Source organism: Ylistrum balloti, unplaced genomic scaffold (genome assembly GCF_031769215.1).
Source record: "Ylistrum balloti isolate Yb309-2 unplaced genomic scaffold, AGI_CSIRO_Ybal_v1 Utg369560, whole genome shotgun sequence".
Taxonomy (NCBI): Eukaryota; Metazoa; Mollusca; class Bivalvia; order Pectinida; family Pectinidae; genus Ylistrum; species Ylistrum balloti.
In genome coordinates, this window is record NW_026781861.1 from 767232 (window position 1) to 839320 (window position 72089).

At 34.2% G+C, this 72089-nt stretch overlaps 3 protein-coding genes across 3 annotated transcripts in view; 2 read left to right on the plus strand and 1 right to left on the minus strand.

Moving 5' to 3' along the window:
- Positions 1-11703, minus strand: part of LOC132543659 (serine-rich adhesin for platelets-like) — a 14019-nt gene extending 2316 nt beyond the window's left edge. The window contains exons 1-15 of the mRNA XM_060207211.1: positions 11694-11703; positions 9601-9812; positions 8209-8286; positions 7729-7900; positions 6765-6897; positions 4771-4864; positions 4034-4111; positions 3617-3765; positions 3352-3389; positions 2902-3007; positions 2393-2554; positions 1846-1990; positions 1144-1263; positions 931-982; positions 378-527 (exon numbers count right to left, since the gene is read on the minus strand). Coding sequence (XP_060063194.1) covers positions 378-527; positions 931-982; positions 1144-1263; positions 1846-1990; positions 2393-2554; positions 2902-3007; positions 3352-3389; positions 3617-3765; positions 4034-4111; positions 4771-4864; positions 6765-6897; positions 7729-7900; positions 8209-8286; positions 9601-9812; positions 11694-11703 — 1699 coding nt within the window. The remainder of the gene's footprint in view (positions 1-377; positions 528-930; positions 983-1143; positions 1264-1845; positions 1991-2392; positions 2555-2901; positions 3008-3351; positions 3390-3616; positions 3766-4033; positions 4112-4770; positions 4865-6764; positions 6898-7728; positions 7901-8208; positions 8287-9600; positions 9813-11693) is intronic.
- Positions 11704-17313: 5610 nt separating this feature from the next.
- Positions 17314-31089, plus strand: LOC132565349 (Golgi reassembly-stacking protein 2-like). The gene is made up of 11 exons (XM_060230025.1): positions 17314-17429; positions 19361-19441; positions 19897-20054; positions 21637-21682; positions 22139-22225; positions 22608-22738; positions 25782-25911; positions 26229-26292; positions 26858-26968; positions 27387-27554; positions 28561-31089. The coding sequence occupies exons 1-11, from the start codon at positions 17367-17369 to the stop codon at positions 28875-28877; spliced, it is 1356 nt and encodes a 451-aa protein (XP_060086008.1). The 5' UTR covers positions 17314-17366; the 3' UTR covers positions 28878-31089.
- A 14326-nt stretch (positions 31090-45415) lies between these two features.
- Positions 45416-47056, plus strand: LOC132543758 (medium-chain acyl-CoA ligase ACSF2, mitochondrial-like). Its single transcript, XM_060207317.1, has one exon. It carries the CDS (start codon positions 45416-45418, stop codon positions 47054-47056), a length of 1641 nt encoding a protein of 546 aa, XP_060063300.1.
- The last annotated feature ends 25033 nt before the right edge of the window (positions 47057-72089 follow it).

Below are 72089 nucleotides of genomic sequence, written 5' to 3' on the forward strand. Positions count from 1 at the left end.
CGGTTGTTTCGTTTACCTAGGATTAGTCAGCGAGGTTAAGGGCCTAATTGTTAATCACGGGAGACAACTGTGGAAAAAAACAAAAGTAAATTTCGTATTTTTTTTTATATCAGATTAAGTTTTTAAAAAAAAAAAATCGGATGTATCAAATCGTGAAAAGCAGATTGTCGCAAACCTCCTCCAGCAGTGTCTCCCAACTGTTATCACAAAGTTTGTACAAAAGACACAGACGTGAATAGCACATTTAAATGTGAATAAAGAAAAGATACAGTAGCATAAAACGAACAATAAAACATCGATTTAAATATTTTAAATCAACTTTTACAATACGGAGTACACTACACAAATGATATCATTAAAGTGTATTACAATTGTACCTGGAATTCCGGTGTAGAGGGCGCCACATGTACTACAGCAGTAACTGTACCATCCCGTGGAGTTACAGTTGTACTTATTAAGTTGTGCAATACTTTCGCAGGTGTGGCCCGACGACACTATTCCAGATTGATCTCCAAATGGACACATGTCTGTAATAACCAAGATTCATATAATTTTGGGAATTATATGCAAAATAGGCTTAATGAATTTAGGCAAGAAAGCAAAGGTTGGATAAAGGAGTTTTCCCAGAAATCTTTGCTTTGATTCTTGCTTTTTTTCTTTCTTTTTTTCATTTTTGTTTGTTTGTTTTTGTCTGAAAAAGGCTTTTCTGATTATCTTATCTTATCAAAATGTATCCATATGTTTCATCTTTATGTAAAATCCTATATATGTGGATGTTATAACATTTGATATAACGTGAGTTAACAAGGGGAGGCAATCCTTACATAATGCATTGAAAGCATACATGATAGGATAGGCTACTTTATCTAGAGAGGTTTGCTTTAGTTTTATCTGATTATTAGTTATCTACTTTATCTCTTCTTTGCTTACCTGATACGCTCGGTGCTGACATGTTGGATACACAGGCTCCTTCCACACACCACTGAAACACGATGAAGATGTTTTGAATAGAGGTGATAAATTATAAAGACACAGGTACTTCTTTTACGTGCCCTCCAGTATATCAATCCAGTACAGAAAATGTACTTTACATACCTTTCGAACACGTTATGTACATTAAAAGCAATGTTTCTGAATACTGACCTTGTTTTTTCCACAGGAGGTACCGTCAGCGGGAACGTGTTCAGAGCAGAAGCCGGACCCGTCTGCCAAGGAACAATACATCCTGTTACATATACTGGAGTAGTCCTGGTAGTAGAACGCCTGAAAAATACATTCTAATGAAGTCATCCAATATCAGAAGGAAAATATTTAGACTTCCTGAATAATAGTGTTAGTGTGCAACCCGAAATAATTTGATATTTAAGTAGATCAGTTCTGATTTCCCAGACTTTTAATATCAAAACCTCTAACATCTCTGACCAGTCCTAGAAAGATGAAACAGTTGAATGATGCAGAAAAATGCAGAATAATTCATTATTTTGCTAAAATGTATATTATTTCGTTTTTTCATGGATTGATATTCCATTGTGTGTGTGGTTTTTTTTTTTTTTTTTTTTTTTGTAATTCTTTACAACGTTTTAATAAAGGTATTGCAATGAATGTATTTGTAAAAGATGGCTCTAGTATAAGATAGTAATCTGACATATCCGAAACAACAATATCATATTCCGTCGTGAAAATATGATATTGCAAAATCCGATATTCTGGTTTTGACACAATGGCAAATTTGTAAAGGTAAAGTAAAATGAATTCGCCATAGTTTACAAATACAAGTTCCTTTACAGCATCAAACTATTTTACTAATGTGTCCTTTCATTATAACAACATTACAATATTACATACCCTGCAAAAAAAGGAGTTCTCGCCAATTATGTGTCTACATTGTTCATCTGCATCATAGATCTGACCAGGGATAAGTTGATCGTATGGTGACAAGGCCGTAGGGTCAAAATTTGCACTCAAGGAGGTTAAGCAATTCGACCCCAACCTGAAATGTTATTTTTATCATTATTATTGCATTCTTAACGGCCAGTCAACACATTTTTTATTCAAAATTTAAATATTTTTTTTGCATCTCTTATATTTTCCAAACATTTATGCAAAGACATATTAATTACTCCCTTTCACTCATAAACATAAATACTTCTACTTGAACACTTAACATCATCGTCATCATCATCATCCTTATTATACACATCATCATCACCACACACAACCATCACCACCACCACCACCACCACCACCACCACCACCATCATCATCATCATCATTGTTGTTGTGAAAATAATTTTACACTAAACACATTTATACATCGCTCTGCATATGACATCATACATAATCACGTCTCTATCCGGAAAAATATGTGTCCATTATGTTGTTGTCTACTTACTCGAGCGAGGCGATAAAGGATTGAAAATCATTAACACTACATGTAGAGAACCTCCATGGATTAGATGCTGTTGATCCTAGGTGAATGACACTCGTAGCTGCCATAATATAACCATCATTAAATGAACAAGAATTTCCCTCCCCATCGTGTGATGCACCCAAACTGCAAAGAAAACGATAGTCATCTGTCAAAGAAATACAGGAGTTATGCCTGCAAAGTAAACATTGTACTTCCTATAAAACAAACTTCACAGAAACATTATGTTCAGAATGATCTGATTACAATATGAAAAATACGTACAGCAATTTTAGAAAACAAATGTAGAAGTTAAATGATATATTATAACCGGGTATGTTATTTGATTTGCAAATTCTCCAACGAATTACCAACTTCACTGTAAAGCAAAAGGCAAAAATAACAACAAAACAAATAAAAAGAAAAAAGACAAATAAACGAAAAGACACGAACGATAAAGAAACAGTGTTGATAAATAGATATACAATACCTACCTATGACCTAGTTCGTGAGCTGCGATTGTCATTATACCAAAATCAAACAAATCTTCTACCACTGATTGCTTACTGGATGAACACATCCCTTCTAAATAAGCTAGACCTGTTGATAATAGATGTACAATGTAAAAAAAGCAAACTATGCATGCAGTTGCTGACATAAAACAAAGGATTATATTAAAGGCACGTTTATATGACACCTACTGTAAATTATTATATGATTTATATAAACTACACGATATTGGAGTTCTCAATATCTTTTTTCAATTAAGATGGTTTTACAAAGCAAAAAATCCTGTGGAATAAATCAACTAAATGATGGAAGAAATTAAGTAAATGAAGCCACCTACTTTTAAAGATTGTTTCGTCACCACTAAATGAAAAAGTAAAAAAGCACAATTCAGTAACCCCCTATCTTTAAAGAATTGTTCATTGCTGGTAACCTACCTGCTACTCCACTATCACCGTTGTTGAAAAAGTCGTATCTGAAAAATAAATATCACTTATGATTGTATATGGTATTAACTGAAAGTGACATACATTCTCAAATCTATATCTATATCGCGGCTGTCGCGGTGAAGATAAAATTGAACATTGAGAATTGAACATCAGCTCTTTTGTTCATGTACTATTACAATCACTATAACAACATTAAAAGCACAAGATTATATTCATGTAACTATCGATTACATTTATTACTTCCGGTACTCACTTAGTGAACAACATCGCATGATCATGACCTGGAAGACCGGAAGTACTTTGTTCCCATGTCCGGAATTTAGTCAAGACTGTATCAATATCTACAGCATAATTATTGCCGTTTGGTATTCTATCTTCCGTCCATGTTGATGTTGCTAAGCTCTGCAAGGTCGAGAAATAGCATTGAAGTAGGAACGGATTTGTTAATAATAGACGTATTTGTGAAGATTGTCGCATATAATGGTACTCGTATGTTGATCAGCAGATGCACTGCTTCAACGGAAAGATAGAATCCAAAATTACGAAGCAGAATTATTTTTTTGTGAGAAATCCTTTACATTAATCATTTATTTTTACTTTTAAATATTAGTCCTTTTTCCCTTAATTTTTGTTTCTAAAACGATCAAATTTAACAAGTCCTTGTACTTACGTCTGATATATATATGCCTGCAAAAACCACACTGATGGACATCGAGGATGATACGATACTCCTATAACGAACATCAATCTAAAAATAACAAGAATGAAATTATATTGTCATCAAAGCATCAAATGTTCTGTATGCAGTTGGATAATATTGTCTGTCAGTAAGAATCTACATTATATGTATTTTAGTTTCTATTTTGTAAGGCGCTTAAATAATACTTTAAGTACGAATATTAACGATAGCAAAATGGAAGCATTTTTTCACTCTAATCATAACTCGAGGCACGCCTTCAAAACCAATATAAACGCATGCAGGATATTCCGCCTCGTTGTCCAAGGCTGGAAGCATCGTCTTGTTTTCGCTATTATCATCGTACCTATCTGTTGTTGTCGATTATATTCGTCTAACTTATCACTCTACTTACGAAATCATACGATCAATTAATCGGATAATTCCCCAGATATCAACATATCAACGTTTATCAACTTTTAAGTGTTAATATGGAAATTGTTTTTTTCTAATATTGAACTAATTGCAAATAGTTTAAATGGCGTGGAATTTTCGCTGCAGTTAAACTTAAGAATTTTGCTTTTGTGTAAATAGGAAGAAATTTTCGTTTTTTTTTTTTTTTTTTTTTGTTTATGTTTTTTTTATCGTAAACTGTTCTTGCCTAGCGTGAATTACACGAGCTATTTTAACTACTTTGAAATAGTGCAGTAATAAATAGAACAAATACTTACTGCATTAATGACAAAAGAATAAAACTGACGAACGGATGCTTTTGCCTCCTCGTCTTTCTCTGATGTCGTTGTTGCTGTGCTATCATCATACCAACTACAAAAGAAACAATATTGTGTTGAAAATATTTCTATTAAAATGCTGACTAAATTATGTTGTCACCTAATACCTGGTCGGTTACCAGAAATAAACATAATCGGTTTTCAGATGTCCTACTTTCCGCTATTTGTTGATTAAACATATGCTTACTGAGGGGGGGGGGGGGGAATCATATTTATAACCTTTAAAAATTACACACAAATAGTATACCTTGTTGTAATACACGAAAACCTATTCATATATTCTCTGTTCATCTTGCCTGCAGAAAGGAACGTAAATATTTGAATATGTATATTTCCCGAAGCATTTTCTTCTGCTCGGTACAAATACATTGCGTACCACTGCATTCTGTAAACTTAATCTAAATCATAGATATTCCTCTTGGCACTGGTACTAGTTTTAAGGATACCGCTTAGTGTAAATATTGAATTTAAAATACAGCAGATATTATCGCCAAGAAACTCGATAGCATGTATCAAAATTCAACTTCAAATGATGGATCAGCAGTGTTCCTACGTCATCACGGACAAAAGGCAGAACTACAACTTAATATATAAGTGATGATTTTCGCGGTTATGATAGTTTTCACTGTTTCGCTGTAAAGTGACCTCGAAAATTAAATATTTGAACGAATAAATCCCGCGTGTATTAGATGCTCCTTTGCATGCAGGTCGCGAATTCGTCATACATTTATACATAATTCGCTCGTTTTATTAGAAAATTACAAACTGCACGATAATGCATTTTAAATCTTGTGAACGGTATTGTTTGGTACAGCAACAAAGATCCCTTTAGATACTAACACGTATTAAATTCTGTAGAATATCATTTATTTGTGTTTCATCTTCGCATATATCACTTATTTATCGCCACTTTAAAAGAGATGAACACTACCTAGTCCCTTTTACACCTTCATCTGATGTAGTTTCTCCAAACCGACATACAAGATTCACAAATGGTTAGGTATTCAAGGCTAGATTTATCATCCATTTAACATATGACTGAAATTTCCTCACAAAGAATGGCCATTATATATACATATCGTAAACTGGCGTTTCAGTACCTTTGATAGTGCTGACCAGTATTTGTGTGATATCTAGATATCTTTGTATGGTGCTCACATAATAAAGGACTAAAGGAGAGAATAAATTAGACCATGATGCCTCAGAAAATGTTTATCTTATATACATCGACATAAGTATAAAAGCGATGAACCGTAAATTTTATAAATAAACATGTTTAAGTCAATGCAGTATAGTAATCTATATAAGCTTTAGTGCAAAGTTGGTTTAGAAAAGACGGCAAATCACATAAGTATATATGACAGATGTAAACAGGAATAGATATCTGATTAAATTTCATGATAATGCACAAAACTGCGACAAAGATGTGAGAGTAAAAAGCACTCAAAAAATGCTCTTAACTCGATCTTACATAGGTAAATAGCTAAACCAATCCTGAAATTATGCAAATATATGCGTGTGTATTCTTTATCAGCGTCAATCCTCTTTCAAATACATTAAAACGTGTCCTTAGGTAACGAAAGAGGCACTTCCTACAAAGTGACAGCATTTATATCACGAATGACTATTTGAGTCTATTTAAACTGGTCTGTTCTTCATTACACAAGTGTGTATCAACAAATCTATCAAATTTATGCAGCAACGCATAAATGGTCATGTCTTGTATTATTACGTATTTCTTGACTGCGAACAGCATGTAATAAGATTGAACAATTAGTATATATCTAATGAAAAAAGTCAAAATGCGATCAAACCTCTCTGAACAAATCGAGTCATTTAGATTCCCTAAAACTAAAAATAAAACTTGCTTTACATATAAAGTAGTTATATTCAATTCTTTCAAGCCAAATTCATGGCATGGTTGTCCTACTTACTACTGATAAACGGAGAAATCAGTCACTATTAACAGTTCAATCTGGTAAGCAGTTACCGCCCTTTTATCTCTAACGTAACTTCCGGTATTGTGGCCAAAACTCTGTCTCATGTGATCTACTCCAGTTCGGCCATCTGTTGTGTAAAAAGAATTAAATCAACTACATGCATATTTTATATTGCCACACAGTTGAGACACATCTCGTAGGTCGTGTCCATGGTGATATATTAGATTGTACTTATGACAACAGTGTTTATAATCTCGCACATAATTAATTATATAGATAATATGTTTGGTCTGCATACTCTCGAGACAGCTTCAGCTCATATAAAAGAGTGATATTCTTTGTTTTTGATTGCAAAAAAAAAACTTGAAACTTCTAATTTAGTTTTCTGTCAAAATATCAGAGTAAGATACGAACTCTATACATGCTTAATACTTGTGCTTGGTGTTGAAATAATATATAAAGAGTATATATTTTTGTGCTCTTTAAAACTGCGTCAGGGTAACATGAAACAGTCGGGGAAAACAGCGATTGTAACCGCAATATTAACACGTTATTGAATGACAAGGCACTTCCTTTTTAAAACATTTAATACGTTTTTTCGGCGTGAAACTTTAAAAGTGAGTTAATACCACAATGAGGATCAAATGCATATTTAGTAGAATTATCTTATCATCCGGATACTTATCTAAAGGTAGTTAAATACGAACACACTTTTAAACCCAAACCGACAGATTGTAGACAATGAAGTGACAGTCACTCTGTCAATATATGTAAGACTAGCTTTACTGTGGCAGGAGGTATATTGGCAATACATACACGTCGGACTCGCTTCTTTCAACAAAATGATAATTAAACTATTTTACTTGATCAGTGAATATACCATATGGGATCTGAGTAACTATCACGTTACAACAAGACAATAAAGCCCTGCATAATCAGCTGAAACTCAATCAGTTACCTTTCAAAATGTAATCGTATTTTAAATCCATTTCTTTTGCCTTAAAAAGTTTGTATAAATTTCGACGTTCTTGGTTGAAAGATCCTGTTTGATTTGTTGCTTCGTTCCAATGTTGTGTTTGGTTTGTCTTTTCAAGGAAGTACTCCTCATTATTCAAATGTAAAGATCCAAACTGAAAAAGACAAAAGGATTTCATTTTTTCTTGTGACAATGACAATTTCCTCTCTGTCAAGTTCTTTACGTGACTTAAGCGTAAACTCCAGTAAATTTCTAGACAAATTAAGAGAGGACATTATATACTGTGAAATTCTTAACTTTTGTGGGAATCTTAATCCGCGAATTTATATGCCCGTTAACTGTTAAAATAAATACAAGTAGATTGATTGAGCTATATTTATCTAGCCCCATGGAAATATATAAATTACTAAATACGTTATTGAATTGTTTTATACATTATATATATATACAATGTATACTTACTATATTGTTTATGTGAGTGTCATTAAACTCAACCATAAAAGCTGCTCCTTTTTCAATATTCTGATACAAAGCTGTATTCTGTTAACAAAATTCAATAGACATTAGGGCCATGTTGATCGACATTGTGTAAAATGAATATCTTATCGATAAAACTTTGGCTAATATATGTTTATATTCTCATATGGAAATACCTAAATCGTATTCAAATGAAAGGAAAATATTGATATGTTGCCAAAATCAAAATTGATCAAAATAGTTATTTTGGGATAGATTTCTGTCCTTTATTCATACATACTTTCTGTTGCAGTCATTATAGCTATATCATAGCACATTTTATAATGAAACTCTCCTCTTTGTTCTGCTATCACAAGTGTCCATATGGAAGCCTTCAGTCCCTTTGGTAGATTGACCCAGATTGGGACGACGGCGAGTGGAACTACCAGTACTGTATTGGAGCTATCATTACACTACTATATTTTTATTTTGAAAATATTGTGGTAAATGACAATATGGCTGAACTGAGGTTTAATTCCCATGAAAATGTAAAATTATTATACCGCATATTGCTTATATACACTACGATCAATTAGCAATTATATAGATATTTTAGCTCATACCCCCAGGGTACGTATAATATTTCTGCAATAGTATATAGTCGTCTGTTGATATAACAATTCAGCGTTTATTGTTAAACCTTTGCACAAGACAAAGAGATCTATAGATATACGTAAGAAAAATCTTTTGAATAATGTAGACAACATAGACTGTATAACATGTTTTAATTGCTTCCCGGTGTCTGGTTACGTGGTGGGGCTTTGCATTACGATGTTGCTTTGTATATACTACGCGCGCCTTAAAGATTTATTTAGTCCAATTTAAATAACCGTAATACCTTTATGAAAGTCACATTAGAACAACATTTCTGTTTTATGCAATAAATATATTCTGTCTTTCTGTAAGGTGCAATTTTCCTCATATGTAAGGGCGTTTTCACATGTGGGTTTGGTTTATAAAGTGTTTTCAATACCATTGAAAATTAAAAGTTATGCTTTTATACCCCATTTCCATTAGTGGTAAAACTAATATCTTATTGATCGTATTTCAGACAATTTTTCTTGACGTCATGTTATATGCAAACAAAATGGCTCTGATTTCTTAAAAAAAATATCGGATAAGAAAAAGATAGGAGGAGAGCAATTAAAATCTATATTTCATTTATGTTTTAACCTATAATTGGTTGATGCACATCTGTTTTTATATTTTACATATTAAACTATTGTAATTTTACAATAAAGGAACAAATTTCGAAATTGATGATGATAACACAACAGCTTCAGTATTTGCTCAGCATGGAATAAATATTTTAACCAGAAGCTAGAAACAAAATCAAACCTGAAGTACAGGAACGTGTTGTCTGGTTACAACACCACCACGAGTGACGTAGATAGGCGCGTTCTGGTTTACGTCATCATTTCTTGTGAGTGGTAAACTGACATCCTCGTTAAATGCAGCAAATCTAACGTCAAAGTTCGCAGGATATGAGTTTTGTTCTCCAGGAGAACGCCGATAACGTCCATCATGTTGTATTTTGATGTCCACGAAGGCTGTTGATTATAAACAAGAATGGAGTCAGTACTTTGATAATTGATAGAATTTAGAAGAAAACACGGGCATGCAGATACTAGGAATATGAGGCCTAAAGTCCGAAACAGTAATAAAGTTTGGCTTAGTTAATCACTGAAAACGAAAAACATCATGAATGACAGAGCAAGTTCTCAAGTTTAAGATTGTTTCGTGATCCCTGACACTGGGATCCACGTTTTTGGATTTAAACAAAACAACTCATCTGAGATTCACACACTAATGTCTTAATATATAATGTTTTCAGTGTCAAGTCATTAAACCAGCACATAATACATCTTATATAGGTATACACTCTAGTTAGTATAGTCCCTTTATGAAACTCATGGTGACTCGCTATTACGTCCCATGCAATCTAGGAAACGATTTTTCCCCTTACTTTCAAATTATTTTTTTACGCGGATTCATGCAGTTTGCAAACAATTTTTTCTCATACCCCTATGAAACTAAAAACAATTACATCAATGCTTAAATGAATATCCCTTCAATAGTGTTCATGTATTCGGTAATGTTTTCCATATCGAAATTTCAAAGACTCGTTATACAGTGTCCAGACTTATTTTATAATGTTTTATTTAAATTTAAATTAAAATTCATGCCTTTTGTCATTGAGATGTTTAAGCTCGAGTTTTTTGTTCCAACTTACCAGTAATTGACAGGATACTCGAAATACAACAACAAACTTTATTAGACAATTAAATGATATTTTTATTGATAACAGACTCAAATGGACGTAGATTCTTTTACACGCTCGATATATTGTATAACGCTATCAGCTATAGTAATATCACTGATTATATCAGTATATATATAGTGTCTATGTGGTTAACACAGTGTTCATAAAGGCGACTGGTGTTGAATCCATGTACTGTAATGTTAAATGGTAGAAAATATTAGGCAAATCTTACCTTTAAAATCAGATTTAAACTTTCCTTGGAATTTCAGTAGATTTACACCTGTTGTTCCAGTCAATACTAATAAAACAATTATATATCGAGACGTGTGTTGTGACATGTTGTGGCGCTCGGATATACAGTGTCTGCTTACTATAATCAATAGTCAAATTGTCAGTTGCACTGTTGTCTTCTATACCCAGCCCGTGGTTTGTAGTCTTGGTAAATTGAATCAAGGTGTGTTCAATATGTAACACCCGGTATAAGCCTGCAAACGAGAATGTCTCCACCGGTGAGGGACGCTTATTCTTTTTATAAATATTTACCTGTCGTATACCTCAAATCATGACATAAATAGTTCCACACAATGGCACCTGTTGTTTCAGACATTTACCTCCGGAGGTGACCGAAATCTTTACTAAGGTCACACGTGTCGTTGAATCAATTTACTAAACAATCAAACTAAAGTCACAGAACTGTATAATTTAACAAAATTTGCTGCTAATTTGTTCACCACAACATGGAAGATCCAGGGACTTGTGTATTGTCAGCGTTACTTGTTCTGACACCACTCGAGATCAATCCATAAGCATGCTAATGGGAATAGCTATACTGGGAAAAGGCTTATATATTGAAAGGTTTTCAGTTCCAGTTGAACGAGCACTTATTGTGTACTTAAAGCTCACATGATGTTTGTGTTATATATATATATATATATATATATATATATATAGCACTGTGTGTATAAGGTGTGTTAATGGTATTATGTATCCTCATTTCTCTGAATTATATCAAAGGTGGCTACACCACGTGACTAACTAGTTCGTTTATTAATACTATATATATATATATTAGTCTTACAAAAACGACACAATTTTGTTCGCTGATGCATGAATGACGTCACGGGTATTGAAGAATATTTCTATTTTTAACCAGGGACTCCTGTTTTACCATGAGTCATATGAGGATACACAGTGAACGTGTATGTTATGTTCACGGATCTGTGACTTGAAAATATCGGATTAAAGAATACAATACCGCTCGTGATTTTCGGTCAGTGTGATAAACTGGTACTCTTTGTTGTGAGTGATTCACTTCTTCAAACACTCCTATAGCCCCGACAATGTCTAAATATGGTGTTGTAAGTATGTACATATGGAACAGATTAAATCGCTTTATTAGATGAAATTTTTTCTCGGTGTGACAAAAAAGTTCGGGATATAGACCGTAACCAACAGAGATGGAAAAAAGAAATCGTTCTCCGTCATCCATAAAGCGTGAGTGTCGGCGTCATTTAAAATTCAATACTTACAGATATGTTTGTCAAATCTACAAACTGTCATATTAATATCTGAGAATAAACAGAGCGCAACGAAATGAAAACAGGGCTGCTCTGTGGATAATTTTCTAACAAGTATAGTAGATAACTAACGCAGAAATTTTAATTAACATATAAACGCCTTCAGAATTCATGCCATTAAAGTTTGTAGAAACATTTTTGTTTTAAGCATGCTTTATGGACATCACAACCTTTCCCAGTAGGACATCAGCAGAAATTGTTTCAACTACAGGTACATGAAGACGAAAAAGATCTAGGAATGATAGTAGATAGCAATTTAAATTTCAGACAACACATACAGACAGCAGTAAATAAAACAAACAAAATATTAGGCACAATAAGAAAAACTTATGCATACTTGGATGAATGATCATTCTGTTTACTATATAAAGCATTAAGAAGACCAAATTTGGAGTATGGAGCTAGTATTTGGAACCCGCATAATATATAGGATATTGATTTATTAGAGAATGTACAAAGAAGAACAACAAAACTTTTACCAGGAATGAAAGAATTAACATATGTTGAGAGAATGATAAGACTAGAATTACCATCATTAAAGTACAGACGGGACCATGGGGACATGATTGAGGTTTTCAAGATCTTAAGAGGATTGTATGACAACGAAGGATCTGCAAATTTAATCAGCAGAGTTCAGAACAAAAGAACAAGAGGGAATTCTTACGGCCTGGAAAAAGGAAGTTTTCTTTCTCTCACAGGGTGGTAAAGAATTGGAACTCTCTACCAGATTATATAGTACAAGCGCCAACTTTGAACTAATTTGAAAAACAGGCTTGATATATATTGGAAAAGTGCGGAGAGAACATATAACATCTTTATTCCAACCAGAAGTGACAACATTGAACCAATGGATTGTGACAAGCTTTCAGATCTGAACGTAAAGGCATAAGGGCTACGTTCAGTTACTACTTATCTATACTAAGCTAATATGTAAATATCAACCATCTCTGAGGTTTTTTATTTTAACATCTCAGTTATTTGTTTTTCTTCATTTATTTATCTTTAAGTTTATCATTTTTTACATTCCGTTCGTATATATAGCACAATTTCAAAGATATATATACAGTTTACGAATGACAATTGCAACCATTCTTGTGAATATATACTGATCGATTCACTTACAATAAACAAGACAATAATGACGAATCATGTTAACACTGTTGATGAAATGTACAATGTATATACTATGATGATGTTGATACTTACATGTACAAGCATTTTAACGAGATGTGTACGATGCAGACATGATCATAACAAAGACATTCATTCTTGATTTCATCTGATCTGGGTTCAGAATATTTTCATACACTTTCGGGAATTTTAAAGAGGTAGGACGAGACGTCCACATCATACAATGATAGATCTAAGTGCTATTCGATAGGAAAAGTAGAAATCCCTCTATTAAATGTTTCTGTATTTGACATTCAGTTGAAATTTGCGACTTGGTTAAAAGAAGATTTAATTATGTTGGTATGCTAGTACATTGAATACATTGTATTTCATTATATTGGACTTGCGAACACAGATTTGTTGCTTGAAAGTTAAGACCATGGTTTGATGTTGCAACCACAAAGGAAATGGATTATAAAAAAGAACTGACAAATTGGCTGATATTTATACATTTAAGTTATAAATCTTTATGAGAAATAAATGTCAGGTTTCAAAGAATTCGAGATTTGCTGTGTACTATGTATATATATTAGATCGAAACATTGCCACAGTAGAAAAAAAAACATCTTTTTAAAATGCTGTGGTTAATCAATTTCTAATCATTGTTCTTCTTTTCCTTAGTGTAATGACTTACTTTAAGATATAGTTACCGGTAGATGTTGTAGATTCCTTCCGATCCAAATCCTTGATCAAGAGTTTTCAGTTGTTTATCTCCATTTAGTTGTTACAGTAATAATCAATTGTTCTGTTCAAATGCATTTTCAAATTCTAGATCTCCTTGCAGTTTTATTTGTTTAACCAAATCCTGGAGTGTCTTTATCATATGCCCCTGACCAAATAAGTATATTGAATGTAGTAATGTGTGACATCATATATGACATAGAGTCAGACGACATGAAATTAGTCCATGAAAGAGATGGCTATAGTTCACACCTGTCCAGTAAACCACAGGGGGTTCTCAGTTGGGGGTTTACTGGCGCGTCCTTAGAAATAACTAATCATATCCACGCATATAATAAATTGTGATGTTCTTATACCGACGAACTGAATTGTAACACTCTGATTTTTATGATAATTTTTTATTTATTTTTTTTTTTTTTTTAGTGATTTTGAACATGGACATTTATGCAACCATGGGTTTAAATTCAAAATGAGTCCAATATGTACCGTACTATTACGGACTAGCAGAGGTGTAACATATATTTAGGCTACAACCAGAGACGTAAATATCACATGTGATATATACGTTTCTGGCTACAACAGATACCTATATAACCATGACTGTACGGGTCTCCCGAGTATAACAGTACAGTGTAATTTGATAAAATCACTCATCCATGACTGGCCCCATTTTACATGTGTGCTTTCGTGTCTACGACTCGGTGCGCGCTAAGGGGACGTAACCCATGGTATCCCGCAGAAATAGCTGCATATGGGTCTTTAGGGATGACCACAGTCCTAGAAGGTCCTGTAACTGTTGCAACCCTAGAAATGGCAATCATGTCCGTGATATTGTTATGAGTGACAGGCGAGTTACAGAGAGAGAGATATAGTCAGCACAGTTGGGATTTCACAGGGAAGATCACATTCCATTTTTACGGAAGATCTTGTAATAAAAAAGTTCAGCCCGTGGTGTACCAAAGCTTCTAACAGTTGATCAGAAGCACACCAGACGGACTCTGTCGCTTGCTAATATGAACGTTTTACAAGCAGATCCTGCTTACTTTCTACAGAAGTTTGTGACTATGGATGAAACATGGGTCCATCATTTCACTCCAGAGGCCAAACAACATTCTAAACAATGGAAGCATCCTGGCTCATCCCAACCAAAAAAGGCCGGTACCATCAACTGGAATACTCATTACCTCGATTTTCTGAGATGCTGATGCTATTCTGATGGTAGATCATCAGCGAAAGGGGCAAACAATCAATGGTACATATCATGCATTTCTTCTAAGACAGTTAAGAGAAAAAATTGAGCTCAAGCTCCGCGGAAAACTCCGTAAAGGTATGTTGTTCCGCCAGGACAATGCCCTTGTTCACATGTCTGTCATTGCCGTGGCTACCATTAACGATTGTAGTTTTGCATTGACTGATCATCTGCCTTATTCGCCTAATCTCGCTCCATCAGACTTTCGTTTATTTCCAAAACTGGAAAGGGCCATATTCTTTAGTTTGGTTAATCTTTCGGGTTTATATTTTGTATTTATGCGATTCTAGTATGTGAGGGGTGGGGGGCAGGGGCTAACTCCTCGACTAGGGATGTTTGGTTTGATTAGTCTTACTTCGGGTTTGGTTTGGTTTTCTATGATCAGTGACGGCCTCCCTTTGTATGTTCAGTGACTGCATTTGTTCTGCCGTCGACGTTGTAGTGCTACCACACTGAAGTATACTGCCGAAGTCACTCAGCAGGACTCCTCACATGGTTGTCTAAGGCCAAGGGGAAGCAGGGACTACTAAGACTCGGTATATATCTCGGCCAGAGTATTGACGCCCTAAGTCTTCCTCACAGATGCAACGCTCAACTGAAGTCAACTGAAGTAAGACTGTCAAGGGGAGACAATCAGAAATAATAGTGGTAGATGAAGAAGCTAAAATTACGCCCTACCTGCACCATTGATTTGTGGATCGAATGAAACTGAAACAGGAACGCTCCGGGGTTTAGTGGTTGTACCATTAATCAAGATTTTAAATTTTTATTACTTTGCATGGCATGAGATAGACATCCCGCATTTTGTTCGGATGAGAAGCAAGTTTGAATTTTGAATTCAGCATAAACGTACTAGGATCTCTCTCGAATAAAAAATAAACAAAATAGTTGTACAGTTGATTGATACCTGGTTACATTAGCCAAACAAGACATGTTCTCCTTATCTTGTGTGAAATATTAGGGAGAAGATAATACAGTTGTAAAACAGTCCATGCAATTGTATCTTAACATTCTGCTTTAATTGAAAACTACAAAGACAGTATGGTATTGTTTTGGAATAGAAATCCCTAATTAATTCTTTTTCGAACTGTGGGTCCTATCACCTCTGAATTGAATAGAGACGTATGGAATTTTCGGACAACTTTGAAATAGATTCTGTGGGATAATCTCTCATAGGAATGGAAGGTCCGGATCACCCCATGGAAGATGGATGAGTTGACTTGATAATTATATCTCTAACATGTAACTATTCAGAAAACGGGAGATTAAACATAGTTATCTACGCTTTGACATTTGATAATTGCCTTAAGTTTTTTTTTTTTTTTTTCGTTTTTTTTTTAACAGCTTTGAACGTATTTTAATATAGATGTGATCAATATCTACTAGCTGGACTGATAATGCGGTATAAATCTAACGTTTCCCGACTTCATATTTATTCTTAATTTATTGCAGAAATTCAGTATAAGTGTTATATGTTCTAATGCATTCGTTACATGTGTAAGTGCGTTGGCATTGAAATTAAAATTCTTCATATGTTACCCAAACTACATATATAAACTTTTAAATAAGTGAAAACTGCTTGTCATAGTTCTATATTCTATACAACGATGTTACGATTATCTTGATATTATGGTTTCCATCAATGTTTAAAAGTCTGCTAACTTTCAATGATATCACCAAAAGACTCTTTTCGTGGAGACGAATATAAACAAAAACACATAAAGCAGAATTTATTTACCTTACCGCGTTATGTTACCTTATGTTGTTTCTGCGTGCAGGACCTACTGGTTCTCTATAACCAGCTCAGAATTGTTCAATATTGCTGTGTAACATTTATTTATTTATTTATTTATTTATTTATTTATTTATTTATTTATTTATTTATTTATTTATTTATTTATTTATTTATTTTGACATCTGACCAGGGTGGGAAAAAAACAATAATATTGTGATATCAGGAAAGATTTTGATGAATAGCCCACTTAAATAGATTGAACTTTGATATCTTCCGGAATAATGTCCGTGTTATTCCCTGTTCTGCAAATTACATGAACCGGAAACGTGTACCCACAATTCTAGTAATGCCACGTAGTGGCCATATTGGATTAACAACCGGCATCACCTGTGGAACCAGACTGACATTCTGCCTGTTTTTAACGACAGGATGGGTGGTTCATTCAGCACAGAAATTCCGGGCGGTGGAACAGAGGGCTACCATGTTCTCAGAGTAAGTGACATGAACGGACTGACTTCTGAAGTGAGAAAATGTTGGGAAACATGACATTGTTTGACCGATCTACCTACTACTTCAAGTTGATTGGCGTTGAATACTTTGTTTACCGCATTTGAAGTGAAGAGATTTGAAGAAATAATAATGTGAAGCATTAGCTAAATCGTGTATTCATACGTGATCTCAATAGCCTAGATAATACCAGTCTATAAGAGATGTGCGTGTAAGCCAAATTCACTATGTGTACGAATCTGGCTGAAGTTGTCCCAAGATGTCCACCTGATCCTGACGTTACACGTGTGAGCATTGCGCAGACAAGTGACCGACATCTGTGCCCTTGTTTCAACGTCAGCGCATAGTTTAAACTATATTATATGCTTAAGTAATTTATGCAAACATATGACAGCCTCGGGAAAGAAGAAACTAATTATGTTGATAGTTCTAATGTTCGCTCGGTTTTCTTTAACGATACTCAAAATGTCATAATGATCAGCTGTTTATTTAACTGATATCTTTTTGCCGAATCTATTATATCTTTTAAAGAAAAAGAAATATTCATAGTTAGTGAAGTTTTGATAACATTTCTTTTACAATATTATATACCACAAGTTCTTTCATTTTCTATAAGAAAGATCTTGCTTGAAACTTCTTGAATGAATAGTTTAGGTAAATTGACAGAAGTCATAAACTGATGCTAGCCAAAAGATGGCAGCCATTTTCATGTTGAGGCAGATCCTCTACATTGTTGAAATTTATCACAGCAGAATGGTCAAATCTGTCATCGTAATGTTGAATGGAAATTATGATTATCTTTGTGACATATTTCAAATTACTTTCCTTTGCTTCAAGTGAGTAAAGACAGTTACAGTACTATAAGTGATATTCTCATTCTAGGGATCAAATTCAATCCTGATATCACAACTAAATGAAATCCTATGTCACATGGTACCGTCTCCTAACTTAATTGTATACAGAATGATACATAGATCCCAATCTCTATTTGAAAGAAATGTGCTGACAAGTTAAGATGAGTCTCGCATAATGATTACTTGTTGACTTTCCACAATGTCTGTTGTTTTAAGGGTCTACTTTAGTGAACAGATACCTGCTCCATCCACAGACTGACATAACAAATTTCAGTCATGTACACTAGGAATCAATTAAACAAAAAATTGACATATAATCCACGCAGGGAGACATTTTAAGTCTTTTCCTATGCATTGACCTACATCCTGACCTGAATCTGTCGACAACGTGACTGGAAAGAAGGCAGCTAGAGCTTCTGTGTCATCAATGGTTTAAACATTTTTGTTGAATTTTATTTATCTTGCGATCATTACGTCAATTTTAGGCTCAAATTATTTTAGAATGGGGATAGTATACTTGTTTTTTAATATATACTGGAAATTAGATCGTTCATTTGGTTGTTTTAACACACAACTTGTGATAAAACCACAATTCATTGTCTAATCTCCAGTATAGCATAAAAAACAAGCACACTGTTCCCTAAATAGATAATGACAAACAGTAATTGCACACTGTGACATCCTGTAGCAAGATGGACATTCACACATTGCTTATTTCTCTGCACAATCGAGTCCTTTAATGAAATTCTACCACTCTGACGACAGTCATTGACTCTGATGACCCTGTAGTCGGCAATACACATATAGATCAAATCTTCGAACAACACTGAAAATCAAGCACATTTTATTGTATTTTCTTGCTCAAGGTATACATTTTTAGTCTTCACGGATTCATTTGAGATATTTTTAGATTGTTTAGGCATTATCAGTCAATGACTTCAACAGAAAGTAAACTGATTATAGCTAAAAAAAAAAAAAGAAGATTTTTCTCAGTATCAGACCAATTTCAGATTTGAGACAGAGTTTTCCCTTTTACTAAATATTATTTCTTTTCATTTTAAGGTGCAAGAGGGCTCCCCAGGGCACAAAGCAGGATTGGAGGCATTCTTCGATTTTATTGTAGCGATAGGACACACACGGCTGGTAGGTTAATTGTATTGTGACAATATAGAACTGGTATTTCTGGCAAGTTTCTGTTATTGTATAGGTAGAACACTCATGTCTAGTAGATTTAATTCATAGCTGACATGTAATTTAATTATGCGGAGTGTTCTGAAATCAATAATTTTCTTACACAATGATAGAACTCCTCCAGGAAGTCATTAAAGTTATAAAGGATCGAGGAGAGGTAATTTGTCAACAACTAGTTGTAGCATTACCTAGCTAGTATAATAAGAATTTCATGTTATGCAGCTTGCACTTCTTATTATCGGGTAAAATTAGCTCTGCTTTCTATTCATATTTTAATTGACATTATAAAACATTAAATAAGACATATAATTTTTACTTCATTTTATATTTTATCGTGAAGATATTAATTCCTAAAATATAATATGATATACTTTAAAGTTTGTAATCAAAGATATTTTCTCTTACAGAATCAGGATAATGATACTCTTAAAGATCTTCTGAAGGCAAACATAGAGAAACCAGTGAAAATGGCAGTTTATAGTAGTAAAACACAGTCTGTTCGTGAGGTGACCATTCTACCCAGTCATAACTGGGGTGGTCAAGGACTGCTGGGTGTAAGCATTAGGTGAGAGGTATACTCAAACTGTTCCTGTATTGGTCACTGTCTGTCTGGTAAAGATAAATCTTCATGTTGTTTTCAGTTCATTTTCTTAAATGAGATTATTAAGTTTCTAAACATAATACATGTACTTGTGTAAATCCTAGAAGTCTCGTGATCTGATTTCTGGCAGAGGCATTAACACAGAGAATAATTTTGTTACATTTATATAGGAAACTGATGGTTCACTTTACATCTAACAGACATTTGTCGGGCTACTTGGTTGATGGTCAGCATTTCAGAAATCAATTCCCAAATCTTAAAAAGTTTTCGGAAGTCAAAAACATATACTGTTGAGAATCTAATGAATGCCATTTTAATGATTCTCTTGGCTTGATATCCCATTCTTCAACTTGAAACATTTTTGACATCTTGATAATCAATAACTGTATGAAATGAAGTGCTACCATGTTTAATTGAAAAAGACAATAGAGGGTTTTTTTTCACTGGTGTTTTGTTTGTTTCTGATTTATTGCAAAACAGCCAATTCATGCCTTATGAGACATTCTCTCAAATTTACAATATCGATGTGAATGATAAAGATTATTATTATAATGGTTATTAATGCCATACCAAGAAACTAAAGGGCAATTCTACAGAATGTTATTGTAAATGTGCTTATAAGTCAATACAATTTAATCAATTAACTTCATACACAAGTTAAAGTCACTTGATATTCTTACCAAATTTTCTTCAGAAAAACCAATATATAGCCAAAAACAACGGCAAGAAATATTCAATATTGACATCAGTGAAGATACTTCAGGGCTCTCGCACCCCATTTTGGGACTGGGACCCGTGGCCCTTAGAATTGGTTAAAAATAACGCTGTTTTCCTTAGAACTGGGAAAACTTGGGGGTCTAAATTGGGAAGAAAAGATGCTATTTTGCATTGGGAATGGGGCCGATATTTGGCAGATCGAGAGCCCTGTACTTTATGTATAGTGGAATAGTTATGGAACACTGATATGGAATTACCTTCTTATGAGATACTCTATACTGTGTTAATTAAAAAAATGTAGCTCCCACATTTGTTTAAAACTGAAAATATATCGACATCGTAATAAAAAGATATGGGATGTAAATATACCACTACAAAGGACAAGAAAAGATAAACAGATCCAAAGCAAATAGAATTTTATTAAAACAACTTTTTGATTAAGAGTTAAAAGATTATTGATGAATGGGTTGCCATGTATGGTACATGTATGTCAGATATAAAAAGAATGCATCCTTATGGTACATCTTAATAAGGTAGACCTATTAATAAAATCAGTCTAATGGTTATTGAATATTGTGTTCTAGAGCATCAGTTTAGTTTAGATTTATGTGATTATGAAGAAAAGACTTAAATAAGAAAGAAATATTTAATAAAATTTTAGCCAAAGCCACTAATCGGACAACAGTGTAGATTAATCCATTATTCCAGATGTTGCAACCATGCCGAATAGAATATTACATTTTGTAAATTTAGACAATTTTTTTTTAACATAACTTTGAGGAAAGAATTGTTTGAAATTCTGTTCATAACCACATCTTACTTTTTGCAGGTTTTGTTCCTTTGAAGGGGCTAATGAAAATGTCTGGCATGTGCTGGTAAGTCAAAATATGGAGTATATCTGAATTAAGATATTCAGTTCATTGTTTGGTTTTTCAAATTTGATCAACTCTAACCACATCCACAATAAAAATGTTGTATTGTAATATAGTAAATATAATATCAATTACAGAATACATAAGCCTTATGTCAGAGTTAGTTTCCAGTTCCTTATCAACAGTTTCTGTCTTGTGGTAGAAATCTGCATATCTTTTTCTGTGCTTTATTTTATTATTTACAAGATAAAAGCCAGTCTATGATTTCTTGAACAGAACTTAAATGTATTGCAAGCAAATACTTCTTCAGATTTAAGTTATTTACAATCCTTTTTGTTAAACTAATGTCCGAAAAGCTGAATTTCAAAATTCAACAATTCTGTGAGGTAAACAAGTCAGGCAAGAAGGCAATTTCATCAACCATTTTGTGAAAGTTGTGTCTTAATACTTTTTGAACAGGAGGTAAAACCAAATTCTCCAGCAGACCTGGCTGGTCTCAAGTCTAACACTGATTACATCATCGGGGCTGACTCTGTGCTGCATGAGGTACAAATATGACTATTCGTTTTCTACTAGAAATAATGTACTTAATGCAAGGTCTTTGTAAAAAGAGTTTGTAAAATGTAGAAATGTGTTGTCGCAATAAACAGGTTTTTGGACTTTTTAAATCTAATCTATTTTCCTTTTCTAACAATTTGTTGTAACTGTTGGCAAGATTAACTTATGTAGTAAGTAAAATGTTTAATGTATCTAAGGACAGGGTATTTGCTATACTTTTCATGTATTATACAAATATCTCAGTTTTAAATTCGTCTTAAATAATGAATATCTAGCACTTTTACATATCAAGCTGTTACAAATAATATCATTTCAATGTTTCCATGAGAAGTTTTAATGAGATACTCAACTGATGAAATATCTTTTTCAGTCCGAGGATTTGTTTACACTGATAGACTCTCATGAAGGTAAACCACTGCGTTTGTACATCTACAACACAGAATCAGACTCGTGTCGGGAGGTCACGATCACACCTAATGGAGCTTGGGGAGGAGATGGAAGGTACATTCATAATCGTTATGTGACTTGTCTAATATCAAAATCACAGATAATTGATCAGGTGTATAATATATAGACTGTAAAATATAAAATTCTGTATAAAAACAAAACTGTTTCTCATTCTAGACATAAATTACTGAAAAAAATACTTCACCTATACATTGATTTTTGGGACTCAGATATCTGAATCCAGGACTTTTGATTTTCCTATTGGACTCGCTGAAATTTGGAGAACCCACTTTTGGAAATGACTCAAAAAATTGTACAAAATTTATTGCTATATCCAGAGAGAGACTTTTGATTTTCCTATGGGACTCGCTGAAATTTGGAGAACCCACTTTTGGAAATGACTAAAAAAATTGTACAAAATTTATTGCTATATCCAGAGAGAGAGAGATCACAGAACATTTATTTTCTGAAGCCAAATTACATTATGATTGTATTTCTAATCTTTATTAGTACGTTTGGTGAGGATGGAAGGTAAGAATATTTCTATTGGTACAAGGAGAACAATACTTTATTAATTTGTCACATTGTTGCTTGATTATCCCCAACTTTCTAGTACGCAATAAAACTACACTGTCAGATTCTGTTTGATTATTCGGATGTTTATTTAAATTTGAGAAAAAAACTTAATCCAAACCAAAAATGACGATCAGAGCTTCCAGAACAAAACTAATGGCGAAAGGTTTGGAAAACTTGATTTATCTCTCCTCCCCTGTCTTCTCTGCCAACATGTTTTCCTGTCAGGTCCGGTATACAACAAATACTAACAATTATTTTAAACTTCACTTGTTAGTGCTTTCGTAGCATTCACCACAAATGGCTTCCCTCCCTTCCTCCCCACCCTGTAAGGTGGTGTACATCTTGGTGAGCTTTATAATCTAATGAAAATTTGCTCTAAATCCAAGGCTTTGAATAATAAACATTGTAAAATGACAGGGGTAACCTACATTGAAATAGGTTGTGTACATGTATCTCTGCTAGCCCCTTGGTGGGGTCACCCCCTAAAAAAATGATAGGTGGACAGATGTGATCCAAAATCCAAAGATTTAGACAAGGGCATTATATAATAACAGGATGGTTTCGCTTTTTCCCTGCCCTTGATAAATATATGATCTGTAAAATGTAAAGTTGAAATCATTAGTAGGTGTATGGCAAGTCAGTGTTCTAGTATGCATTTACTTTATGGTTACAATAACATTGCAATCCACTCCTACCAAATTTTTGTTAATGACTTGATGTTTCTATATAGTGTAAAGGTCATTCTATTTCCAACTATTCCTGAGATGGAATGCACTAGATTTATAGGGAGAATTGACTGGCTTTGAATAGTATACTAAATTTATAGGCCATCTAGTATATTTACCAGTATTGTGATTAGTCAAAGATGGCTATCAACTAGAAAAAAAGTTTCCATTTGTAATTGATAATTTCCATTTATACAGAGAAGGTTTTGATAGCACAATTTAAAACTTACATTCAGGTATGTGTGCTCACAAATCAAACTGTTTAAGTACACCCTATTTCAAATTCACCCTTAAATGTGAAAGATAAACTTCAAATATTGATAATATTTGATTTCAAACTTAGAGTAATCTTTTATTTTCGTATTGTTGAGAAAAAGGTGAAACAGACAGAAGATTTTCAAGAAATAATACACAACAGCAGGACCTTACAATTTTGAATATTGTTTAGGAAAATATTCATCTATCATTCATATATAATATAAGAAAACAAATTGTTTAAGTCTCGGTGAGCTAGTATATATAGAATACCTATTAGAAATGTACATTCTTGTCCTATTAAATTATGATTAGTGTATCTAATTTATTGTAAGATATTTGCAGGACTTCTTACTGTCCTGTTGTCACAAGATTAACAGCATGAGGTGAACAGGGGTTCAGGTCACCATATTCACCATGGTGATAGACTATAGTCACATTTAGATCGTAAATAATACAAGAAGTCCAGCATGAGGACTTATATGATGCTGTAATTTGTAGGAAGTATAGGTCAGATATTTTGTCTTTTGATACCATCTCAAAACCCCTATGAAATGTCACCATGATGTACTGTATTGCACTTGTATTTCAGAACAGTTACTTTTTTGTCTTGATTGATGTCCGAGAAATAGATTCAATCTGAATTACAATATGTGTCCCGAAATTGAGATGGTCATGTCAGGTTTTCATTTACTGTTGTTCGAAATGAAAACGATAATAATAATGATTAAAAAAATGTTAGATTTATTTCAACCCAAACCAGCACCATGATGTGGTTGTTTATGCAGGGGAGATAACTGCCTTTGAGAGTTAGGTACAGGAAACAGGAATTCAAATGGGTATATATATATATATAGTGTTTATCATCTTGGAGGCTAACAAGGGTCCTATTTCTAACAGACATTATTATATATTCATGGAATTTCATGTGGTGCTGTGATGTTGATGCATTTTATATACTGAAAATTTCTCAACTATTGGATTTTCCAAACTACATGTAACTGAAGAAGGTCCCTTCATTGATTAACCAAAATATAGGAGGAAGACTAGTCCTTAGATTAGTTGCATAATTCATCATTATGTGTGTTGCACACATTAAAATATTTATACTTTGCAAATTTGTCCTCATGATTTACAACTCTAGAGAATTTCAGATCCTTCAGGTCCTGTGTTGATATCAGTATTCAGTGCTGTCCATGTTAGATACATTGATAACTAGGGCCCATTCTGACTTTGTCACATCTCGTTCATCTGTACAATCACTCCTTTCATTTGATGTCATGTTTCTCATCCTTGCTATGAATTTCCTGAAACTTCAAAATGAATGTTGATACAAGTTGAAGAACTTCAATGTGATGTTTGCTAAAGATTTTTGGCTTTTCTGTTTTAGTTGTTTACTGGAATATGTTAACATGATTTTTCATTAATTTTCTGTTTGATTTGCAGTGTAAACAAGCAAAATGCTGACCATAAGTATTCCTCTGATTTCTGTTTGGGTGTAAAAAGAAAATATTTGATTGTGAACTCTTACACCTTTTCAGTCTGGGATGTGGTATTGGATATGGATATTTACACAGGATACCAAAGAGACAGTTCCCTTCAAATGTTTCTCCAGAGAAACTAGCAACCTCAGTTCAAACACCGCAGAAGTCTCCAGATGGATTTGCAGAGGTAAGCTGAAAGCTAAAATATCATAGATAAAGTAAAATAAATAAAAATGTTACTATGTATCAGCACCTGTGAAATCTTGTTTTAAGACTAAATAATGAAGAAGAAATGTCTTGGTTTTTCCTTTGATATGGCTATTTGTTAATTACATCAAGGCATCTATTGCTGCTCTGATAAAGTGATATATAAGGCGTTGAATTGTTGAAATCCTGAATTATGACCTAATATGAGTTCATAACTATTAAATGTTAAGTTTTTTCCCTTAATTCTTTATTCTTGAGTTTATTTTTGGTAACATAAAAATATTTCATGTGTTGCAGGTTTCTCTTGGTAATTCTCCGCAAGGGCTGCCTACCAGTATGGCTCAAATGTCTATAAATACAGGTAAGTTTTTCATCTTGTCATTTCGGAGAAAAGGGAGGGGATCAAACCTTCTGACTTTTAAACATCATGCATGTACTGTATTTATTGGTATCATTTGCTTGAGATTTCTCTTTGTTTCTATTCATGGTAATTAAAGATTGTACAAAACTAAATGTTCAGCAATCATTTTAGTGTGAAACAAATCTAAGTAAGTACATTATATATGCCTGTAGACATGCGTAAAAAATTCAATCCCTGTGAACACATCCAAAATTGCTGAATTCACCGACTAAAGTATATAAACTTAATTTGACATAATCAAATTTTAAAGCATAATCACTTTTTGACACACAGAGGCATTGAATTAAGTGTCATACACCTTAAGCACAAAAGGCACTAAAATATGATTACTGAAAAAATAGGTATATTTAAAATGTACTATTTATAGATTTGATATCGCAATCAATTCCAATATGGTAACACTGTCTTTGTCTTCCCTAAATCCCCGCAAAACTAAGGTAAAAACAAAACTGTATGATGATTTTGCAGTAATTTCCATTAATATCTGCCATTTTAATTGGATAAGGTTCCCCGACCATACCGGTGATTCCATCTGCTATTAGTGGCGCTGGACATGGACAGCCCCTTCAACCTTCACCAATGCCAAACTTTTCTTCACCTCTCACAGGTGTCAGTTGTAAGTTTTATGTGTATGTATTGTCTGATGGTGAAAACAACCTGTCAGAGGTTGGGGCTTTACTTCCTTCATGAAGTAGAGTTGGAAATTCTCATAAAAAAAAAGTGTCTGCGGTTCTTAGAATTGATATATCTATATGAAAAATTCATCACTTCTCATTTCTAAGTCTAGTTACCTACTCCTCATCAAAACTACAAATCTGCATCATGGAAAACTGCTTCTTAGTAAGATTTCATTCAAAGTTAAAAAAAAATAACCCTTCTCTCTGATGACTGTTGAGGCCTGTAGGCTTCTTGTTTTTTTTTAGTGAAATCTTTTAGCTTTAACGGAAAGCAATATTTGTATTATAATTATATTAAATTCATCTACTGTAAAATAAAGTTGACATGATTTGACCATCATTATTCAAATGTTCCAGTACCGGCAAGCACAATGCCCAACCTACAAGGGATGCCTAGCCTGGCAGGCATGCCCAACTTATCTTCATTACCTCCTTTGACTATGCCGATGTCACTGCCGGGGATGCAGCCCGGGGCACTTCCAGCAATGTCATCACTACCTGTCAGCATGACTCCGTCCCTGCCAGGTAAGATTTAAGAACATTATACTGAAAAATTAATCTGGAAATTTTAGTTATTACCATATTTTCTGGGTTATAAACTGCACCAATACATAAGCCACAGAACCAACTTTTCACAATATTCTTTTTTCAATTTGATCTACTCTATATATTAGCTTACATTGGAATGTAAGCATCATCCTTTTTTATGATGTGGCAGCCATTGTTTTGATCAAAGTTCATTAATATAACAGACAACAGATGGCAATTTTTCAAGATCATCAGTGAAACATTTAATATAAGTTTGCAAACGAGTAGTACAGATAATCCTTTATTTTATTGATGTGATTCAAAAACGTAAAATAGCAATGTCATACTCATTTGGCTTGGGAGCCCTCAAAGATTGTCTTTGCACAGTTATATAGTCTGACGTTCAAATGTTTACTTCGCAAGATCGCCATCAGTATCTGTGCTGTTAAATGTTAGTGGAGGTCTTTGCTTGACAAAATTATGATAGGCCCATATTATTTCTTGTAAGTTACACTAAGTCATTTTTATCACAAACAAGCATGGCAGTTCTAGAATTTGACCCATGACCTATCGATCCCAGGATGTAAACTTCATTGGTTTTTTTTGTTTGTTTTTCTTTCTGCCAATGTATTTTTTTTTTTTTTTTTTTGCACTTATAAGCTACTCTGGTATGTAAGCTGTACGCCCGACCATCGAAAAAAAAATGTGGCTTATAACCAGGAATACAGTAATCTTAACCTAACCTAGTTCAGTACGTTTATCATATATGGTCTCTAAGCTAATGGTTTTTATCTTCAATTGGGCCAGTATATTTATCAAAGAGAAGTGAATTTATCTGTTAACTGTTCTACTTTAGTTAGATGATTATTTGATGACTTCATAGATAAAACTTTCCGTTGACACAAGGCAACATTTTGCACATGACATCTGTAGATTCCTTTGGTTGGTTGAGGTGAATTCCACATCAGATTGTATAATGAGTATAATGTATTATTTTATCTAGGTATGACATCCAGTACATCAGTGCTGCCCCCTGGGATGGGTAGTGCTGCACCTCCAGGTGTTGTAATTCCTCCCATAGCTGGTCTACCAACGTCCATGCCAGCCTCCCTCCCCAACCTCCCTACAAACTTTACTATCCCCACTCAAGCAGTGGGAGATTTGCCACAGATGCCCCAGAGTGTGGCTGGCACTCTTCCTCTACAGACAGGTGCTGCGGGTGACCTGAGTACAGCTACAGCAAGCCCCTCTGCGTCAGCAGTGTCATCAGTTGTACCCCCAGTGGCGGAATCATCAGAAACGGTCAATGCTGCATCCTAGTAGTGCTTTTCATCTATATCCTTGCTGATTTTTTTCTCTCTATTTGTTGTTGGAGCATATCTGTTATTAGGGAGTGTGAGAATTGATTTGTGGAATTTAAGTGAAACAATACCACTCTGCTTTAAGTCGGTCCTTCACATAAAAATAGAATACTTGTTGATGAGTAAATTGTGTGAGAGGCTGAAATCACAAATCTGTACTGAAGATGGAGATCCCTAGATTGAGATGAATTGCACAGGACACATTTATTGTCTTGCACATTTTCCAGCATATCATTAAAATATGATATGATTGATCACTTCATTGTAAGGTGAGTTTACGACATAAATGAGGGATTCTGAAGTGTTTGAAAATGTAAATTGTATCAGTATGAGATTTCATAAGCATTAAGAAACTTTAAAAATGGATATATGATTTTGACATATTTTCAGGAAGAAAAGTTTGAGAAAATTTAAAACTCACATTGATATATATAAACACAGGGATGGCTAGCATAAATAAAGGCAATGTTTAAAGGAGTTAAATAAATAGCCTTGATAAGTTCTTTTGAATTAATCATTAACAAATATCTTAAGGAAGAAAGAATTGACTTCAAGGTTAGATACTGAAAGTGTGTTACCAGTCTGTACTAATAAAGAGAGTTGAATGTATGTGTCTGGTAGTGAGCTGATATTATTGATAACAAGTCATAATATTTTGCGAATATTTGCGGGATAAAGATGTGTTTTCTTAAAATGTTACAATACATAGGTACATATTTATAGGAATTATTACTCTGCGTTATCTGTATTTTGTGAAGCAGAGATGTTAAATTTTTCAGCTTTATCTAAAATATGTTTGATATTCTATCAAAATGTCCTTTCTTTTGTACAAATGTTATTTTCTAATGTACAAACATTAAACATTATCATCATGCAAGTGCAAAAAATTAGGATGAATTTAAGTACATAAGAATGTATAATATATGTTTTGGAGTTAGAGGAATTATTAAATGATGTTGGTCTGATATTCAGTGTTGTATAAGACACTTAACTGTGATACATTGAGCAATACATCTCTGATTATAAGAAAGATATTCTAGTTTAGGAGCAATTCATTTATCATTTGATATATTCCACAATTTTTTCAAGATAGTTGTGAAATATGGATGTAATTCATTAATGCTTTATTCAATAAAAATAAAAAAACTTATGGTAACAGAAAGTAAATGCTAACAAAATACAGATGCTGTAGAGTATGAGAGGGCTTTTGACAATGACCAGTATATATCTTGTATGACTTGAAAGTGTATGTTAGTATCTGCTGTAAATATTGGGTTAAATACTGATTCGGAAGATCATCTATGAAAAAGGGACATTTTTAAAGAATATAAGGCGGTTCTGTTTGTGATCTGGGTTTGTGTATATCATGAATTCTACAAGCACAATTTGATATAACTTGTATGGCGTGAAAAGAAATGTCTGTGTGTTTAAGAAGCTGAGAAGAGAAAGTATTATTTATGTCAAGAACATTCTGAAATATTTTTCATGCATGACCATATCATTCAAGGATGAACCACTTCTGCTTTCTCCTTCATGATAAGTGTAAACATACTCCGTATGTCAATACAATACAAACTTACTCATTGTTGTTGTTAAATCATTGCTGAAATTAACATAATAAGACCACGAGAAATAAGTGTGAATTGACTCGCGATCAGAACTCGGTCTGATTTGACTCACGATCAGAACTTTGTCTGAATTGACTCACGATCAGAACTTGGTCTGAATTGACTCACGATCAGAACTTGGTCTGAATTGACTCGCGATCAGAACTCGGTCTGAATTGACTAATTTTTCCATGGTTTGAATTTTGATTTTGGAATATGACATTATAATGGTTTTATTAGACGTTTGATATCAGCGTAGTGTTTTCTGATCTTTTATTGAATGCATAATGTACATGCATTTCAGTGTATGTATTATACTTTGTAATGCATAAATATATAAACAAACGAAATGGAAAAAAGTGTTATTTGATTTAAAATTTACTTAACTGGTACATTTTAAAATTCATTTCCTGCCTTTTTATATATATAAAATCTTCAAACCTTACATGTGATTAAGTCATTAACAGATGTCCATGATAAAAGATTATGTATTTATTTATGTAAGCTGCAAGAACTGGATATGAATTTAGTTGTATATAATAAATACCAATTATGAAGCATAAATGATATCTGTGTTTATTCCTTGAAAAAAAAAGATATATAAAATGCATAAACGGTTCATAGCAAGTGCCATTAATATCAGTTTATCCTCTTTATCCGGAAGTCTGATCTAACACATTAAATTTTTTTATGGAATTGTGCCCCAACTTCCAATGTCTTGCAGTGAAAGCACAGAAATCTGAAATCCAGTCCATGCCAATTGTTTTAACAGTTTCACATCCATCAACATTGATATATTGCATACATTATGATGTAGTTGGTGTGTTGTAATGAAATATATTTATATTTTGTCTGATTTCTCACTAGGTATATCATCACAGTAAGTGTATTTTTTAAACCACAGTAAAAACAAAACTTTACCTGATGACTGATAAAAGTATGGCGAATAACTCCCATGTTTATTGGTAATTTAAAAAAAAAATAAGACAGTTGTTTAGAATTCTGATAAACTCTAATTCCATTGAAATTTCACTCATAATTATACAAGAAGTACTGCAAAACTCCAATACTTCATCAATTTTGTGACCTCATTATCAATGGCAATACTAAACCTCTTTCAAAGCATATATAGAACATTTTTCTTTTGGCCACCGATAACATGTTATCAGGTAATCAAGCGTTTGAGAGCAATTCTGAGAAACAGATTGATGAATGCTTGGCATTGGTTACAAGTGATGTATATTAAGTATGATTATACAACTGTTGATTATCAACAGGCTGTTTCAGATATGAGATCTTGTTTCTCTCCTCTCTTACTATGTCATCCTAAACTTTATTTTCCATTCGATGTGCCTCTTGACACACGTCCTGATGAGTCAGGTTATTGGGAGGACGTTAAAATCCTTAAACACTTTTATTATCTCCAGTTACCATTTTGCGCTCAAAGCAAACAAATGCAACTTGGAAAACCGGTAGAAAACAATAAAGGTATGAAAGTATGTGTGAATTATCAATGCAATAAGCTAACAACCTGATTTTTTAAACATTTTCAAACAAAAGATAAAAATGTGAAATAACATATCAACAGGCGTGTTAATGCGCCTCCATACCTGTTGTCAGATCAGAAACTGTAAGAACTCCAACATTCTTTATAAAATGCTTAGTAAACAATTCTTGATTGACATTGTTTTAGTTCTGAAGGCCAAACTGACAAAGTCAGTCATAATTAGAGATAAAAACATGCCTCTGTTACTGAAGAAATATTTCAAGCCAATCATTTAACGATTGTTGGCTGTTACAATCAGACTTCGATCGTTGTTCATTCTGTTTCTATTTCTGAAAAAAAGTAGATACATATTTTCTCATTTTCAAATAAAAGCTCCATTTTAGTTCCACTTGGTGCCTTTTTATTTTTTTCATTTTGAAATGTGACATTACTTACTTTGATCAAGATTTTACATTGCGAATGTCGATGATGGAGAATAAAATGTTATCTCTCCTGGAATGCATGGGTTTTAATCTCCTTGTATCTTTTTAAAGGTAACTTCTTTCTTCATATTTTACCCCATTTCAATCGCTTATGGATTAAGATTCAGTTGCCGTGACGGTATTGTTTTGTTCAGTGTTTGAGATTTAGCGAGGAATAAATTACCCATAATTCAAATGTATACTACTGATAAACCATGTGATATCGGCATTTTACCAGATATAAATATATAATTTTTGGGAACTTTTATTTACAGAAGTTAATAAAATTATTATTCAGGTTTCTACTTGAAATACGATGATAACCAATTTGAAAGTGAGGTTCATATAGTATATATCAATTATGGCAGTCGTCTAATTATATGCTATCATATGTATCTCTTCATGCATGTAATTAAGGACCACGCCGACATATACATTCCATATACCCTGATATCCCACCACAACACAACCAGAAGTGACATCTCTTTGATATTCGCTTCCCCACCTGGCTTATCTTTGACATTACAAAGATAAGTCCAGGTTGTATATGACAGTTGATGTAAATGATTCATAAAACCCTAGACCTTCCGGAACGTCAGGTCAGGTCTTGTAGAACTCTCGGCCATATCTCAGCTGACATGTTACCAGGTCCCACGACGTGGACGTGGTTCTACACGGGACCCGAATATTTGGAATAGTAAATCGTCTGTGTTGTAAATGGGTTGTTTTTAACTTTATTCAATTGCTTTATATTACCTACATTACAATATGAAAATCAAAGTTGTTAAAGATATTTTTCTTAATTAAAAAAAAGATTTTGAAATTGTTGGACCAACATTATCATTTAAGTCTATTTTCAGGGAAGCTATGTTCTTATCAACTACTGTATGATTTCATATATACTTTGTATATAAAAAAATACTGTTGTGTTATGTATTTTTATGCTATTTACTGAAAAAACAAGTATTTACTTCTTGTCTATTCAAAAGACATCTTACAGGAACAATAGAATTTAGCCCACGAACTAATTTAAACCAAACTGGGTACTATTAGTAGAACCTTGAGAGGCAAACAAGGAAATGAGTTTTAAGAATCCAAAAGGCCCCAGGGGCCTGTACTATAACTTATTTAATGTAGTGAACCACAGGTGTATACCAAGGGTCAGTTTTTGGTCCAAAAACCTATTAAATAGATAAAAACTTGTATTAATTTATACTATATTGTAATTAGCATGTTTACCTTTACATTGTGATGTCAAATATGTAACAAAAAACTGAAAGATAATTTCTATTGTTCCTGTAAGAGTGCGATAAAATGTTCCTGGATGCCATATGAATAAGAGTTTGGTGATAGATTTATTTTTCCTTTCTTGTAAAAACAACCCAATCAAAACAGGACATTTACTTTATTTTATATGTCCGAAACATGAATTGGTTCTGATTTCCAACGATAACCGTTGTATATATAAGCCAATCAACGTCAATGCTTTTGCTGAAACCACGAGGGCAGCATGCATCGACTAAATTATTTACATACGGTGTCTATTGTTATCTGATATATAAGCTGTGATGTCACACTTTCATGCGTGTTTTCAGCATGTTGTTATTGTTAAATTCACCATTCATGTAGAGTTTAAACATATCACATATAAAAATAGTGTTATAAGGAAACCTGGAACTTCAAATACTTTAACAAAGTACCATATATAATAATATACATACATTACATCATATATAAAACATTTAAAATGCTGAAAATGATTATATACAAACCTGACGCTGTTGACCAGGGCCTGTTTTACGTTTTGAACCGATAATGATAAAAATATACCAACCTTATACACGAAAGATCCATTGTCACGTGGTACAAAACTTATTTTAATATTATGATACACGAGCATAGGTAGCAACATATAATATACATATAGATTTATTAAGTCATCATGCATGTAAATAAAAATTGCATATATTTATTGCATCAAATTTGATAATAAATAAACAAAGGCATCTTATTCAAGAGTCAATGATTAGTCATACAGACGTTCTCATTTATATATGTCTAAAATCACGAGAAAAATCAATTGAACATAGGTATGTTAATATATTTTACTTTCGTAGATATCAATTTAATCTCAATATTATTACAAAGTATACTTTAAGTTCTAAATTCACTATAGATTACAAACATAAACAAAGGCACAAAAGGGTTGTCAGGTTTACCTGATTCGTTGAAGCACAAGACACGTGGTTGATTATCACAGTAGCTAACCACACCCCAACCGTCAAAAGGACAGTCTGCCAGGTTGGCCTCGGTACCAGAACATCCTAAATTGGCCATCCATATGGGTTCATTTGGTACACCCTGCCATCCCTCCAGTACCTTTCCACTACTGGAATTTAACAATCCTAACTCATTAGCATTAAGTCCCATACCAAACAATATATATAAAGTTTGCAATTTTTGTTTTTCTTATGTTATATATCGTTCATTAATGACACATTCGATTCTAATGATCAAATAACCATTTTTTGAATTTATGAAATTTACGGTCAAGAGGTCAAGGAGTCAAAAGATAAGTTGGGGTCAGTATTTCATGTAAATATGTATCGATACATATCAGGTAAATTTGGCAAAAAGAGAAATGGAACATTGCTTAAACGTTATATGATTTTATTAAATCTGTGGGGCTGAGATTAAAAGGCGGGGCCAAATAGGAGAAAATGGGATGGGGTCGTTTTAGAAAATCTTCTGTACACCTACAGATAGCAGAGGGTAATATCACATTTAATTATAATTATGAACAAGTCCTTTTCTTAGAATTGATGAAATTAATGGCCTTGAGGTCAAAGGGTCAAACTGACTTTTGGGTCTTGTCTTCCCATTATTGACTTGATTCCTGAGTCATAACCTCGGGGAAGTTATGATTTCAATCCAATCACCATATAACATTGCTTGAAATCAGGGAATAAAATCAAAGGGAATGTTAGAACTGATCCAGTGTTTTGGTCCCAACCCGCGTCTGGGATTTAATTCTTCAGCCTAATCCGGACATAGTCGTGACTTTGAAATGTTTGAGATACCACAACTATAATCATGCAGATTGGGCAGAAAGAACTGTCTTAATCCCGTGGTGGTCTTAAGAGAAGTTTCACTGTTAACGACAAATTAAATGTCTTACATGTTCAATAAATATGTTTCACCTGTAATGAAGCATTCTGCAAGCGACTGTAGCATCACTGTCGTTAAAGGTGTTCTTTGCTGAACAAACAGTTCCCCAGTGTCCACCGTAGTATATCTCCAGTCGCCCAGCAGAACTGTTGAGTTTGTCCACTAGGCGAATATCTACTGTAGAAACTGCTCAAAGAAAACGTATGAAAGTTACCTGTCAAATAATAATGTGTGTACGGCTTTCTTCCCTTTATACAACAATTGTTGTTGTCCGATAATAGATACAAGAGGCTCTATAGCCTATCATATTTACTCAGATATGTCAGTCTGAAAACCAAAAACAATTGTAGAAAAAATCACCGTTTAATCAAAACCGGTGCCTGTACCAAATTTCAATTTTCTTTAGGAATTAGAAAAAAAATCCGCTATTGGATCTAGTCCCTGAATTGTCTCTCCTTCACCAAACAATGCTTCTGGCTAAATGTCCTGTGTCTCCTGAAGAAGGATTGCAAAGAAATTGCTCTTCATTATATGCACTATTTGGTTCAGAACCCATCTTTAATAGCAAATTGGTTTCCTCTCTCCGACGATGCTTCCGATCAAATCTGATCAACACAATTTCGTTCTAACAGCAACATCGTAAAGTGATTTCTCTATTTCTACTATTGATCCTCGCCCTCCAGTCTCAAGGGTCCGATTCCGACCAAATTTACACCAAATTCTGTCATTCTTCTATAGAAGATAAATTTCAAAGAATTTGCTACATACACCTCCATTTGGGGAGACAAGCTTTTGAGACTCTATATTTTAATTTTTGGTTATGTCACCAGATCTTTCATGAAGTTATTATAAACACAGCCCGTCATTTACTTACATAATATTGTCACCTTTTAATCTAGCTACACTGACGGAGAGGAGTCATACTAATGTCCAGGACCTCAGGATCAGTCTTTGCTTTAACATAATATTTTCGGCATACTGAACATGGAGAGCGACTGAATTTGAGTAGTTAAGTTTAAACATACCTGTGGTGTTATAACAGAACACATTAGCAGGATAGTTTTCACAGCTGTGAACTTGACCCCATCCGTGAAATGAACAACTAGCCAAACTTTCTTCCGTACCGTTGCATTGAACTCCTTCCATCCATACAGGTTCTGTTAGATTGCCATAACGATTGGTTCGAAAGACTCGACGACCGTTACTAAATATAATGAATATAAAGATACCGACTTTAAAATGATGATGTATTGTATCAGATTCACATTTAATGGAATCTTTGATATCTATGTATATTCGTTGTTATCATTTGTGGTAGTTCTTCATCCTTGTAACATGCATCCCTCCATCATCCATAACTCTAGAGGTTACGCTCACCATCGCTCTCTCACTACTGGGACATGTCATTGTAAAATTGGAAAATTGAACCGTTCCACGTGCAAAACCTTGCGGATAAGACGAGAAGACTTATTTGATAATTTGATGTACATCAAGCGAATCTCGAGGTCACATAACGGTATAATGTTTTGACTTTGAAGCTGGGTGTAACTCATTTATGATCTTCAAAAGGTCATATCAGTCTGTGATTGGTCAGTTTTTCCCTTCTCTTGAAACAAGCTATTGACCAATAAAATTAATTCGCTTATCCCTTTCAGTTTTGCCATAAAATAATCCAGAGGTGCAGAGAGCGAAAGTGATTGTAATCCCCGGAGTATCGGGGATGGCATCCTTCAGGGAGTCCATTGTTATTAGTCGGCTAATATAAACTTTTGATGCATGTTGTGCACGACATAGAAAACGACATCTACCTGATAAACATGGATTTTTCAGTTGATGTGAGTTTATATTTCAGCTCAAGGATGATATGACAAGGACCAGAGCACGTCTTAGAGATTGTCATGAGTGTTAATCGCTTACATTCCCAAAATACATTAATTAATGTGTAGTACCTGTATCCCAACATTCGACAAGTGACGTTAGCATTCTTGTTGTCCCAGTCAAAGAAGTCACAAACGGTTCCCCAGTAACCAGCGAAGTACACTTCTACACGTCCCACATGTGGTCCTGGATCTCCCGTAAGACGGACGTCAAAATCCTTTTCTAGAAAATTCCATAAAACATATCCGAGCATTTAAACTTGATCGCGTTTTAACGTGTTATGTGTCCATTTCAGACTTACTAAACGTACGTAATTACCGGATGGTTAGTGATATGGATATAGAGGTACGAAAGCTACAAAGGGGTGACATTTTATGACATTTACACAAGAGTGCTTGAATGCATAGTTACCGAGCAGAATGTCCATCAACCTGCAGAGAAGAGGTGTGCGCTGTTTGTGTTACATTGATAGAAGATGAGTAAACCAATGTTGAACAGTTTATTGTTTTGTTATAGTCTACCACGTGACCCACAAATTAACATTTGTGAGAAAGACTTTGGCTTATATCCCCGGCCGACACATACCACAGCACTTTAAAATGGTTTTTACTTCCTGCTTCTCCTTTCAGCATTGTAGTTGTGTAATGAGTGATATACCCGTTATCTGTATATTGTGACCAAATGGTGGTTTATCCTCTTGGAGATCTCCCGCAATATACTTCAGTAAGATAGGACTGTAAAATCGGCTTCAGTTCTGCACTATCATACATCGGCTTAAACGAATATTTCGCACTCTCACAAAACACACGCACTCAACATATGCACTCACCTCGCATGCATCAAGTAGCCATATTTTAATAACCCTGGCTGTTGATAAGACGTTAAACGAAGCAAACGACACCATTTAAGCCAGGCGCCACATACACTAAAATCTAACCACAGACAAAATATCCCATTTCATGCTTACATTTATATCATCTCGATCTTTTTATACACTTTTTATTTCAGATCAAGCAACGTGATAGTTCTCAAACGATCTGAAACAATTATCTGGATTTGAGTGTTTCAGGTTGAGTTTACGAAAATATATGAGGTCTTGTACCATTTAATAATTTGTTTTGAAAACAGAATTTTAGATTATTTATGATGTGTCCCTAGAACAATACATCTGCAACCAACATTACAGAAGGAAAGCAATATATGAGTAATAGATAAAAAAAAAGTCGACAGGACATGGCTTATATTGGTGATTTTAAAATTCCATTTCATTCCTTTCTTAAATCTCACTTATCTGGATAAATTAATGTTAGCAGTAACATTTACATCCTATTCTTGAACTATTACCTTTTTCTGTCGAGAAACAGATCACACCTGCAGTTCCACTCTGATTACAACTGTCGATTCCCCAACCACTGATTGAGCAATTTTCTAAATTTTGTTCCGTGCTGTCACATTCAATTTCCATCAAAGGCGAACCAAAGCCAGTACCGAAGAACGCCGTTCCTACATTCAGACCATAACTGAAACCAAAATTTGAATGCTTTCAATGATAAGATGATTGCAAAACATACGGAAATGTGACGACGGCATTCACAGGAGATGGGACCAAATATTTAATTAAACTTATACTTAAAGTTATAGCAACAACTATTAATTACCCTGGTTGGCCAGACAGCAGACACAAGAGTGGTGTTAATGTTGGCGGAAACATGAGTACCCGGGATGAATCCCAGGAGCTGACTCCCTCCCCGACCTTTTCACGTCCATTCGGGAAATCGATTCGCAACCCACGCACCCAACATGGATCAAACAAACAAGGGCCACTTCATATGAAACAATGGTGAATTGTCAAATCTAAGATATAGTACGTGTAAATAAGTTTCGCGCATTCTACATTTCAATGATGTTATTTTTCGATAGCAGAATTTTAGGGATGTCAGGTTTAACATGACAGTTTGACGTATGATTAGAACAAATAACCTAACTATCACAGGAAGTGACTCCGAAACGAGTTTCGCAGGTCCATTTAGCTATCTGTGCTGTCTTGGTGACATCTGGTCATTGTCAACGTTACGTGGTAGCTCTTGTTGATGTAAAGTGTTATCGAGTGAACAACAGACACAGTCAGTCTTTCCTTCATTGGCAATACGTTAAAAACGTTCTTGTTATTGAACATTTCTGTACTGTACTTACTGAACAGGTATTTGCGCTCCGCGATAGAATTTCAAGCATTTTAACAAAGAGTGCTACATGACAAAGAAGTTACGATAGCGTGCTGTTGTTAACTCAGTGTTACGTGGTCATTAACACAAACAAAATTTAACATTATTAATAAGTCATGATATCAAAATGTAGACATACAAAAATAATGGGACATTGTTGATGTTCATCGACGCTTTTGTGGTAAAATCATATACACTGAAATAGTGTCTAAATTTTGGAATTGTGAAACAAAAAGGACCTAAACCCTTTGTGATGAATGTCCTCCTACTTAAAGCGCTACCTTCAGGTTTACGTATAAAAACCATGGGAAAATTGTGATTTATCTGTCAATTATCCACTTTACTATTCACGTCAGATTAGCCGTCGTTAGAACACAGATAATTTTCACAACTTGAGATCAAGATGAAGATGTGTTGTGTTAGTCATTTCCGAAAAAAATACAATATGTTACTCATTTGCTTTTTTATAAATGGGACAATACATATAACGTTTATTCACGTGACGACCACTTCAATGCTGTGGTTCGCTTCGTTTAAAATCGATCCGTAAAATACTATATGCATGAAATTACGTGTACGTCCATTCCTTGTCAATTTCCTTTAAAAGTTAAGTTGTTTGTTCCATGATGAAACTTTTCTTATTTCATTAATAAAGTGATATCTCTTTATATTACAACTTGTGATGAGTAAATGCTGTGTGTGTGTTTTTTTTTTTTTTTTTCGGGTAGAAATGCTTTGTCATTAACCATGGTAATGACCATGGGAATGTCGATATAACTGCCAAGAACAGGTCTCGATATATCGAAGGTTTTTTCTTTTCGCTTTCTTCGGACCATCGAAGTTTGACTGAAATTAAAATATGTCGCTCCTGATTCTTGTTTTTCTCGCTGAGACAAAAATAAATCTGGCGGTTCCATAATAGTCATAGTTCAAGATCTCCTATCCATGAAAATTATTCATTTAACCATATCAGGTATCAGAGTCTTTCCTTCTGAGTTCGGTATCTTGCTGGCAAGGGACCACGTGGTTAGTGTAAATGGATCATATTTGTCCATGGAATGTAGCTGCCAATTTGTATTGAAATTGTACACAAATCCGTTACATCTTTAATAGAATATCATTTGTTTAAGGATGGACTTCGGACACAAAGATTCATCAGCATTTACCCTTCGTCTCGGGTAACTTTGATATGTACGATATGAAATCAAATGTATTTGATGCTAGATATCTAGGAGGGTTGTTGGTTTTCATGTTAACTTTGCTGTAATTTGAAAATAAAACCTTAAAAGAATTTATTTATATTTACATGGCCGGTATCTTTGATGAAACAAAAGACGTTAGCTCTTTCCGGACACCAAGTTATATTGCGTAATAGCGTTTTAAATGATCTCTATTTAAATCACCCAATTTGTTCAACTTGGCCCTAATTGAGTTGATTACAAAATTACTAGTATACCGGTATTTTCTGGTTGTTTAGACCACTTGTAGGTTACCATTCAATATCACTTATAACTAACTCACCTAAATCCAAGCATCCTACAAGCGACCAAAGCTTCATAGGACCTCCAACTGTCTGCACACAGAGTTCCCCATTGTCCTTCGTAAAACACCTCAACACGACCAGAACTGTTGTTCGTGCCGTTTGCAAGGCGAATATCAAACGTTGAAGAAAAATTATGACCTGTAAATGAGCAATTCTAAAGCTTTAAATGTTTTGTTAAATGATGAGTATATATGTTTTTATATTGTTCACAGAGAGATACTTTTACGATCGACATAAACTTTTGAACCAAAATAAACACCACAAGCGGTGTTTGATGGATTCATCTCCCAGGTAACTTAAATTATTTTTTGCTCATTAATGACGTCATTGTGTCATTGGTTTTTAATGACGTCACTGAGTAATTCGGATAAAGTAACAGGACTTCTGAGGTTTAGATGAATGAAACGGATAACTACTTTGTCTACAACATCGAAAAATGCTTGATGAAATATTATCAAGTATCAGCTATGATAATTTCAATTTTATCCCGAGTAGGTACACGTGATACTGTATTATCAAGCGAGAACAGGAAAAACATGTATGGTCTGAATGCATAATGCTTTTTACAATGTGTGTATAGAAGCCATTACTGCTTTCCGGTTTAATTGAAAATGTATTTCACGAGTATGAAAAACCAATTAAAAACAGACATCCTTACAGACAAGTGAAATATATATAAACCAGGAGCAATTAAATTTTTTTTCATATTACATTTTTAAGTAATAGAAGAATAGAAGAAAAAAATCAAAATATGTAAACCAAAAATGTTTGGTCAATATTCGTTCGTTCTTTGACGTCTGGAGTGACAAATAAGAGGATGACATTTAAAGGGATGCTTTTCGTTGCATTCTGCCATTTTATCTGGTAAAGATCTACTGTATCACAAAACTGTTCTATACACGAAATCAGAGAAACACCTAAAAACCAACGTATTCGCCTCATCTATATTCGACAATGAAAATAGGGAAATGTCCATATCAGTAATCATATAATATATAATTTCATATAATATCAAATGACTTTGTTCCTATATTTCACTGGAATAAATACAAAAAGACATTGTTACTGCATAAAGCTGTCAGGAGGCATTGTGGGGAAACGTATTGACGAAGTCTTGAACGTGGAAGATATATATCTTTTTATTATAATTAGGCATTGTAGACATGAAAGAACCAGGTAGCAAATTTACCTGCCATGACCAAACTGTGTGAGACCAGATATTCATGAATAGAGGTTTAATAGTCGAGTCAGATCTACCATAAAGATTAAGACCTGATTTCTGACCGTAGACATAGACTAAAGTGTTAAGGATTGGAGACCGTTTCAGACAATCTTTTGCAGATTTTCTTCCGTAAATTTAGATTTAAAACTGAGCAGTAAAATTACTCATTTTTATTAAATTCTGGATAATGAATTTTGAACATATAATACATGGTTGACGATTGTGATGAAAAGAACGTACTTGAGGCTGAATATGATATGATCTACAAAGGACTGTAAATATAATTTTATTAAAGTGTTTGTCTTATACATCACTGTGTGAACGTTCTTGTGGCTGAGTATGATATCATCTACAAAGGTATATAAATATAATTTTATGTAAATATGTGTCTATATACTTCATTATGTAAGGGAAATTATGAAATAAATATGTTTCTCTAGTTGTTGTCAAGTACAAGACAGAATATAAACGTGTATATCATACTTACCATGTCATGGAATATTCCAGTAAACAAGTAAACAACTTCAGGTGTCTTACATATACATAAAAGGAGACCCCTAAACCCACAAAGGCACTAACGTGGGATTATACCAATCAACAAATAATATATATGTAACCAAGCATGAGTACTCAACGTACATAAAAAACATGAAGACAAATGATGTTAGCATACCAAATCAAAGTCAGGAGTAGCCTTTGTGAAAAAAATACGACTGGAGAACGCAAATCATACATGTAGACAAGAAAAAGACAGTTCTAATGTAATATAGACAGATTAATAGGATAAATAAACTTACCTGTTACAGCAACAGCAAAGCCGACAAGAACGACAAACACCAAATACTGGTTAAGCGTCATGTTGTCACAAGTGGCAACTACCAAATGAGCCGAAAACACGAATCACACGTAAAAAATACATAGGAGCATTACATGTAACTATTCAAAGCCTTTGTACAGACAGAACATGGTTTAGGCCGTAAGACTACTAAATGTATTTAACAATCGTAATTTTTTTTCAAGAATTCTTTGGGTTATCATGTTCAATCATAATGAGATATATATGTGTAATGTGTCTGCTGTCTACACTGCTGTTTACAAATTCAACGTTGTCTATCGAAGTAGCATTATGACCTCACATATACCGCGTGACTTTTTCATCTTATCACATATCTCAAACAAGTGTAATGCGTATTGTCTTTCGTTGATTAAAACTAGCTAGAGGGATACATTTAAATGACTCGTGACAATGACATCTGATTTAATCAAAGGATCTCTCACGGAAACAATAGAATCAATCTAAACCAAACTAGGTACTACTTCTAGCACCTTTAGAAACAAACAAGGAAAAGGCCCCAGGGGTCTGTGTTATAACTCATTTAATGTAGTGAACCACAGGTGTCAGTTTATGGAACAAAAAGCTATTAAATAGATAAAATCTTGGATTAATTGATACCATATTGTAATAAGCATATTTATCTTTACATTGCGATGTCAAATATATATTAAAATACTGAAAGATAAAAAAAGTTATGAATTTGAACATATTTTTTAGTATTTTAATTTTTTTTGCGAAAGTAAACACGTACTTCCGGTTCTAGCACACTAAAATGTTTTGCAAATTATTTGGGTTATTAATCTCTCTTCATATGGTGAAAATTTCAGAAAAATCGAGAAATTGTCATATTAAGGTCAAACGGCATCGTGGTCTATTCATTCAATCAATATTGCCTATGACTGATGCTAATCTCAACTGTATGTAAAGACATTGTAACTTAACTGTAATTAGGATTGCTTGTGTTCAACATTACGATCATCAATTTTAAGTAATTTTAATAATAAATTTTAGCATCACGATCTACCTCCTAAAAGGTAGCCGTTTAATAGAATGATAGTGGACATAGGGGACCACCTTGTTACATATCAAACCTTCATGTACACGTGTGTCTTTCCTCATATATAATAACAGCTAGCACGCATACAAGTAATGCCGACGTGTCCTAAAATGACTATATCTGTCAGTCAGAGTCATGAGTATACATGTATGTTACATATCACACGTGATTCAGCACAGAGATCTAATGCACTGTCACGCTGTACTGTCTATAAAGCGTTACAGAGTAAGATTTACTACCAGGTTAGATCATACCGTTTGATATGTGCAAGACGGAATTTCTACACATGTGAAAGGTAAGACAAGAAAACGTTTCAGGTGTGTGTGTGTGTGTGTGTGGGTGGGTGGGTGGGTGGGTGGTGGTGGGGGGTGTTGAAATATATGTTTAGTCATTTAATAGTAAGCGATCAAATTACCTGCATCGGATGGTTTAACACTTTTTAGTCGTTTTACAATAAAAAAATGGCGGCCTTCTCCAAAAACATTTCAAATTTCTCCAATTGATCCGATGATGTTTAGTGCTGAAAGAAAAGAAAATAATTCCCGATAAAATGTTGTAACTTTTCGGTCTGGTCAAGTGTTGAGCAAGGCAGTCATTTTGTAACATGACTGAAACTCGTGATTTTTCTGACCAATGGTGAAACTTATTACAGGAATGTTGGATGTTAGATACATATATCATCCTATTCAAAGTGTCATATCTATCGTAGGGTCTTAAATAATGTAAGGACCAAACTGTTGGATGTAAATTGTAGTTATTATGATAAAATTTTGCGCTAAAGGAATGTTAGAGTGAAAGGTATGGGGTTGTTTTCGTATTTTTTTTTTTTTTTTATCTAAATATGCATCAGGTTTATAGAAGTATCAGTTAAGTTAATTCGAAAATGATTAACTAAAGCATATGAGTTTATTAAGCTGTAAAATTTCAAATATTTACATGACGTCTGCAACAAGAATTTAATTTACTACAGGGAGACAATATCAATACCTTTGTAACAATGGAGGATCTGAGCTACCTTTCCAGACCGAATCCCTCCCAAATTAGATACAAATCAATAATTGATGTGTTGAGAGAAAAAACAGATGTGGATCCTGAAAAAGAAATATTTGTTGAACGATCTGCTGGTGGTGGAAGAAGGTCCCTGACGTATGCTGAGCTTATGAACAGATCCACAAATATCGCTAAATATCTTATCGCTAAAGGGATTAGACCCGAAGACAGCATAGCAATCATTGGACCGAACTCCATAGAGTGGATTATTGGCGAGTTTGCGATCTTTATGACTGGAGCTATCGCAGTTCATTTCTATGAAACGTCAGAGTCATTCTCTGAGACGCTGAAGATACTAACTTCAACAAAAAGTAAAGCTGTTCTACTTGACCCGGAATCAGACCAAAACTATTTATTAGACATCGAAGCTTACCTGATCAACGATATATCCTCGCAAGACAAACCGATCGTTTTGTTGCTCAGAAAATCAACACCGTCTTATCTGCCATCGTTAGCTGATGTTATGCTGACAGCTGACGAGGAAGCCGTTCTCCTTCCAAGGATAAAACCAGACAGTATCGCCTTGATTTTTACAACGTCGGGCTCCACGGGAGTACCAAAAATGGTAGAAATGGATCACGTGTCATTTGTCAATGCTTCATACATGGCCTGTCTTGGTTCAATGAGCGACCGTCCGATTGACAACTGCTACAACGATCGGCCTTTTGCTTGGATGGGGGGTTCCCCGATATTCAGCATTTTGAATGGCAATAAACGGGTTTTTGTTGACAACACAATTAGCATAAAGAAAGAAAATATTTTGATGATTTGGAATATCATCATGGTCGAGCATTGTAGCAGTGCCTTTTTCCTGCCTTATGCTGTCCTCGATATTCTTGCAAATATCGAAGCTATCACTTCTTGTGGCTATAAAATGTACGCCATCTGCACTGGTGGCCAGCATATCAGCAGGAATCTCACTCAATTATGTGATAAATGTACAGAGAAGATGTTCATGATCTATGGATCCACCGAAGTTGGAGCTATATGCTCTACGCAGATCACGCCTGAAATGGAGGAAGGTAATGTTGGGTCACTGTTTCCAGGTTATGAGGTCAAAATTGTCAATGACAAAGGTGAAACTAATAATCGCGAAATGTTGGGAGAAATCCTTGTTAGATCTTCTACGATGATGCAGTCTTACCGAGATGCTCCAGAGCTGAATGCAGCCTCTTTTGCTGACGGCAGATGGTTCCGAACCGGTGACATCGGAACTATTACAAAGAATGGGAAATTATTGGTGAAGGGGAAATCAAAAGACATCATTAAGAGAGGGGGTTTAAAGGTTTTTACTAGCGTCGTGGAAGCAGCCATGTCTAAGCTGTCGGACGTTAGGGAGGTTATAGTAATACCCGTACCGGACAGCAGGCTCTATGAGGAAGTATGCGCCTGCTATATATTGGAGGAAAATAATCATACAACGGAAATTGAACTGGACAAGAAATGTCGAGATTTCCTAGGAGATAATGTGTTGGGTAGTACGCCTTCCTATTATCTCAGGTTCAACTCGTTTCCTAGACTCAATAATGGGAAAGCAGATAAGGTTCTTGTTAAAACACAAGCCTTAAACAGACTAAATTTGATGTAAATGTTTGTCACTTTTCCCCATTATATTAATTGTTGTTCTCTCAAAGAACAATACAATGAATTTCAACCAGGTCAATCATATCCAAGGTATATCGTGTTGTATTATAAACGGAAAGTATTCCCGCAATTCCTGTGTTTTAAGTGGGTATATAATTATTGTCATGTCACTTCCTAGTGTAAAATTATATCTTTATATCGGCGTTAAGGATAATATATATAGAGTGTACAGACAACACATATTTACGTTCTTAACATATCAACCTGTAAACACGTCATCTAACAATGTAAAGACATATTTGCAAGTCTAATTTTCTTTCGTATCTACTTGTGATACAAGTCTAACAAGAGCAATAATACCTCTGCATTCTTGATGTGTTTCATATCACTACGATAGACAAACCTGTGTACTTGTTAGTACGAATGTAAGTTCATTGTAATGCATAGGTAACTTCTCCAAAGTATTGTGGGCATTTTTATCTTAAAAATGGGAAAAAAAACAGTGTTCTTGACCTTCACCCTAGGACCCTAAAATTCACACTCATACATACTTGAACAACTCTATATGCCTTCTATAATACTTTTTTTTTATTTCTTTAATCATGAAAATATGTAATTATTTTCATCCTCATTAAAAGAGATAACGATTAACTGTGATTTTTGTGGTCGTCATTTCATCATTTGACAAACAATATTGATCTGAAAGTGATATTTCTGACACTAAAATTCCAAATTACATATCATTTAAGCCAAGGATGTTTCATATCAAATCTGCACAAAATCCTTTCATTGCTATAGAAGCAGTTAAATTAATCGTTGTCTTCTCTCATGTATGCATCTTACGAAATCTGGACTGTAGATATATCGACAATAAACCATGATCAAGACAATCCATACAATCAGTGTAACTATCATTTGAATATCAACGACATGGCGGCAAAATATGGACAATGGAAGCCCGTTCTTATGGCACCTACCTGATTAAGAAATGTAAGTTTACATAAAGTAACTATCGATGATATATTTAGGTTCATCAGCAGTATTCAGTTGTTCTAACGAACTTTAAACAATTCCAATCAATATCATACAAAGGAACAAAATATTATTTCAGATTATGATGACGAGAATGGAGCTTTTAGTAGTCGCCCTCTATCGGTGTTTCTCGAAACCCTATGCTTACAGCTAGCAGTTGTAAAACAATAAAGCATCAAGTTACTACTTGACTGCTTTATATTTTTGATATTTTCCCACCATTATGAGAAAGTGATTTCTTGAATATGAACTCAAATGTATAGGATTGGTTGATAACCATTTCGTAGTTACACTTTAACACTTGAAAATATTCGAGTCTTTGCCCCTTTGGAGTTCTTCCATCCGAAATGTTGGAATGCCCAAGCAGAGTATCCGCATATCTTCATAGCAATAAGGATGCACTTTTGTTCTTGCTTCTTTTCTTATTCTGTTGCAACAAATACACATTTGTTTCTCAAAACTCAAAAAAAGTGTCTTGATTATTTCAAAAAGGGAGCATCTTTCGAATCTTGTCATATTCAATAGAGCCAAATGATAAAGAAATTCGCGTCATACAGATGCTTTTGCCTTTTAGACCTAGTCTGTGGACCCTTGAGTGTAATGTCATGAAACCTAGAAAGGGACGCAGGGATAAGTAATAACGTCTAGACAAATGTCAAAAATGGAGAGATACACAGATATATTAGCTTGAAATGCTTTCCTTGTTTTGTTACTGTTTTATTAAATTTAATAAAAACGTGTATGTGTTCCTTATGCCTAGACTGAAGTTGTTTGAAATATCCTGGAATGTGTTGGCTGGTGTAAACTGGTATTGATAACGATGCTTAAATGTGCATCGGAGCTCAATTCATATCTTAAGTGTATCTTACTGCAGACGTATGACACCAGTGACGGTTCAAGGTAATAAGGTATTCATGTCGCTGTCCAAATTATAACGTCTTTAACCATGAGAATACAATTTCGTCAGTACGAATAATTTTGTTCATTGCAATGTAGCAAACGTATGGGCAATTATGTCTGTCTATGTAAGATAATAAACAGTGATGTTTTAACATAGGCATGTGTAGGCATTAATCATGTAATGACCACATACACATGTTTCAATACTGTTGTTGTCCATTTTCGCTAAACGGTACTACACAAACAAGATATGCAATATCATGTTCGTCTTTTGGAAGAGTGTCAAAAAGTCAAACAAACAGTGCAATGATTTTAACTGTTACCTTATAAACATTGATTTATGAATTGATTTCTGTCATCTTGTTTGTTAGAACCATGACAATTCGGGGAAGGATCTTCCTGAAGTAACCTTATCAAAAGATAAACTTAGGAACAAATAATTAGAAATTATCCTGTTAAGTTCAATGGTTCAAGTTATTCTTCTACCGGTATTAATGAAAAACGCCTTTTTGGGCTAATATTTTTCGCAAACATATCATTATGCTATTTAAACCAAGTCATTAAACCTCATCAAAGTCTACCTGACTAATACAGAGAAGATGATATATTAATGAACGATTTCCACCCGTCCTTGTACTGCTAATTAGCACAACCGTAACTCGCGGCTCTTAGGACTCCATCGGTGGCGACGTCACAAGTTCAGCGACTGAAACAGTCACCATCGACAGGCGAGAACGAGAAAAGCCTAGATGTAAAATATTACATCTGACGGAAAAGGACGATTTCTTTTAATTTTGAGAAATGAAATGATATTGACGATAACATCATGTACACAGTATTTGGCCGTGAGCAATTTGCCGAAATTTCATACAGTAAGAATGCGTTAAACCGAACTTAAAGGCAGGATAATGGCATATCAGTGTATTGAAGAGTACTGAATAAAAAAATTGTCGAAAAAATGAATTTTGGGGGAAATTTAATATTATAACTGGCAGCTATGATTCTTTGTTTTACTTGCAAAGTCAATTAACAATCCTTTCTGTTTGCATTTCAAAGACAACCATTTTTTCCATATGGTCCAATTATACAGAGAGGTATCGGTTAACTATGTTACAAATGACCGAAACGTTGGTGTCTGCTTGTTTTGATTAATGATAAGATGAAAGACATATTTATATAACTATATAGGGACATATTAATGACACTGAGCATTCGTATGTTAGCTTGGCAATAAAAAATATCGGCAAAGTAATTACTGTTACATATTTAATGTTATGTAGGAAACGATAAATATCCATTTTAAAATGAGTCATTCGAATTAGTACAAATATGACGGATACAGTAAAATAAAACGTCTGATCTATTTTTAAAGCCGTTTGTTTAACTTGTATTTGCCATTCCCACTGATATCTTTTTCGATGAAGTCAGAAATACAGGACTGATCCTTCGTCACGCAAACAAATATCATAAAAGGTTTTCCTCTAGCATTATAAAGACAGGTACAAATATGACGGATACAGTAAAATAAAACGTCTGATCTATTTTTAAAGCCGTTTGTTTAACTTGTATTTGCCATTCCCACTGATATCTTTTTCGATGAAGTCAGAAATACAGGATCCTTCGTCACGCAAACAAATATCATAAAAGGTTTTCCTCTAGCATTATAAAGACAGGTACTTGTTTCAATGATCACTGCAAGTGTGTAGATTTTTTTGTAACCTTACCACTGTATTGTCGTTTAACGATTTTTTATTTTGTTATAACGAACACTTGCAGCATTTAAAAATCATTTAAAGTCATGTCATGACAACGAAAATGGAGTTCTGTCCCAAGATCGCATGGGTATGTGTCAAATGTATTTGCACATGAAGTTTAATAAAGACATGATGTTAGTTGATTCTATGATTCTAAACCTCAGATGGAAACGAAACCCATTTAACAATTGCTGTATATGTATCTTCTGACTAAAATTGATGTATTTTGATAAAGATGTTTCCAATGCTGAACACATAAAATGTTAATATATGTTTATTTGAGATGATAAACAAACACACATGAATCATAAAGATGGAGAATATGAGCTGTCTGTCCTGTCCGAATCCCGCTAATGGTCGATACAAATCTACCACTAATGGTTTGAGAGAAAAGGGCAGACGAGACTCAAGAAAACGAACCACGTGTTGAATGATACGCAGGTAGGAGGTCACTGTCTTATGTTGAGCTGCTGAATTGGTCAACACATATCAGTCCCGAAGAGACAATGTGGCCGTTATGGGACAAAATTCCAGAGTGGATCATTGGCGTGTTCACGATCTTTACGACATGGGCTGTTCAAATTTACAAAACTTCGGAGATATTAATGTTTACAAAAGATGACGACGCTTGACCCTGCATCCGTCGAAAACTATGCATCAGATATGATAGCATACTGAAACGAGAACCATAAATCAGGTTTTTTTTAATTAAGGAAAAGAACAAATCCATCTCTGTCCGGCTCCACCGGCGTTCTTCAATTGGTCGATGCCAACCAATTGTCTATCGGCAATGCTTCATATATGAAGTTTATTGGAGCAGCAGGCGATCAACCAAATGGTACCTTCCACAATGGCCAACCATTTACATGGATTGTGGGCTCTCCGATACATAATATCTTAAATGGAAATAATTGCCTGTTTGTTGATACCTAAATAGGCATGAATAATGAAAGCATCCTGAAAATATGGGACATTATGATGTCCAGGAAGTGTATTAATGCCTTGCTACTTCCTTATGGGAATATCGGAGATCCTCCCAAACACGATTTGTCAATACATGCCATCACTACCGTTGGACAATATAATAGCAGCCACCTCATTGGTGTATGTGGTAAGTACACAGATGTTCATGATATACAGATCAACCGAGCCTATCTGTCCGGGCATTGAGGTCAAGATTATAGGCACCAAAAATGAAACTCTATCATAGAGAATTAGGCGTTATTCTTTTCATGTCTTCATTGATGCTCTTATCGAAATACTGCAGAACTGAATATAGCTTTTTTTGCTGGAGTGTGTAGGGTTCGGACTGGATACATCAAAACCATTACATTCCTTCCTTTTCGTCTGCCTGCTTCTTCTCCTCGTTTTCTTGAATGTGCATCTACATATTGTCTGATATCATCTTGTACCCTAATGCCAACATATTCCTCAAAGTGTTCTTGCAACTCTAATCCAATTGTGTCTCCCTTTGTAACTTTATCTTCGCTTTTTTCCTTTGTGTTCTGTATGGCTTCTTTCTGTCGTACGTTTCGTAAACAAAGTTGGTTCAATTTCCCCTTTCAATTGGTACAACTTTACAGCCTTCTCCAATGATGTCATCAAATCGTTATCTCAATCTAGAAACTGTTCTTCCTCCTTCGACAACCTTTATAGGCAGACATCTATAGATCCGTTCTTAATTTAGATCTTGTCAGATGTTTTTCTTTATTGTCAGCATATTGCTCAGGTGTCTCATGAGGATGTTTGTAGCACGTGAGAGCTGCAGTTTACACAGAACCAAGGTAATCATGACGGCATGACTATATACATAGATAAATTGAAATATAAACAGAAATAGTTGTGAAAGTGTCACAGATATTCTAAAAATATAAACAGATATAAATGTTAAAATATCACAGATAATCTAAAAACAGATACACAGAGTTAAGTGTATATGATAAAATGGTTCAGATCAAAGGACATTGTAGTCTCAGTAGACGCCGTGAGCTAAGTCATATAAGTGAAAACACTTCATGAAAACTGTTCATGCAGAAATGAACACATAATTTCGTCTCGGTTATATGCAATGTCTGTTGAAATGACAAAATAATTGTATGTACATAATGTTAGGAAAACTCCTTTGTCCGCTCACGTGCATTTTTACTAATTACAAAATAAAATGCACATTTTAATTGCTGATTGGGTTAATGTGTATTCATAGCCCTTCAACCTGCTGTTTAAAAATATATTAATATTTCAAATAGCAAACTGAAACTGTGTAAAATAGCACAGCAAATTGAAATGATCAGGTTCAGAAACGATAAATAATCCCATTAATGACATCAATGTCGAAAAATTGAGTGGCGTAAATGAGTTATCGTGTCTGAATGACTGTATTATCATATAGACGCGGAACGACAGGTAACAGTCTCTGTATTGCTCTCGGGTCTCACAATAGCTGAGGGTTATAGCATGGATATTGGCGAGCTACCCAGAATCCTAGGATATTGTTACGAGAATACTGGAAAGGGTACGAGTACTGTCTCCACAAAGACTCACTGATTTTCCACGACAAGATTTATTTTGTTACCTAAAAATTTTAATGTGAAATGGCACTGTTTATAGCCTCTCAAAGATAGCCCCTTTCCTTTTCATCATATATATTTGTTCAAAGAATATTTGTACAAACATTTATGGTTTATAAATAACAGAAACGCCTTGACATACTCCATAATAGTTATAAGGGACATCTAATCATTTCCAGGTGAGTACCAATGGCTCGAAATTGGAAGTATGGGGCTGGATTTCTTAATACAATATATCACTGCTAAACAAAGTCACTTTTAAATTAAACATAAAAATAAAAAATAAAACTATTGATATATTCTTCCCACCTTTATGTTCTCCCAAAGAAGTTATTTCTTTCCTCGTACCAGTCCGTGTTTCTGTACATACAATATTATTATCGCAATTATTGATATTGTTGACTTGACTTTTAAGCTTGGTTAACACGACGTCGTTCAACTGAAGTGTTTTACGAAAAAAATCAAGATTCATGTTGGTATCACAAGTGATATGCCTTGAAATATCATGTAGCAGGGACATTATTTCGTGTATTTTTAAATTGTTTCATTAAATATGTATTATTGTGTTTTGGCATTATTTTAATATTATTCTCCAATCGTCCAGAGTATTGTATTGTCGCGTCCGTAACACATATTGCCGGAATTAGCATCGGCTGTATTATATAGTAATGTTTCTGTATTTAGTGCCGTTTCGTTTCAACTGTATTGTACCAGTAATTGTAATGTCCAATGGTCAGTCTTTGTGGTGTTATGTCACATAGTTTCTGTTGTTTCATTGGTTGTTTTTATTGGGCGATTTGGCGGGATATTTCTTTGTTCAGGCTTTTGTCTTGTCAGACTGAGGCGTTAATTTGAACAGACTGGACGTGTTTAACAAGCCTAAGTGTAGTGATATATATTGAACTAGACAGTCTCTTGGATTGTTGTAGCTCCATGGTCAGTTTTAAGACATAGGCTTTGAGCCATCATTCAGGTATATATGTATATCTGTATTTCTGTATATGTATGATTATATTTTAACTTTTAACTCAATATAACTTGCAAGATAAATGCATCTTTGTATTGTAACTATATAATTATTTGAGCGATATAAATATTATCGATATAAAAGTCTATGATAATCATTGTAAACTTCTAATTTGTAAATCATAATAGAATACGATCGATAAGTAATAATTTTATCAGTGCTGTGTGAGTTATTTCCCTTTGTGTGTGAAAGTTAAGAAAGTATGGTTAGTTTGAATGTGTAGTTAAGTCTGTTTTATATTATTTGTTACAGAGCTTTTTTGATGTCCTGATAAATGTCGGAATAAATGTCGTACCTAACCCCCGTGACCTTGTCGTTATTTCAACACAAGAACTTCACGGTTACAATCATACTGAAAAATGTGTTATATACAGAGCAAAGAATACCAGTAAATTATTTATTCTTTCTGAAAGCTCTAATGATAGAAACTTTATGGAAATATCGACTGATCATTATTCTCGCTGTTGTTCGGTTTGCCGGTACATTGTTTGACGCTTTGATACGAGTTGCGACACAGAACTCTACGGAAGAACCATGGAAGCGAATGCTGGCATCTTTCTAGTTCTTCATTTAATAGGAATTATTCTTCTAGAATACATATCCAATGCATCAGGTAAGTAAAATGTTAGAAAACGATTTTTGATTCAATACAATTTTCAACATCATTTAAAGTACGAATAACAGAAAATAAACTAATGTATTAATCTCTGCTACCACAATATTTGTTGTAGATCGTCTCCATTTTCAATGGGTTTTATTTTTTTGTTTTGTTTTGTTTTGTTTTTGTTTTTGTTTTTCTTCTTGGTTGCCCTACATATAGGACGTTGGGATTAAAATTGTTGACCTCCTCGCATGATTCGTAAAAGACACCGAAATTTGCTGATCGTTTTAAAGGCGAATTGGTGTAGTCGACATCATAAAGGGTTTTTATGGGTACGTTTAGTCGACAAGGATATGTATCAAAATTAACAATGCTATCAAATAAGGAATGTATTTGTCCAATAATGGAAATGATCATGGTACATTATGTATAATGGGTATACGTGTTAATCTTTAGTGTTGGCAGTCAAGCTGCTGGACAGGTCTTCAAAACGAATATGTGTAAAGATTCTGACTATTGTTCATATAAAAACGTAAACAGGTTAGCAGAAGTAAGTAAAACTGGGTATATATTTGAACAACTCCCGGTTTAAGAAATCATAGATATGAATTATTAACAATAAATATTTTCCCTAAAAGATAAAGGAAAAAACACTGACCAGTTTTGAGTTACAGAGTCACTTGTATTATATTAACTTGATAACAAAGGTTAATGCATTTGTTGAATATCAAACCATTCTAACAGCTGTAGAACGTATAAGACAATATCAACAAGTACAAAAATGATTTAAAAACATTCTTTACCTACAATAGCATTGCTGTAACCATGAAAAAGGACTGCCAATACGTATCGCTCCATTGCAAACTACAGCAAAGATACTGAACACTATTTTAACGATAAAAGCTCCCATAGAAAACCACAATTACTAAGGTGTAAATGTTGTTAAATTATCAACACGCTGCACATGACTGTATTTAAGCACTTATAAAACTCAATCATTCTGTAATAAAAAATATAAATTTCTAAGGTATGATCGTACGACTTTCGTCAACCCGTTTATCAAACCTGATTGCGTCATAATTGTCGTAAAACATCGTGATAATGTAATGGCTGGTTCGCCCGTTGTCATGATAATGTAACCCGTGCTGACTATAAATTTCAGTATGATAGCACTATAAAGTCGTCATCAGTATAACAATATCATAAGGACACGAAACAAAAGCAACTCGAAGAGTAACATTTATATAATAACGCGGACGTAAGTATTGAGTAGAGGCGATCAGGGTCAGGATTCGTCATTGTAACATTCGCTGGTCTGAACCGGTTCGATGTCGGATTCGTTATATCATATTTCTTCATTTGTTCTCAGGTTCTCCTGTGTTACACCCGGGAACATGTGTAACAACACATGAAGGGAATTGTTCTCGATACAAGATGTGTACTGAAGACTTTGACAATATCGTCTATCCTGGAAAAATAAAAACGTTAGTGCTCAATTTGTACTTTCCAGTGGGATTGACAAGGAATGTCTTAATCGATCTTATGACACCTGATATGTCCATTATATTGTCTGATGCACACGTAGTATTCAATGAAAACACTTTATCAATGACTAAAGGAGAGTACCAGCCCGCATTTAATGAGAAATCAGAAAAGGTAAGTAATCAAACATGTTAACAGATGAGTTTTGTATATGTTTCAGCAAGCCGTGTACTTATCATAAATCTCACAATGTACAAATAGATTTAGTATACAATATTCGACCTTATGATTTGGTCGCACCATCGATCATCAGTTAGACGAACACATGACCTAAAAACATTTGGTCACTTAGAACAATATAGATTTTTTTTATCAAACTATGATCTGAATTTTAGCTCAAATTGTTCAAGAACCGGTGAATCTTAACCATACCGCAACACTCTTCATTCATTATTAAACTGTTCTACAAATCGTTACTGAACGGATTTTTGCTCATATTTAATCTAAAACTTCCTTTAAGTATGTCAAACAAAGTTTTTAAAAACAATGAGTTTTTGCCTTCTTGGACGGGATAAATGGTGACCAAGTGTTTAGAAATTCTATAATACCTTTCTCCTTTTGTGGGATTAGTTTGATTTTACCAAGATACGGTTCGGTTTATGCTTCATGCTTTATGAAATTTTGTATATTTGCATAAATACGTCAGCTTTCAGTATATAAGACAGAATACTACAATTTACATAGGCTAGGTCGGTGTTGGAACCAATAAATCTACATGTATTCAATTCACTTTCACTTCGGTTTAGTCCACGGATAAATCCGCAGTTATTTGACTTCAGTAAGACCTTCACAAGAATTAAATTATGGCAGAGAAAATGTATTGCCAAACATGTAATTTTGCCTCAAAATCGTAATTATCACCATAACGTACTTGATTACACTATTTGTCAATTTTGTCTGCTACAATAGACGTCGAGCTGATAGTCCATATTGCTCACGTAGAATCCGTTAAAAACCAATTGTCGTCACTTACTAACAGGATCGACTTCAATCTTAAGTAGTTATTCTATTCTGAATATAATATCCACGACACAAAAGCGTTACTAATTCCAGATGAAATACTAAATGCATCGTTTCTTGAAATATGATTGAGAGCAGTGTCACCTAAATACCAAGTCGCAATAAACTGCTTTTATTTCACATGAGCGAAGAAATTTGAAAAAGTTACTATTAAACAAAATTACTGGAGTTAACACTTTTATATAAAGATATGTGTGGATATACTTTTTCATACAATTGTTATTTATAAGGAAACGAACACCCCTTTTATTATGGCTGTTCTCGAATTTTAACTTGCTGACGTCAGTTTTTGCTAAAGCAGGAAATTTAATGTTATTTTGTTTTGGATTTTAAAGATATATGTGAATGAAAATATAACTGATAATGACCTCATTTTGCCAATGTTTAGTCTGAATCCTGCTTGGGTGAATGGGAATCAATTCTGTATGAACCCCCTTGGACGAGAGAGATGGGGCTTTGTAGGAGAAATAAAGCAAATTTCTAAACACCCTACAGCAATTTAACCAAATTTTATCACAAGCAGTCCTTAGTGAAGAGAAGTCAATTTTGTATAACTGAACTTCTTTAAAACTCCTACCTTTACCTGTAAGAATGTTTTTCCCAATTTTGTATGTTGAAAGTTGGCATAAACGATGGGTCTCGACCCCACTCACCGGAAGAGAGGCATGGGGCACAAAAGAAGAAATACAGCACATTTTTTTCAAAATCCTACTCTTGTCGGAATGACTGTATTTTATCCAAATTTAGTATGCAGCATTCTTTGCCCTAGGTGGAATCAATTTCTTAAAAACGGTGAACCTTTTTTAAATGCGACGGAAGGGGCGTGGACCTTTATGAGAAATTGAGAAAATTCTTTAAAATTCTGCTCTTGTAGAATCAATGGATTTTGTCAAAATATCATATCAAACAGTCTTTGGTGAAATAGAATCATTTTTTTATAAGGGATGGATCTAGCCTTTTTTCAGGCGGGAGGGACGGGGCGCAATATTGGAAATATGACAAGTTTCTTTAATATCCGTCACCTCGTATATGAATGGTTGGATTTCTCCAAACGTTGGTATGAACCATTCTTTGCTGACTTTGATTCAATTACAAGCAGCGGGTTTCTGCATTCTTGGGTGTGAGTATTGGGCTCAATAGGGCAAGTAAAGCAACGTCGGGTTTCTGCATTCTTGGGTGTGAGTATTGGGCTCAATAGGGCAAGTAAAGCAACGTCTTTAAAGGCTTTTATCCAGGGTATGACTGGATTGTAGAAAAACTTATTTTAGAAAAAATAAAATTGATGGTGACTTACTTTGACAATATACATCCCGTTTACTGTAAACATATCTAATTTACCACTACAAAATTTTAGTACGTTATCATATTATGGCAAATTAGCCCAATGATCTATCCGCGCACCAATACTAATTGCTTTATAAAAACCATAATACCAGTTACAATGAGAGCTATCATATTTTAGCAAAGTATTTTCAGCGCGAAATGTGACAAAACAGGATAACCCTTGTATGTACATTAACAGAATATGAAATCATAAACACGAAATAGTGGAGAGGTGCGATTGTTAAAAAATTGAAACTTCACAGTGTAGACTGTGAAAGCCTGATGCTGGATCTTGGGATTGGAAAGAAAGGCGTAAATATATGTTCATTTTTGGCCTACAGTAAACTAGCATTCTCACCTTTATACTTTGTTCGATGGTTTTACAAAAGACATAAATATGAATAACAACTTTTAATACAAATTTCAAGTTAAATACAGTGGAACCAAACAATGAATCGAATGTATGTATTATTTATTTATTTGTTTTAAGGGAGGGGGAGGTGAAGGGGTTACCAATTGGGGGAAATAAATAACAAAATCAATTGCTTCTTTCAAATGAGCTAAAACTTGTATAATTTGAACATGGATATTCAAAACAACAAAAATTAAATTTTCACTTACCAACTGTTGATGTGAAATGGAGAATTAACTTTAGTAGGCTCTTTAAGGTCATTTTCAATTGGGTTTTTACTTCTATTATTTATTACTTTGCGTTGAAATGAACACCTTTACTCATATAAGCACAATACCATAAGACATATATTATCTTTATAACATGTAATCAGCACCTGTCGTTATTTCCAGGTCGTTATAACGATTCTTCTAAATAAGTTATTCCATATCTTTCGATATGTCTATAAATTCGAGTGACAGTGCTGACATTAATAGTTTGAATTTTTCACTCTTTAATAATCTAGAAAAACTTGATAGGGAAAGAATAAGCTGATTGCATCTCACTGCGTTTCATTAATATGATCAACCACGAAGACTGGGGAACGTTTGAGGAGAACAAGTGAGGTCTGTCTCCATTGTAATTCTGCCTATCCATCATTTTAGTTAGAAATATTTATATATACAGAAAAGGATATTACAAGGATATGATTAACGAACGAAATGCCAGTCCCGAGATTATAGACTTTTGAGGATTAATTTGAAAAAAAATTAATGAATGTCTCCATTCGTCACATGTGAAGCCGTGTCTTATTGGTTTCGTTTCAGATTGCGCTTTTTTCTACCAATGCTGAATATGATTTTGGAGACATTGAATGTAACGGTACTCAGCATATCGCTGATGTACTATCTACGTTCTCCTCTGTTTTGGATGCTAATGATTCATGTGCTTGTTGTCTTGTGCAACTGTTAGTGAACTACCTCATGGCCAACATATCTGATGTTACCAATAATTCATCAAGAAACATAACGGCATCATTAGTTGTGGAAAACGAACTATTGGAATTTAATCTGCCGCTTGTGATGGTAACAATGCTTGTATGTAATACACTTTCTATTACTATAATGATATTATGGTGCTCATATATTTTAACCTCATTTTTGGACTTTAAAATAATATTTTCAACGAAACATATTCTCGATTAACTTTCCTCCTCGTTAATCTTTATTAACCCATGTACACCAATCATATTGCTAAGTTTTATTTTGTCATCTCTTGAACAAAATCAATAGGTAAATACATTTTAGAAAAAGGACGATTACTTAATCTCAATTTCATACGTTGCAGAATACAACAAACAAGTCCAACTTCACCACAGATATTGCCGACGTCGTTGAATTTGCTTCAAGTAGCCTTAAAACATTCCAAATGCGTGTTGTGTTTCCAAACCCTCTCTCTGCATATAAGTTAGTGTTAAATAGCACTGATGAAGCTCTGAGGATTGTTTCGGCACATGTGACCTCTGTTGGAGAGCACTTCCAGGGCCTGATTAACAGAACGTATTGTCACACCCTAGTTACTGAGAAGTACTGCGCCGGAGAATACAAAACTCGTATAATCCAATTTGGCTACATGCCAAACAAAGGTATATTTTTATTAAGATTTCTAGTCAAGTTTTACCATTAAAAAATCTTTGTTGGACAAACGTATGCATTAAACATTAGTGTTAGTACCCATAATCCTAAAGTTTGTGATACTGAATAAATACAAGATGCAAGTTATGACACATAGTGATACTTGTCTTCTTTAAGATTGTACAAAACTATATAAAGCTGGTTAAGAACAAGCCGCAATAAACCGCGCCGGAAGAGCGGTCTTCTCTTTAGTTCGATCGGTTGAAAGTTTTCCTACAAATATAGCATCTTTCAATTAAAGATTTAGAATCAGATGCATTTGCAAATAGAAAAGATTGTATGGTAACGCTGATAATTGATTTTTCTACTGTTGTTAATTTATGCTTGTACAATGGTAGATACAACTCTGCTTCTCTTTCGGTTATCAACTCATCGGGTTGTTGTCACATAATGTAAGAGGGTGGGAAAAAACTATTTTCGCACAGGTGATGTCTTTCTTGTGTAGCCTCTTCATCCGTTGACGCTATTTAACCCAACAGACAAATAATTTCAATGAAGCATTGTTTGTATATCTATAGTATATTTGATATATACACAAATCACACTAAGTAATATATATAAATATTACATTATGCATTGATATTACTGAGTCAACATTAAGTATTTATTGATTTTATACAGGAGCTTATGATAACGATTCCTCCATATCCGCGGATACCATCGATTTTGAGGTAATTCTCGAAATGTCATTTAAGGCGAAAGTCGGTGAAGTGTATGCCCTCTATATATCCTTGGAAGTCGATTTTGAGGTCACAAGGAATGATACAAAGTACTTCTACGCCACAGAAATCAATCCTGTAAGTCGTTAATAGAGTTACAAGATTTGTTAATTTCATTGCATAATAAATGTAATGTTTCCTTTTTTTCTATAATTCAAATAATTTCCTTAACTTTACTAACTTGATTCGAATTGTTTATCGGTAACCATGCATATTAAAGTATCTTAAAGGACTTCCCGTCTTCTAATCAAACAAATAGGGAACAACTTGGATATATTGTTAAAGCTTTCTCTAAAACCATCAAAGGAGTTTATAGCTTGCACCATGACTTTTAAAGATCAATAAAAACCCAAAGGCACGTGCTGTTTAGTAGTATATATTTATTGGTCCGAGTTTGAACCACAGGTTTATTGATTTGGAGTTTGATATGCTGGTATTCTTTCGTACTTCTGTAACAGTACCTTTAAATTGATCTTGAAATAAACCGTGAATTCAAGAACATATAACTTGGTTTATTTCATATTATAGATTGAAAGGCTTGACGTAACAACAAATCAGACAAAAACATCTTTACCTAAAAGCGGATCAGGTGAGGTCTCTTTTACTTGGGAAATACCCCCACTTTCAATCGGATGGTATGGAATATCATGGTCAACAAAGAAAAAAACCGGGCCTGGAGGGGACGGAATGGTGGTTGCAGCAACACAGATTTATAAAAATGTTAAGAAACCCACTAACCTTCCATGTATTATTTGGCACACATATTGGAAAAATGAAAAACGAGCTCAACAGTATGTCGCAAATGTACCAATTAACAAGAGCATACCATCTACAAATAGATTCGGGTTCAGAATAGTAGTTGTTGTGATTCCCGAGATAGCAGGAGCAGGTTCCATTCATGAACTTACAGTGAATTTGACCTATCCGGGCGAAGGTTCGCCTTTGCTATTCCGTCTGGACTTCAGCATTTCCGACCAGGAAATATTTACAGTAAGTAACAGGCATTATTCTATATTAGCCGAAACAGAGAAAAATCGCAAAGTGATTCAACAATTTGTAATTATGATTTGAAATATCATACGTATGTCACAACACGTTTCACAATTGTTGTAATCAGGGTAGATTGATAGAGGGGCTATTCATCAAAAAGTACAGCAGGCATGTCATGAGACACTTCTCTTATCCATAAACTTCATTAACACGACATCTGAGACGGTGTGAGACGATTGGCGCAAGAATTGAACCAGAAGCGTGGTGACTCTTATTTATATTGACATTTTCATATCAAAAGGAACTCGTTGATTTGGTGAGCTTCTTTCTCGAATGACATGTTTTGGTGACTTACATGTTACGAAACTGGGCTTTGGGAATGCCTTTGAGAACGCCTTTTTAAAATGATACCGACCTTCCTGTTTTATAATGTATTTTCCTTCCTGTTAAGACCGTATATAATTTTGTTAGATTCTGAAAACAATATTTTTTTCTTTAATAAGGTGTACACAATTGATCCCAGTGTAAAATGTAGTTTGTCCTTAACCTATGGCGCGAATTTTAAATGAATTTCATGAATAATAATTTGTTCGAACGCGTGTACCATTACTGCATTGGTGAATCACGGTTTTTTTTTTTTTTTTTTTTTTTATATTCCACGTAAAGAAATGCAATGAGGACACGTTATATAACATTTTTATCAATCAAAACTAGTACTGAAGGCAAATGTTAAATTAGCTTAAGATTAAATGTCACATGATGAAAAACACGCAATTACTATGTTCACGTTATATTTTCCGGTTAGGTTTTCATATCGACCATTCACTTCCAATAAACATTCTATGCTGTTCTATTAAGGAAAATAAAAATGCAAATCACTACTTTTGTAGAGTAATTTTTGTGTACAGTATGAATTAAGGACTAAACAGTATAGTCATGGAAGGATTTTACCTAGTTAGATAAGCATACCAAAGTATCGTCACTCCTACTGAAACTGTCTTAACCTCACATTACCTACGCTAGGTAGTTTACGATACCTATCGATGAAATCAGTTAAGGTCTTTTATTTCAATAGCCACTGCATGTGACCTCGTGAAATGGACATAGCCAAGGACACTCTATTCATTTATACGTAATTTTGCTGTGATTCATTTCTTGAAATCCGGTTTCAAGTTTTGGGTAATAGAACAAATGTATCTGAGTGGGATAATAGCGTTATGTGATATCAGATGAAGCCGAATTTAAAACGTTGTTTAGATAAGAATAATGACAATGTACCTTATAGCTTGGTAATGATTTGCGGGGTTTGTGATCAGATACCTACACTCATTGACCTATCAGGGTGAGATGCTTTCAAGTTGTTTATCTACAAAAGTATCACATCTATACTATTACATCAGTGATGAAACATAATTAAGATTAGTTCTGTTTTTGTTATTTTGTCATTTCTGTTGACAAACACTTTTCTGGTATGTTGCAGTTTCAGTTTCATACCTTTTAACTACTTTACCTATAATAGGTTGTTTGAAGTATTGATCGATCACCGTTCTTAATCAAAACTCGTCACGTATACCATTTACCTGTAGCGACCTATCACTATTCGTATTGAAAACATCACTCTGAAAACAATTAATTTTAACATCGCTACTCAAACTGAAACCATGCAACATTAACCAGTTACGTGGACTTGTTTAACAATCGCTTCTCTAAATTTATCTATATAAGACTAGCACACTCAATAGCTTTAATTTAGTTGAATGTTGAACACAAGACACCGTATATTTATTTTTTGTTTGATATTGCAGACACCAGATATACACGGCAAGATTCATATGACGAATTCTCTTCAGGAGGTATGCCAGTCTGTCACCTCAAGCACGAACGTTTCCTACATCCTAGAAACAGAATCTCATCACGATTATGGTCGTCTGTTGGTGGAAATACCAGATAGTGCAAAGTCGTTTGTCATGTGTGACTTTTGGATTTCATCTCAAGGACTTGATGTTTTTGCCAACATTCACACCAAAATAACAAAGTATGAGAATCTTATTATCAAAATTCTAGAATACTCCCTACTAGTTGTTCACAGATGAAAATAAATAATAGAAATAAGTTATAATTCCAATAAGATATTCGGTCTAAATTTGCTAATTTTTCAACAGTAAGAATGTATTCCAAAGTGCATATTTATTCATTTTGTTTATTTTTTTTAACTTATTTATTTTTACTCATCTCTATTTCAAGACCTGATAGATATTTCATCAAACTATGTATGAACTCTCGAGGATAACTATGTCGGTTCACGAAACGGAATATTCACTTTATATTTTACAGGCGGGATGACGGAATGTTGGAGAAAGCACTTGTGACATTATCACCTTTAAATAATGTATACCTGGTAACGTTCTTTAAAGACAAAGATCACTCTATTAAGATGAATATGACTGTGACGGTTTCAGATGATGGTCGAAATGTGAGCGAACTTCCGGCTACGTTTAAAGCTAAGGTTATAAGTAACAACCAAGTTATCTGGACAGGAGATTTGCCATTAGCGTTAGCGAAACCTAAAATAGTAAGTCTCAAATAGATTTCGGGTGATGGGGACAACTGTGCCCCATATTCATGCATTATTGATAAGGAATAATTTACTTGTTCGTTGGATGTAAAAATCAATATAATGAAAGTACCGTTATTGCCACATAGGGTGTAGTATTCATTAAATTCCACCATGTTTTGTAAATCATAACCACCTCAAAATCAATAACCAGTGTAAAAGACATGTTTCTGATTGATTGGTTGATTATTTCGCTATTAACCAAAGAAGCAAAATACAATTTACTAACCAAATAGTGTTTCTTATTTACACTTGATTGAAAGTGGTTGTTCTGCATTCGTTTGAAATATCATATGTTTAAAATAACTGAATGTTTTTATTATTATCATTATTAGGAGGTCTTTCCAGATTTTATAGTTTTGACAGAAATCAAAAAACCTACTGACGACAACATAACACGAAACATATGGTACCACTACAGTCAAAATGGTTCCTACTATCATCGGGAGGCGTTGAAGGTAGGTGCCGTTTACTGAGCTTTGTAAACAGATGAAGGCTTTTTGGGTACGTGTCCATTTACTAACTTATACAACGTTTATCTGGCTTTGTAGGTAGATGTTTCATTGGAGATTTTTATTATCATAGCACATTTCTTGAGGCGTCGCAATGTTTAGATATTACTGACTTTGATGTTTTTACTATTATGATATCAAACGATTGTTTACTGTTGACGATTCATACAACCCAAAAAGGGTTTAATGGTCAGTTTTTATCTATGGTCAATGTTATATTTTCTGTCGAGTCAACTACTTATATGTTGATTCCATAGTACTTTTGGTTTCAACATTATGTTTAATGATGTTTGGCTACTAGAGAGAGAGATAAGAAGTAAATATATGTTTACGGGGTCCATGTTCGAAAGCGAGGCTTCTGATATTTGTGAATGCCTGCTTTATTCTGTTACGTTTCGTGAATCCTAGTATCAGCGCACGGACTTAGAGGTAAGTCCCAAAAACAACTCTCCAGATGTTATTGTATGTTATGACTAGGTGGTTAATATATGCGTGGAGTTTACAGGAATGTGCGTGTTATCTTCCAAATGTTATTCTGAATTAAATCTATAAATAGATGTACATATACACCTTGTAGTCTTTAGATGTCCAGTTGTCTCTCTCCATCCTTCCTCTTGTATACGATTATTTTTTTCACATATGTGTCGTTTGAGTAATCCTTCCTGAAATCCTATTTCTTAATATCTTTTTTTTCAGTGGGAAAATGGTAGTAATGTATTCGCATTCCCAAAAGTCATTGCTTACTACTACTTCAAGGCTAGTCCATGTACTGTGATTTGTAATGTAAAACTTGTGTGGCTACCTCGTAAGTACATGAGAGTATCGAAGTAATTTAACACCTTTATATCTTAAACTACCTTTTGTTTTAGTCTTGCAAAAAACGTTACTTTTATTCAAGGCAAAATTTGAACTCAACAGGTACTACATAGTCTTGATGTCAAAAAATGGTTATTAATGTAACAAAACGAAGTAAGATTTTTACGAGATCAAACGTTCAGCAGTTTAGTATAAACACATCTTGCATATCTAGCATTTAGGACAGAACCATTATACTTGATCAAAAAGAAACATTAAAATAAGAATGTAAAAAGTTTCCAATACAATGCACCAATTCACAACGAACGCATTTAAAAACGTTTCTTCGTCTTTCAGTAAAGGATTATGTCACCATAGTAAACGATGTGAAGAACGTTATGTTGAGAAGAATACCATATTCCTTGGATCAGAACATGAACACTTGTTTTGATTTACCAGTGCCGGGGGACTCCCCTTCAATGTTTTGGATGAATATAAAAAACCTGACTCTGTTCGGCGTGACATCAAGAAAATTTGTAGTTCATGTCACAGGTGACCGCATAGAGTGCAAGGGGATCGGACAGAAAAACATTCAAGTACGATTTTAATGTACCTCATAAGCTTAAAGAGTGAATTACATTGCTCTCTAAATGCCGATTTGGGTATAATGCCTTGTCTGCAGAACATTAGAAATATAATATTAACTTTCGAAATGGTTTTATTTTACAAAAATCTTTTGCCGACATTTTTTAAGGAAATAATTATATTGCAAAGCATATCTTAAATATCGAACCGGCTGCGATATATTTTTACAATGAGTTGGGCATGTGTGTTTCAATTTAGATTGTGGAAAATAGAGATAGTAGAAGCATTGAATCTTTATATTTCTTTTTATTCGTTGCTTGTAATAATGCTGTATAATCCATTTATATGCAGGTTGGAGCTTCTAGACCGGCGACAAATGACCAATGCAACATCGAATCAGATATAACATTCTGTAAGCTTATGTCACAAAGCACCAATTTTGACAGGACTCGCTGTGACATACAATGTGAATGTAGTACTTTGTCGGCATGTTCAAATGTTCATATCCTGATGCAGAGCGTAAACACGGATCCCTGGAGGTTGTGTGAAATCTCCATTCAAGATGTGAAGTAAAACAAACACTGTGATCAACTTAGATTTTGCAAACATTTTATTTCGCGATCACAAATATGCAGACATATTCTAGAAATGACTATAAATTTGCGAATGATCCAGAAATTACCTTAATTTCGCTGATGCTGATATATAAGAGAAATGGTCCCTGGAAAACTGTTATATCGGCAGTCGATACCTTCAAAATGGCCGCTATTTTGCTTGTGAAAGTCGCGAGATTCACTTATGTGACACATGCGGTATTTACTAACCTGCGTACAGGCTAGTGCGTAGACAAAAGAAATAACGTGCACGCTCCACTTGTTTTTGCGTTTCAAGAGTGAGATATTTTCAGGGTAAGATGAGAAAATTTCAATAGGGAAGACGTATTGTGCAGTGTTTAGTGTTTTGTTCCTTAACGTGTTTTTACTAATTATACAGTAGTCGTCCAAGCGGTAACGTATTTGTCAATTTCCTACTTTTTATTTTCTAATCCAAGACAATAGATAATATGCATGTTTTATCAAATCTGTTATTGTAAATATTTAAGCACCTTTCCAACACCAAAATAGCATAAGGATTTATAGGTATGCTGTGATGACTTTTTTTAAGCAGGGTGTCATCACGGTGTGCCCTAAAGAAACAAAAACACTACAAAACGAATAGATAAAATGTTTTATTGGCACAACTTACCACAACGAAAATTCGTAAAGTAACTGCAACTGAAGTAATGAGGTGAAGTCAACCACATGGTTTATCACACTTTTACCAGGGGATTATCACTCTATATGGATGTAACCATGTTCTGGGGTCGACTTAACCCCACACTGGTGGTATCCACTCCTAATCAGGCTTATCTCTATACTCCATCTAACCAACAACTGAGGTGTACTGCAGCTCTGCCTGTCCACACAATGTGTCTGACCGAGGATACACAAGCTTGACACCAGGTAGGCAGTCAAGCATGACTCGGGTAATTTTGACAGTAAAACAATGCATTTGTTACAACATATCTGTGGCACACCTGCTTGACCCATAGCTGTTCTGTAATACGAGGTTGACGTTTAAAAGTTCTAAAGATGTTTGAATTTGAAAATAATACATATCTAGCAAATTTTTTGTTTTGTAATAACACGGTAAGATACATATAAATCCAACTGATGTGTCTTTAAAAAGCATTGTCAAGACGAAATAACAAGAATGTCATCACTAGAAATTTGCCTTCCTCGCGTATTAACGCGACATTCGATAGGAAATATAGATTATTTACAGAATAAAAAATCGATACCCTTATTATTCTTTATCTTTGTCAGATGTATGAAAATAAAGAAAAGTATTGGGCTAGTCAACGCCCATCATTAAGATTTTGACATTTTTTTTTCGATCAGTTCGAATGGTCCCAATTTGCCTCTTAAGCCTCAACGTTTATGACCTTAGCATCACTGACGAGTCCGAGAAGGACGATACAACTGAATGATGTAGCATCACTGACGAGTCGTAGAAGGACGAAACAGCTGTATGATGTAACATCACTGACGAGTCCTAAAAGGACGATACAGCTGTATGATGTAGCATCACTGACGAGTCCGAGAAGGACGATACAGCTGTATGATGTAGCATCACTGACGAGTCTAAGAAGGACGATACAGCTGTATGACGTAACATCACTGACGAGTCCGAGAAGGACGATACAGCTGTATGATATAGCTTTATGCATTGCTTGGCTCTACCCATTTTTAACGCTTAAGTTGTATCAAAAGATGCTCATCAGTTGTGTGTCTTTTGTACAATAAAACATCTTTACAAATAATATTACAGTGTTCATGGTTTATAATAATCTTATGACATTATGTGAAATTTCAACTCAAAAAGTGATAAAACATATGTCTAAAAGATATAGGGAACAGACGATCTATAAACATGGCTATACACATGTAATGTTCATATCATCATGCATAATGCAAGCACGGATCCCTGGATGTTTTATGCAATCACAATGTGGTGATGTGACTAATGGATATGAGTAATCAACATTGACTGATAAACATTATTCTTACATTTAATTCCCCTGTGGGTTCTTTAAGCGTTAAGTGTATATCAATAGCATATGGTAACGTCAGATTATATCAAGAAAAATAACACGTTAGATAATACCAGACATGAAACAATATCAACGCTTAGGTAACCACCATAACTACAGGAAGCAATACCTCATCGAACAATGTTGGAATATTAATATTATTCTGAAGAAGTAAGCCATTGTGATTATTTATAGTGAATGCGAAATCTAATGGCTTGACATATGAGTCGGGACTTATGAGTTGCCAAATAAACAAAGAAAGCTGGAGAGAAGTGTTGTATGTCTGAACAGATGATATTAAATATGATACAATTGGAATATATGTGGGCATTACAGATTGATACTTTGGAGATAAGTTAGGAAACCTCGAGAATATTGTGTCATTTCACTAAATGATATTTTATAAAGGTTTTAAACATAAGAATATCACCTTTGGTTACATATTAGAATGAGAGTAGAGAATAACAATGCATTAAACTGCATTTTACACCTAGGACCTGTCAGTTCTGCTTGTGAGCCGACTTAGGAAATTAAATGGTTAAAACAATGTTTAATTGGCCAAAGATATCTGGTCCTTGTTAATCATACAGATTCCATCTCGAAACTGTCACAGTGTGTTTCAAGAGTGTGTTTCCTTACATAGGATGTAGTAAAAAATTCAAATGAGTTGTTCGAAAAAAAAAAGAAAAATTATTTCTCTACCGCGCAAGAAATCGATAACATTAACAAACTATTTTGTAATCAATTCCCCGTGGCTCTTTTCTCATAATGATTGCATGCTTTCTCTACCGTGCTAGAATCAATGAAACCTTTAGTAACGGTTTTAAAAGCAACTCAGGTGTGGATGAGATTCCATAATGAAGACTGTTCGCAGGTTGATAATTTACATAGATTTTCATCATATAAACAAAATGCAGGACTTAATCCGTTTATTCATGAATGTTTGTTACCTCCTCGTAAAGTGGACAGCACAACGTCATTGGTATCTTCGTTTGGATTCGGATAGTGTAAAAACTAACGACAAGCCAACAGATTTTTGATTTAAACTGAATATCAATAAACCTATGGCAGAATATTAATGAAAGCAACATTCACAGGGAGCCTAGTGTTCCGCAAGAGAAAGTGCTTTCTGCTTCACTGATAATAATCCTTCTGTAAATCATGTCTTCTCGCTTCCAAGATTTTATACGAATATTTTGATATTGGGAACAAGCCTTTGGATATCGAATGAACTACGACATTTAAACAGCTTAGATAAGGAATGTAGGGATGTTGCTGTCCAAATATTTTACTATAAGAAAATCAAAATCGTAGCTTATCATAGAACTAGTTGGAAGTTTCTTTGTAGGAAAAGGTGGAGAAAGAAGACTGCGACGCCCTTTTATTGATATAGCTGTATACATGAACATGTCAACACGTTTCATTTTTTATCTAATTATAACACGAATATAAATGGATGTGATACTGAAAACTTTGGAATGCCCTTGTGACCAGTTCTGACTCCTTATCAATTCAGTTTAATATTGAAGCAGTATCAATTCAATATATCTATATCATGGAATGACTTATTGATCAATATGGCGTTTACAGACAGTGTGAATATCTTTATTCAAAGGTACATAATTAAAATTGTATCAGCACTAACCAATGTGCATTGTTAGAGCGTGCTTCGTTACAAGGACCTTTCATTGCTATTCAGAAATGAGAACACATACCTGACTAGCACAACAATGACTGTGTCTTGTTCGGTCCTTGGTGTCCAATTATTAATGTATGAATATACGACATGGCATGTCATTGTTTTTGCCCCTCGTACAGGTACTGAATCAACTATCGAATGTTGTTATGTTTTAATATGGCAGACTGTAATCAGATAAAGAGTGATGATATAAAAACCAAAGAAAGATATAAATATAATAAACAAATCATTTTTATTTATTTTACAACAATTGCGAAGTTTTTCCAACTTATATTAATCACTCTTGTTGGCTTGGATGGAAGCGCGCGAGGGGTCTTAGTGTGGGAAGGCACAGGAGCACCCGGGGCAAACCGACGTGGTCGGGCAGATGACCCCATACCTTTCCAGGATTCGAACCCAGGACGGCTAGGTGAAAGGCAAGAGCGTTGTCAATGCACCACCAGACCACCCAACCCAACCAAAGAAAGATTCACATTTAGACTCCTGCAAAAGCACATAGAGAATATGCTTAGGTGTTCCGAAAGAGTGAGCGTCTTTTGTTTCAACATCAACATCCGCTATGTAAATGGGCTTTGTCAATCCAATTAGATATTTTCACGTTCTTAAACGAGAAAAATGTAAACAGCATTGAACCGGCAGA

What these genes read in the sequence shown, in the direction of transcription:
- LOC132565349 (XM_060230025.1), top strand. Translation starts at nt 17,367, where the DNA reads ATGGGTGGTTCATTCAGCACAGAAATTCCGGGCGGTGGAACAGAGGGC. An exon ending in CGATAGGACACACACGGCTG is followed by an intron (nt 19,442 to 19,896) that starts GTAGGTTAATTG and finishes TTTCTCTTACAG; the next exon opens with AATCAGGATAATGATACTCT. An exon ending in CATGACTCCGTCCCTGCCAG is followed by an intron (nt 27,555 to 28,560) that starts GTAAGATTTAAG and finishes TATTTTATCTAG; the next exon opens with GTATGACATCCAGTACATCA.
- LOC132543758 (XM_060207317.1), top strand. Translation starts at nt 45,416, where the DNA reads ATGGAGGATCTGAGCTACCTTTCCAGACCGAATCCCTCCCAAATTAGA.